Source organism: Bombina bombina, chromosome 1 (genome assembly GCF_027579735.1).
Source record: "Bombina bombina isolate aBomBom1 chromosome 1, aBomBom1.pri, whole genome shotgun sequence".
NCBI lineage: Eukaryota > Metazoa > Chordata > Amphibia > Anura > Bombinatoridae > Bombina > Bombina bombina.
In genome coordinates, this window is record NC_069499.1 from 1,476,148,088 (window position 1) to 1,476,220,176 (window position 72,089).

General features: G+C 39.8%; 1 protein-coding gene across 1 annotated transcript; it reads right to left on the minus strand.

The window, feature by feature from the left end:
- Positions 1-30,445: 30,445 nt before the first annotated feature.
- On the minus strand, positions 30,446-31,558 carry SSTR2 (somatostatin receptor 2). The gene has a single exon (XM_053696347.1). The coding sequence runs from the start codon at positions 31,556-31,558 to the stop codon at positions 30,446-30,448; it is 1,113 nt and encodes a 370-aa protein (XP_053552322.1).
- Between the last annotated feature and the right edge of the window lie 40,531 nt (positions 31,559-72,089).

Here is a 72,089-nt window from a genome sequence, read left to right on the forward strand (position 1 = left end):
CCAGTTGCCTTCTTTTCAAAAACTTTATCCCCAGCCAAGATAAATTACCCCATCGGGGAGAAAGAACTCTTGGCCATTAAAAGGGCTTTTGAGCATTGGAGGCATCTACTTGAGGGCACCGAAGACCCAATTATCATTTATACTGACCACCGCAACTTAGAGTACCTGCAAAAAAATAAGTCTCTATCAAGTAGACAAGTCATATGGAACCTCTATTTCAGTCGTTTCAATTACCAGATAATCTATAGGCCAGGTTCACGAAATGGGAAAGCGTATGCGCTCTCACGAATGGTAGACAAACCGTCTTCATGCTCCGTTCCTACATCGATAATTCCTCCTGAAAGATTCCTTGGAGCTATGTCCCTCTCAGTGACAGACCTACAAACTGCATTGAAGTCAGACAAACAGATACCTCACAACAACCTCACCTTCGATAAGGATTTATACTACCATGGGACCAAACTATACATTCTGGAAACACTTAGGTCTGTTCTAATTAGAGATTTCCATGTACCACCTCTCTCAGGACATCCAGGCATCCAAAGGACTCTAGAATTGATAAAAAGGCACTACTGGTGGCCAAGATGATTACCAGCATAAAGGACTACATTAGTTGTTGCAACATTTGTACCACCTCGAAGGCAGAGAAAAAACCTCCATATGGTCTTCTTATGCCAATGCCCATTCTAGACACCCCATGGAACCATTTAGGAATGGACTTCATTATTGATCTTCCCCTTAGTTCTGGAAAAAATACCATCTTAGTCGTAACAGATCTCCTGACTAAGATGGCACACTTCATCCCTTTCCACAAGATCCCCTCATTTTCCGAGACTGCTCAACTATTCCTGGATAATGTTGTAAGACTCCATGGTCTACCTACCATTCTAACAACTGATAGGGGAAGCCAGTTCACTTCCCGATTTTGGAAACACCTGACAAAAGTTCTACAAATTGACCATCGTTTAACTACTTCCTACCACCCACAAACGAATGGGCAATCGGAAAGAATCAACCACTGGTTGGAGCAGTATTTAAGGTTCTACTGTGCATACCATCAACAGGACTGGATCAAATTTTTGAGTATGGTGGAGTTTTCGTATAATAACACCCTAAACTCATCATCCAATATGACACCATTCTATGCAAACTATGCATATCACCTATGTTTAACATTCAATTACTCGGGTGCTGAGGACATACCCTTGGTAGATGATCTGCTACATAAACTGACAGAAAACTTCCATCTGTTAAGGAAAAACATACAACAGGCTCAGGCTTCACAAAAGCGTTTCTATGATCTTAGGAGAAGACCTTCCCCTCAGTACGCCGTTGGTGATAAGGTATGGCTATCCACCAAATATTTTCGTCTTCAAGTACCTAGCAAAAAGCTTGCCACACTTTTCATCGGTCCATTTCCTATTTTGCAAATTATAAATGAGAATGCAGTAGTTCTCAATCTTCCACCTTCTCTCAGGTTTCACCCATCGTTCCATGTGTCACTCCTGAAACCCGTCTCTTCTTCGGTCACTCATGACCTTGTACTACCCCCTAAACCTGTAAGTCTGGATGAAGACTGCTTTGAAGTTCAGGATATTCTGGATTCCAGAATCTTCAATGGTGTTCTTCAGTACCTTTTTCGTTGGAAGGGTTATTCTCCTGAGGACGACACCTGGGAACCTTCCAAAAATGTTGATGCCCCCGGCTTGTTTCTCGCTTCCATGGACGTTACCCTCATAGACCCAAAATCCAAGCAGAGGGTTGGCTTGCTTGAGGGGGGATCTGTCAGGAATCCACACCAGGTTTTCTATTCTACCTCAGAATACCTGCTCTGCTTCACCACTCCCCTATTTAAGTGTTCAGTGCACCTTAAACAGGTGCTTAGTTATTGTGGTTTGCAGCCAGAAGCTACGCAAAAATTCTATGTCATCCCTGACCCAGGATCAACCAAGGATTACTTTAAATCTAAAGTTAAAAAGTTACTCAGCTTTCCATCTTTTCCAGTGGATTACACTCTGTGAAAAAAGCTGCTGCTTATTATATTCACAGCTAGCAGCCTGCAGTTGCAGATTAGCGTGACAGCATCGTCAGAAAGCTGGGGACTTTGACTAAGCAGCAGGATACTTCTCTGTGCACTAAATACCAGCTTCAACTTGGATTACCAATTATTTACCTACCTAATCAATACCTAGTCACTAAACGCAGCCACTATACTAAAATGTTTAACCCCTATCCCACCGCTCCCGGAACCTCTGCAACCTAAATAAAGTTATTAACCACTATCCCGCCGCTCCCGGACCCCTCCGCAACCTTAATAAAGTTATTAACCCCTCTCCCGCCACTCCCGGACCCCGCCGCAACCTAAATAAAGTCATTAACCCCTATCCTGCCGCTCTGAGACCCTACCGCAAACTAAATAAATGTATTAACCCCTAAACCTCTGGCCTCCCCCATCACTACCACTAACTAAACCTATTAACCCCTAAACCGCCAGCCCCCCACATCGCCATAAACTAAATTAAGCTATTAACCTCTAAACCTAACAAGCCACTAAATTTAAATTAAAATTATAACATCCCTATCTTAACATAAACTTAAACTTACCTGTAGAATTAAAATAAACTATTTTTAAACTATTAATTAACCTACCCTAACTATTATACTACAATTCAATTAAACTACCAATTAAATTAACTAAATTACATATAAAAAATATTACATATTAAAAAACCCTAACCCTAGTCAAATTATTTAAATCTACTATTAAATATTACTAAATTACCAAAAAAACAAACGCTAAGTTACAAAAAATAAAAAAACACTAAATTACGGGGGGGGGGGGGGGGGGGGGGAACCACATTTTCAAAAATAATTACACCTAACCTAATAGCCTTATCAAAATAAAAATAAATTAGCCTACAATAAACTACCAATGGCCCTTAAAAGGGCCTTTTGTGGGGCATTGCCCCAAAGAAATCAGCTCTTTTACCTGTAAAAGAAAATACTAACACGCCCCAACAGTAAAACCCACCACCCAACCAACCAATCCCCACAAATAAAAAACAAATAAAAAACTAAAATAACCTAAGCTCCCCATTGCCCTGAAAAGGACATTTGTATGGGCATTGCCCTTAGAAGGGCATTTAGCTCTTTTACCTGCCCAGACCCTAATCTAAAAATAAAACCCAACCAAAAAACCCTAAAATAAGCCTAACACTAACCCCCGACGATCCACTTACAGTTATTGAAGTCTCGCTTGAAGGATCCATCCAGCCGGCAAGAAGTCTTCACCCGGACGGCCTCTTCCATCTTCATCCAGCTAGCGAAGTCCTCATCCAGACGGCATTTTCTATCTTCATCCATCCGGCGCGGAGCGGGTCCATCCTGAAGATATCCGACGTGGAGCTCCTCTGCATACGGCCGCCGCCGTAAACTGGAACTTAAATGCAAGTGATGTCATCCAAAATGGCGTCCCTTGCATTCCTATTGGCTGAAAGGTTCCAATCAGCCAATAGGATTCGAGCTGCTAAACTCCTATTGGCTGTTCAAATCAACCAATAGGATTTGAGCAGCTCTCATCTTATTGGCTGTTCCAATCAGCCAATAGGATTAAGCTCTCATCCTATTGGTTGATTGGAACAGCCAATAGGATGAGAGCTGCTCAAATCCTATTGGCTGATTGGAACAGCCAATAGGATTTTAGAAGCTCTAATCCTATTGGCTGATTGGAACCTTTCAGCCAATAGGAATGCAAGGGACGCCATCTTGGATGACATCACTTGCACTGATGTTCCAGTTTACGTTGGCGACCGTATGAAGAGGAGCTCCACGCGGGATGTCTTCAGGATGGACCCACTCCGCGCCGGGATTTAATAGGATTGAGCTCTCATCCTATTGGCTGATTGGAACAGCCAATAGGATGAGAGCTGCTCAAATCCTTTTGGCTGATTGGAACAGCCAATAGGATTTTAGTAGCTCTAATCCTATTGGCTGATTGGAACTTTTCAGCCAATAGGAATGCAAGGGACGCTATCTTGGATGACATCACTTGCATTGAAGCTCCAGTTTACGTTGGCGACCGTATGAAGAGGAGCTCCATGCCGGATGTCTTCAGGATGGTCCCGCTCCGCCCCGGATGGATGAAGATGGAAGAGGCCACCCGGGTGAAGACTTCTTGCAGGCTGGATGGATCCTTCAAGCGGGACTTCAATAACTGTAAGTGGATCGTCAGGGGTTAGTGTTAGGTTTATTTAAGGTTTTTTTGGGTGGGTTTTATTTTAAGATTATGGTCTGGGTAGGTAAAAGAGCTAAATGCCCTTTTAGGATTTGAGCAGCTCTCATCTTATTGGCTGTTCCAATCAGCCAATAGGATTAAGCTCTCATCCTATTGGTTGATTGGAACAGCCAATAGGATGAGAGCTGCTCAAATCCTATTGGCTGATTGGAACAGCCAATAGGATTTTAGAAGCTCTAATCCTATTGGCTGATTGGAACCTTTCAGCCAATAGGAATGCAAGGGACGCCATCTTGGATGACATCACTTGCACTGATGTTCCAGTTTACGTTGGCGACCGTATGAAGAGGAGCTCCACGCCGGATGTCTTCAGGATGGACCCACTCCGCGCCGGGATTTAATAGGATTGAGCTCTCATCCTATTGGCTGATTGGAACAGCCAATAGGATGAGAGCTGCTCAAATCCTTTTGGCTGATTGGAACAGCCAATAGGATTTTAGTAGCTCTAATCCTATTGGCTGATTGGAACTTTTCAGCCAATAGGAATGCAAGGGACGCTATCTTGGATGACATCACTTGCATTGAAGCTCCAGTTTACGTTGGCGACCGTATGAAGAGGAGCTCCATGCCGGATGTCTTCAGGATGGTCCCGCTCCGCCCCGGATGGATGAAGATGGAAGAGGCCACCCGGGTGAAGACTTCTTGCAGGCTGGATGGATCCTTCAAGCGGGACTTCAATAACTGTAAGTGGATCGTCAGGGGTTAGTGTTAGGTTTATTTAAGGTTTTTTTGGGTGGGTTTTATTTTAAGATTATGGTCTGGGTAGGTAAAAGAGCTAAATGCCCTTTTAGGATTTGAGCAGCTCTCATCTTATTGGCTGTTCCAATCAGCCAATAGGATTAAGCTCTCATCCTATTGGTTGATTGGAACAGCCAATAGGATGAGAGATGCTCAAATCCTTTTGGCTGATTGGAACAACCAATAGGATTTTAGTAGCTCTAATCCTATTGGCTGATTGGAACCTTTCAGCCAATAGGAATGCAAGGGACGCCATATTGGATGACATCACTTGCATTGAAGCTCCAGTTTACGTTGGCGACCGTATGAAGAGGAGCTCCACGCCGGATGTCTTCAGGATGGACCCGCTCCGCGCCGGGATTTAATAGGATTGAGCTCTCATCCTATTGGCTGATTGGAACAGCCAATAGGATGAGAGCTGCTCAAATCCTTTTGGCTGATTGGAACAACCAATAGGATTTTAGTAGCTCTAATCCTATTGGCTGATTGGAACCTTTCAGCCAATAGGAATGCAAGGGACGCCATATTGGATGACATCACTTGCATTGGTGCTCCAGTTTACGTTGGCGACCGTATGAAGAGGAGCTCCACGCCGGATGTCTTCAGGATGGTCCCACTCCGCCCCTGATGGATGAAGATGGAAGAGGCCACCCGGGTGAAGACTTCTTGCCGGCTGGATGGATCCTTCAAGCGGGACTTCAATAACTGTAAGTGGATCGTCGGGGGTTAGTGTTAGGTTTATTTATGTTTTTTTGGGTGGGTTTTATTTTAAGATTACGGTCTGGGTAGGTAAAAGAGCTAAATGCCCTTTTAAGGGCAATGCCCATACAAATGCCCTTTTCAGGGGAATGGGGAGCTTAGGTTATCTTAGATTTTAGATTTTTTAGGTTTTTTATTTGGGGGGTTGGTTGGTTGGGTGGTGGGTTTTACTGTTGGGGGGTGTTTGTATTTTTTTTCACAGGTAAAAGAGCTGATTTCTTTGGGGCGATGCCCCACAAAAGGCCCTTTTAAGGGCCATTGGTAGTTTATTGTAGGCTAGGGTTTTTTTTATTTTGGGGGGGCTTTTTTATTTTGATAGGCTATTAGATTAGGTTTAATTCTTTTTTATTTTTGATAATGTGGGGGGGGTTCTTCGTAATTCAGTGTTTTTTATTTTTTTAATTTTTTTAATTTTTAATAATGTTTAATAGTAGATTTAAATAATTTGAGTAGGGTTAGGGTTTTTTAATATGTAATTTAGTTAATTTAATTAGTAGTTTAATTGAATTGTAGTATAATAGTTAGGGTAGGTTAATTAATAGTTTAAAAATAGTTTATTTTAATTCTACAGGTAAGTTTAAGTTTATTTTAACATAGGGATGTTGTAATTTTAATTTAAAGTTAGTGGCTTGTTAGGTTTAGGGGTTAATAGCTTAATTTATTTTATGGCGATGTGGGGGGTTGGCGGTTTAGGGGTTAATAGGTTTAGTTAGTGGTGGTGATGTGGGAGGCCAGAGGTTTAGGGGTTAATTTATTTAGGTTGCGGCTGGGTCCGGGAGGGGCTGGATAGGGGTTAATAACTTTATTTAGGTTGTGGCAGGGTCCCAGAGCAGCAGAATAGGGGTTAATAACATTATGTAGGTGGCGGCGATGTCGGGGGCAGCAGATTAGGGGTGTTTAGACTTGGGGCTTATGTTAGGGTGTTTGGTGTAAACGTTACTTGTTTTCATCTATAGAAATCAATGGGATATTTGGCAGCATCGAACATAAGCTTTCAGACTCCCATTGATTTCTATGGCAAATAGAGCCGAATGTGTATTCGGAACATCTGTAATGATGTAAGCATCGATCTGCATCAGATTGAGACCGGCAGATTGTATGTTACATCACAAATGTCAACTTTTGCCGGTCAGTAGGCTTTGATAACTAGGTTGGATCAATCTCGCAACAATTACGCTGCAGAATTCCGGTGTATTTGCGGTTGAGGCTTTGATAAATATTCCCCATAGACTTTAATAGTGAATTTTGTTATAAAAAAAGTGTCATAAATTTTCTGAATATTTATAATAGACCCCTAAATATGTTACAAATACACCCAGTGACATATTGCAATCCTTTAGAAAATCTTACCTGATTACTTTTTTGCAAAGTTCAACCGAAGTTTTGTAGATTACATTTTGGATAAGAATTTAAAGGGATTGATATGCATTAAACAAATAAATATGCATAGCTATAAGAGAAGTATAAATATAATGGCAATTAGTAAAAGATATAAGGATATTTTTAGATAATATCAATATATTTGGCAAAAAACATTGTAGTAGAAAAAGTAAGTATTTAAAGGGATAGGAAAGTCAAAATTAAACTTTCATAATTCAGGATACACCAAAAAATTAAAAGACAATTCTATTATTCTTGTTCTCTTGGTATCCATTGTTGAAAAGCATATGTACATATCCTTAGCAGTAGCAATGCACTACTGGGAGCTAACTGGTGGTTAGCCGCAACACACATTTGTCTCTTGTCATTTGCTCACCAGGTGTGTTCAGCTAGGTCCCAGTAGTGCACTGCTGCTTTGGAGCTGACCTCTAAATTACAGAGTGACATGCAAGGTCTAGGAGGGGGACTTTAGAATCTGTGAGGGGGGCACATTTTAGAATTTTGCCCTGGGAGCCATACCTTATTGTAATCTCCTGTTAGACTATGTTGACACACAGATCTAGTGGATTTCAGTTCCTTAACAAACTTTCTTGCCCCCCTCATCAGACCATATTTTAGTACCAGAACAGATCGTCGCTCACTTAATTAACTTATTTCCCTAGTTCAGTCCTTTATGTCCCTAATGTCACACTTACATATATCCTACAGATCAGACCCATAATAATATAATCATCAGCCCTGTATAGACATCTCACACCAGTTCACACAGACTCCTCTCCTCACTCTGTCCTTTTCATTTGATGCAAAACTATTGTCCTAATTTAAACCCTTCATCTTTTTTAGTATGACATCGCTGCAACCACCTCCCCTGGTAAACAATTTCTACCACAGCAGGTATCTCAAAAACCCTGTTGTGAAAGTAAATTCTTTCATATTTTGGTAAATATTCTCAGATATTTTGCTCTGTCTCTGCAGTATTGTGCTATGGTGATTCCATCATTTCATTTACACAAGTGACAGGGTTGAAAGGTTCCAAAAGATAAACTGTTCAATATATTCAATGTCACCAAAACTAATGCAAAATTATAATCTCTTGTGGGTACAAAAGAGATATGTGTTTTAGGATAAGAATTATTTTATATAACAAACTGCCCTTTTGGAATAGTATGAACACACAGCAGAACCATTTAACCTCACATGTCTCATGGTCATGTGTAAACATCTATCTAAATAAATATTTTATTCATTTACTTATTTAGATAGAGACATTTGCTATATGAAAAACCCATCACATTTAACAAAAGACCATTTAACCAAAAGACCAAAAAAGAATCCACCTGGATGCAGAAAAGCTGCATCCCGGTGGATTGGTGGATTCTTTCACCACCTTCCCATTTTCGGAATCCACCTGGATGCAGTGTAGGCAAACCCGAAGACTTAAAAAAAAAAACAAAAAAAACGCAACCCCCCCATGAAATATCGAAAAAACACGTAACCGCCCGCAAGAAATAAATAAAAAACAAGTGACTGCCCGCACGAAATATAAAAAAAAAACTAACCTTCCGCACAAAGTATTAACAAATACCTAAACCGCAAACCACCACATCGCAAAACAATAAAGTAATTAATCCCTATGCCACAAATAACATACTTAAAATATTAACCCCTTAACTGCCAACCCCTCACATCGCAATAAACCTGATTAACCTATTAACCCCTAAACCGAGAAACCCCCACATTGCAATAAACAAAATTAACCCCTAAACTGCTAACCCCCAACATTGCAATAAACCTAATTAACATATTAACCCCTAAACCCCCAAACCCCCACATCACAATAAACCTAATTATACGTTTTAACTCCTAAACCGCCAACCCCCCCACAACGGAAATAACTAATATACAGCTAGATTACGAGTTTTGCGTTATGAGTGAAAAAGCATCGGTATGCTTCATAACGTTGCTTTTTCCCTAATGCTGCAAGTCTTGTAGGTATAGGTACCGCACACCTTTTTGGCCGTCACACAACATCAGTACCGCACTTTAAAAAAAGTCCTTTTTCAATGGGACTTCCATAGCGCCGGTATTACGAGTTTGCCTGGGAGGCCAAAAAGTGAGCTGTACACTCTATTCTGACAAGATCCGTACCGCCATCTAAAGTCAGTAGTGAGTTTTACGTTACAAAGATGTGCCATAAAACTCATAGCTAAAATGTTACAAAGTACAGTAACACCCATAAACTACCATTCCCCGACATCGTTGTCACTATAATAAACCTATTAACCCCTAAACCGCTGCCCTCCCTCATCACAAACACTACTTAAATATTATTAACCCCTAATCTGCCGTCCTCCCACACCGCAACTGTAATAAACCTATTAACCACTAAACCGCCAGCCCCCCACAATGAAATATACTAAATTAAACTATTAACCCCTAAACCTCTGGCCTCCCACATCACTACATAAATATATTAACCCCTAAACCTAACCCTAACATAACCCTAAGCATAAGTCTAACCCTAACACCCCCTAACTTAAATATAATTAAAATAAAGCTAAATAAACCTTACAATTATTACCTAAATAATTCCTATTTAAAACTAAATACAAACTTACCTGTAAAAAAAAAGTTATATTGTATCTAGCTTAGGTTTTATTTTTATTTCACAGGTAAGTTTGTATTTATTTTAACTAGGTAGACTAGTTAGTAAATAGTTATTAACTATTTACTAACTACCTAGTTAAAATAAATACCAAAATTTACCTGTAAAATAAAACCTAACTTGCCTTACGATAAAACCTAACATTACAATCAAATCAAATAACTTAAATTAATCAAATACAATTATCTAAATTACAAAAAAAATTATCACAAAAAAATTAATTACTCCTAATCTAATAGCCCTATCAAAATAAAAAAGCCCCCCAAAATAATAAAACCCCTAGCCTACACTAAACTGCCAATAGCCTTTAAAAGGACCTTTTGCGGGGCATTGCCCCAAAGATAACAGCTCTTTTACCTGGCAATAAAAATTACAAAAAACCCCCAACAGTAAAACCCACCACCCACCCAACCAAACCCCCAAATAAAACTCTATCTAAATAAACCTTAGCTAACCATTGCCCTGAAAAGGGCATTTGGATGGGCATTGCACTTAAAAGGGCATTTAGCTCTTTTACGGTGCCCAAACCCTAAGCTAAAAATAAAACCCACCCAATAAACCCTTAATAAAACCCTAACAATAACCCCCGACGATCCACTTACAGTTTTCGAAGTCTTCATCGAAGCGAACAGAAGTCTTCATTCAAGCGGGCCGAAGTCTTCATCCAGACGGCATCTTCTTTCTTCATCCATCCGGCACAGAGCGGGTTCATCTTCAAGACATCCGGCGCGGAGCATCCTCTTCTTCCGATCGTCGGTGGAAAATAAAGTTCAATTTAAGTGACATCATCCAAGGTGGCATCCCTTACATTGGCTGATCCAATTAGCCAATAGGATTGAGCTTGCATTCTATTGGCTGATTGGAATACCCAATAGAATGCAAGCTCAATTATATTGGCTGATTGGATCAGCCAATCGGATTAAAGCTCAATCCTATTGCCTGATTGGATCCAAGCCCCAAATAGGTACTCACGGTTCCTGAAGTCCGGCGGAGAAGGTCTTCTTCCAGGCGGCTTCATCATCTTCTATCTTCATCCGGAGTGAAGGTGGCGCGGAGTGGAGGTGCGGAGCTGTGTTCCCGGATCCTCAGTGGGGGTGGTCCCCGGCAGTGGTCCTCGGTGGTGGTCCTCAGCAGCGTGGAGGCTCCTCTTCATGCGATCGTCCGTTGCACACTGAAGATTGAATGTAAGGTACCCCATATTTATTGGGGTACCTTGCATTCCTATTGGCTGAAATTTTTAAATCAGCCAATAGGATGAGAGCTACTGAAATCTTATTGGCTGATTTGAACAGCCAATAGGATTTCAGTAGCTCTAATCCTTTTGGCTGATTTCAACATTTCAGCCAATAGGAATGCAAGGTACCCCAAATTGATTGCGGTACCTTGCATTCAATCTTTAGTGTACGACGGACATCGGATGAAGAGTAGCCTCCATGTCGCCGAGGACCGCTGCCACAGAGGACCGCTGTTGAGGACCGCCGCTGAGGATCCAGGGAAGACAGCGCCGTACCTCCGCTCCACTGGTGAGGACCGCTTCTGAGGATCCACAGCTCCGCATCTTTGCTCCGGGGCATGCTGCCTTTGCTCCGGATGAAGATAGAAGATAATGGAGCCGCCTGGAAAAAGACCTTCTCCGCCGGACTTCAGGAACGGTGAGTACCTATTTGTTAGGATTTTTTTTTATTTTTTTTTATTTTTAAGATTAGGGATTTAATGGGCTGGAAAAGAACAGATTGCCCTTTTAAGGTCAGTAAAAGAGCTGATTGCCCATACAAATGCCCCTTTAAGTGCAATGGGTAGTTTTTTTAGTGTTAGTTTTTTTTATTTTGGGGAGTTTGGTGGGTGGGTTTTTTTACTGTTAGGGGTAATTGGTAATTTGTTTAGGTAAAAGAGCTGTTTAACTTAGGGCAACACCCTACAAAAGCCCTTTTAAGGGCTATTGGTAGTTAAGTATTAGATTAAGGGGTGTTTGGGGGGATTTTTTTATTTTTTATAGGGGTATTAGTTTAGGTTTACATTTTTTATTTTAGATAGCTTTGTTTATTTTTTCCTGTAATTTTACATGTTTTAGTTTTTTTATTTTAGCTTTGGGGATTGTAGTTTTTTTTAAATAGACTGCCCTCTGGGCAGGCTTATCGCCTAGTGTTACAATAAAGTATTTTGTATTTTAACCCCCTTGGGCTTGCTCGCAGTGTTGTGACATGCTTAACGTTTACGGTGGTTTTTACTACTTTATCCTCTAATCAAAAGGTAAAGATTCGTCAAGCAGCTGTGAGGCTTGTGGGATACTCCTCTATCAGACCGAACTCGGCCAGTAGTCTTGTTATCCCGGCGTTGAGTCAGAAAGATAGGGAATATCCCAGAGCAGAGAATATCAGGAAAACGAGGAGAGCGGCACTCACCACAGGCAGCACAGCACAAGGCAAATACGCAGACAGGATACAGCAACAGAAAAGCAGACCAGCAATTCAGGGGTTAACCAGGTAGCGTAGTAAGACAGGCAAGGATTCGGCAACAAAGTATCAGTCCAGCAGATTAGGGGTTAACCAGGTAGCGTAGTAAGACAAGCAGGGTTTCAGCAACAAGGTATCAGTCCAGCAGATTAGGGGTTAACCAGTTAGCGTAGTGAGACAGGCAAGGTTCAGTAACAAGTATCAGTCCAGCAGGTTAGGGGTTAACCAGTTAGCGTAGTGAGACAGGCAGGGTTCAGTAACAAGTATCAGACCAGCAGATAAGGGGTTAACCATTTAGCGTAGTGAGACAGGCAGGGTTCAGTAACAAGTATCAGTCCAGCAGATAAGGGGTTAACCAGTTAGCGTTGTGAGAAAGGCAGGGTTCAGTAACAAGTATCAGTCCAGCAGATAAGGGGTTAACCAGTAAGCGTAGTGAGACAGGCAGGTTTCAGTAACAAGTATAATCCAGCAAATGATCTGTCACTCGCAGGGGTACACAAAGTACCACCTATACTTGGGCAGTGACAGGTCGTTTGCTGCCTGTTTAAATACCCTTCACAAGGCGCCAAGAGACCGGTAGGAGCTTGCGGCGATGACGTCAGCGCCGCATGCATACTGAGCCGACACAGCCCTAGACAAAGAGCATGGAGAGGACGCCGCTCCCCCAGCAATGGCGCGGCGTGACATAGCCCCCTCCTCAAGGGTTCCCTCCAGGAACCAGAGCCGGCTTCAAAGGGGGAGAAGCATGGTATTTGGAGACCAGAGACCAGAGATGGAGCATGCAAATCATGGGCATGGACCCAGGAACGGTCTGCCACAGAGTAGCCCTTCCAATGTATCAGATACTGCAGTTGTCTGCGCCTATATCTGGAGTCCAGGATCTTAGCCACCTCATATTCAGGGTTACTACGGACCAGGAGCGGAGGAGGAGGAGTTTGAGGCTGGGAATATCTATTCTTGATGTACAGTTTGAGTAGTGAGATGATGAAGACTTGATGTATGCGTAGGGTTCTCAGCAAGGCCACTTTGTAGGCAACAGGAGACAGTCTTTTCAGACCTTGCAAGGACCAATAAACCTAGGCCCCAATTTATGACAGGGTTGACGTAGGCGGATATGTCGAGTGGAGACCCAAACCTGTTCACCCACTGGAATGGCACGTACAGAAACCCTATAGCGGTCAGCGAACTTCTTACATCTAGATACAGCTGAACGCAGCTGAGAGTGAATACATTGCCAATGAGTAGTGAGATCAGTAATGTGACGGTCTGCGGCAGGAACCCCAGTGGACCGAACTGAAAGAGGGAAGATACGAGGTTGATAGCCTGATGCAGCTCGAAACGGAGAGCATCGAAGAGACGAGTGCCAATGAGTGTTTCCTGCCAATTCAGCTGGGGTAGCAAACCAGACCAGTTGGTATGGCGAGTGTTGACAAAGGCTCTAAGGTAAGCTTCAAGATCCTGGTTTGCTCTCTCAGTTAGTCCATTGGTCTGAGGATGGTAACCAGACAACAAGGAAACAGTGGTTCCAATCAACTTACAAAAGGTTCTCCAGAAGGCAGAGATGAACTGTGAACCCCTGTCGGAGACAATATTTACGGGAATGCCATGAAGCCATACCACATGCAAGAGAAAAAGGGAAGCCAATTCCTGAGCAGAAGGCAGTTTGGTTAGGGGTACAAAGTGAGACAGTCTGGAAAAGCGATCCACCACAACCCAGATAACTGTATGGTGGTCGGAAGAGGGAAGATCCACAATGAAGTCCATTGTTATGTGTGTCCAGGGTCGTTTGGGAATGGACAATGGTTGGAGCAAGCCAGAAGGCTTTCACATAGTCCTGAGCGTCTGACTTCATAGTAGGCCACCAAACATGCTAGCAAAGATGCCTGAAGGTCCTAGTCAAACCAGGATGTCCAGAGAGTTTGCTATCATGAGCCCAGGCTAGCACAGGGATACGGAGCTTCCGAGGTACAAAGAGGATATCAGAGGCCATGGGCATGGGGGCACCAGGAGGTTTACTAGACTGAGCACGTTGCAATCTTTGCAGAAGAGTGGTATTGAGTTGAGCGATCACACAGGAGGGGGGTATGATGTGTTCAATAGGAGTTTCGGAGGAATCACTTGAGTAAGAGAACTGACGGGAAAGGGCGTCCACCTTCTTGTTCTTGGTCCCAGGAAGGTAGGAAATCACAAAGTGAAAACGGGAAAAGAACAAGGCCCACCTGGCCTGATGAGGGTTGAGTCAATGAGCAGTTTCTAGGTAAGTCAGATTCTTATGGTCGGTGAGGATTTGAATAGGATTGGCGGTGCCCTCCAACCAGTGACGCCATTTGGTTAAGGCCATTTTAATGGCTAAGAGTTCACGATTTCCCACATCGTAGTTCCTCTCAGCAGGAGTGAAACGTTTAGAAAAAAAGGCTACAGGCTGTGATTTGGAAGTCACAGGGTCTCTTCCAAAGAGAGAACTGCTCCAGCCCCTACCTCAGAGGTATCAACCTCTAAAATGAACTGTAGGTCAGGATCAGGATGGCGGAGGACAGGAGCAGAACAGAAAGCCTTTTTCAGAGAAGAAAAGGCATTTATGGCCTCAGGAGGCCAATGTTTGCAGTCCTTATTCCATATAGTCAATTTAGTGAGAGGAGCGACTGTTTGAGAAAAGTTCTTTATGAACTTGCGGTAATAATTGGAGAACCCCAAGAACCTCTGTAATTCCTTTAAGGAGGTAGGTTGAGGCCATTCTAGTACAACGGTGAGTTTAGCAGGATCCATGGTAAAACCCTCCTTCGAGATGACATATCCAAGGAATTGGATCTGGACTTGATTAAACTCACATTTTTCTAGCTTCGCTACCAATGAGTTATCCCTGAGATGAAGAAGCATCTGTCTCATGTGCCTGTGATGCTCCTCTAAAGTGGAAGAGAAAACAAGGATATCATCCAAGTAGACAATGACAGTGCGGTTGAGGAGGTCACGAAAGACATCGTTGACAAATGCCTGGAAGACTGCAGGGGCATTACACAGCCCAAAGGGCATTACAAGGTATTTGTAATGCCCAGGTCTTGTGTTGAAGGCAGTCTTCCATTTGTGGCCTGGAGATATGTGGATTAAATTGTATGCCACACGTAAGTCCAATTTAGTGAAGAAGCGAGCATTCTAGAGTGAGTCATACAATTCGTGATCAGTGGTATGGGATAGCAATTCTTGATGGTTATGTCTTTTAAGGCCCTGTAGTCTATGCAGGGTCTGAGCCCACCATCCTTCTTACCAACAAAAAAGAAGCCAGGCCCAGCAGGAGAGGAAGAAGGGCGAATGAAACCTTTAGCTAGGTTCTCTTGGATGTACTCCTCCATGGATTTGGTTTCAGCCTTGGAGAGTGGATACGTCCTGCCTTTAGGAAGTGGGGCTCTGGAAAGGAGGTCGATCTTGCAGTCATAGGGACGGTGGGGTGGCAGCACATCGGCTGCTTTTTTCTCAAACACATCAGCAAAATCTGCATATACCAAAGGAAGAATGGAGGGAGTCAGGATGCTGGCTATGGGAACGTGGAGCAGGGGAGTGACTTTAGCAAGGCAGGAGTGGAAACAGGAGGCACCCCAAGAAGCCAGTTGTCCCTCAGCCCAGTCGAACTGTGGATTGTGTAAGCGAAGCAAAGGGAGACCAAGGATGACAGGCTGAGCTGGGGAATGAATGACCTCAAACTGGAGCTGTTCGGTATGAAGAACACCGACAGTCAGGGTCAGGGGTGCTGACTCAAAATGGATCAAACCTGAACCAAGGGGGGAGCCATCCAGGGTAGTTATCTTGAGACAATGTCTTTTCTGTAGAAGAGGTAGACCAGCTTGAATCATAAAACGGTGTTCCAGAAAGTTGCCAGCTGCCCCCAAATCAATGAAGGCCTGAGTGTGGACAGTATTCTGAAGGAAGGTAAGGGTAACAGGTACCAGGATCCAAGAGGAGTGAGGGGGTTGATAGAGATCATGCTTAGAGGTACCCCTGTGTTATCCTCTAAGCATTGGCTTTTCCCGGCCGAATGTCACAGTTCTTTAGTTGGTGGGAGTTAGAGCCACAATAAAAGCATAGTCTCAGTCTCCTTCTTCTCTGTCTCTCGGACTCTGAAGATTTGAAGGAGGAGAGGCCCATGGTTCCTCCACTGAGGTAACTGGAGCTGCAGAAGGGGTAGAGGATACCACCTGAGCCAAATGAACAGGGGGACGGGAAGGGAGGACGCTCCTAGTTCAGTCTCTCTCCGCTTGTCTCTCCTGAAATACAAAGTACTATAAAGTCCTCCAAAGAAGAAGGAATATCCCGATAGGTAAGTTCATCTTTGATGAGTTCATGCAGACCCCTCCTGAAGGCTGCCTTGAGAGCACTGCCATCCAAAGTGGTTTCAAGTGCCAAGGTGCGGAACTCCATGGCAAACTGAGCCATGGGTCTGTTGCCCTGGCGAAGATCCAGGAGGGAATATTCCGCAGCAGAGGTACGGCCAGAAGTCCCTAACACAGCAGAAAAAGCAGAGATGAACTCATCAGCATCATGCAGGAGTGGAGCTCCCTGTTCCAGAAGAGGAGAGACCCAGGCTAGGGCCTTGTCTTTCAGCAAGGAAATGATAAAGGTGACCCTTGACTAGGGAGACTGAAAGGTGTGGGGATCATTACGGAAGTGCAGCCTGCATTGGTTAAGGCATTGGTTAAGGAAACCCCTGCAATCCGTAGTACCTTCATACTTGTCAGGCAAAGGTATCCGGGGTATGCTTCCAGAAGCAGAGGGAGAAGCCACAGTACTAGGAGAAGGGACTGGCAGTGTAACAACAGGAGTGGTACTCCTTGAAGTGACCAGTAAGGAGAGTTGAGCGGTGATAGCCTCCAGCTTGGAATCCATATTCTGCAATTGTGTAGTATGGGTTCCCAACATCTGTCCTTGGAGATAAACAGCTCGTGCCACCTCATCCAGTTCCATGGCCCAAGTATAATGTGAGGCTCGTGAGATACTCCTCTATCAGACCGAACTCGGCCAGTAGTCTTGTTATCCCGGCATCGAGTCGGAAAGATAGGGAATATCCCAGAGCAGAAAATATCAGGAAAACGAGGAGAGCGGCACTCACCACAGGCAGGACAGCACAAGGCAAATAGACAGACAGGATACAGCAACAGAAAAACAGACCAGGTAGCGTAGTAAGACAGGCAAGGATTCAGCAACAAAGTATCAGTCCAGCAGATTAAGGGTTAACCAGGTAGCGTAGTAAGACAGGCAGGGTTTCGGCAACAAGGTATCAGTCCAGCAGATTAGGGGTTAACCAGTTAGCGTAGTGAGACAGGCAAGGTTCAGTAACAAGTATCAGTCCAGCAGGTTAGGGGTTAACCAGTTAGCGTAGTGAGACAGGCAGGGTTCAGTAACAAGTATCAGTCCGGCAGATAAGGGGTTAACCAGTTAGCGTAGTGAGACAGGCAGGGTTCAGTAACAAGTATCAGTCCAGCAGATAAGGGGTTAACCAGTTATCGTTGTGAGACAGGCAGGGTTCAGTAACAAGTATCAATTCAGCAGATAAGGGGTTAACCAGTTACCGTAGTGAGACAGGCAGGGTTCAGTAACAAGTATAATCCAGCAAATGATCTGTCACTCCCACGGGTACACGAAGTAGCACCTTCTATACTTGGGCAGTGACAGGTCGTTTGCTGCCTGTTTAAATACCCTTGGCAAGGCGCCAAGAGACTGTCCGGCATCAGGAGCGTGCGGCGATGACATCAGCGCCGCACGCATACTTAGCCGACACAGCCCTAGGCAACGAGCATGCAGAGGACGCTGCGCCCCTAGCAATGGCGCTGCGTGACAGCAGCAAATGAGACAATTACTCTGTCCACAGATCATAGTTAGACTCCCACAGTTTAGTTATTAGAGAATCCCAGGATCTTGTTCACATTCATTTTAACAATGTCATCTTGTTATAAGAGCTATGAACAATTCATAGTACTGCCTAGCCACCAGTTGCACAGAGAAGCCCTTTTTAATGGTCTCCCTGATAGCACACCGGCCATTCTTTCATGGAATCTGGACACTGTTTTCCCTACATGCATCAGGGAACATGGACACATCAATATGTATATAACATATTCATTTGTGCATGTGACGTGATGTTGGAATGTGAGGTTGTTGGAATGATGATCCTACCTGCAAACTATTGCAGGTCACACAGTTGCCACATCAAAAGCATCCTATTTTTTTTACTTTGCAACCACATCTCTTTTTGGTAATATCTATAGGGGTCACTCTTAAGCAAAATATCTCTAATGTTCTTAGCCCTTCTTTGGACTGGCAAATCCACCTAGACTGGTTTATTGAAGGGCCAAGAACATTAGAGACATTTTGGTTAGGAGTGACCCCTATAGATGTTATCAAAAAGAGATGTGGTTGCAAAGTAAAAAACTAGGATGCTTACGCTGTGGCAACTGTGTGACCTGTAATAGTATGCAGGTGGGATCATCATTCCAACATCCTCACAAAAACAAACATTAGATCAACTATCGATTCACATGTACAAGTGATGTGTCCATGTTCCCTGATGTATGTAGGGAAAACATTGACTACATTCCATGAGAAGAATGGCCAACCACTGGTGTGCTATCAGGGAGGCCATTAAAAAGGGCTCTTCTGAGCAACCAGTGGCTAAGCATTTTGCAGAGTGTAAACATAACTTGTCTTTTTTGTGGTCTATGATGATTGACCATGTTCCCCCTATGAAACGGGGATGTTTTGAGGAAAGAAGTTACTGCAGTTGGAGAAACGGTGGATGTATAATCTGGATACTGTGTCACCTAGGGGGTCTCAATACCATGATGGATTTTGGAGCATTTTTTTGATTGATGGATATAAATTACGATCTACCTATATGAACTACAATATTATGAATTGTTCATAGTTCAACAAGAGATGACACTGTGAAGATGAACGTGAATAAGATCCTTGGATTCTCCAATAACTAAAATGTGGGACTCTAACTATGGTCTGTGGACAGTGTAATTGTGTCATTTGCTACTTGGTTATACCATACTCTGGTAGGAAGGAAGGGAGAAAGTGTTTTACTTTTTGTTTTTAAGATAGTTTAGGATCAATGGTTAAATGTATGGTATTAGTAATGATATTCAAATTCTAATGTTTATGCAGTCAATTTCTCAGTTGTCTTGGGTTGGTACAAGTAACAATGGGCGTACAGTACATTTGTATGCATCATGAGATGATGTGCTAGGCAGATGACCTGTGATTGGTAGCTTAAGGAAAAGAGGCATCACATGATCTGAGAGGCTGGGATCTGGGATCGTTTTATCACGCTGTGGTAGTAAAACCATATAAAAGGTATGTTTTATGTATAGGATTTATAGTTTTTGCACTGTATTTTAATGGGGCATTTGACAAAGATGTCAGTATGAATTTGAAACGTCATGCTGGGTACTTTTAAGAGCTTTTAACAGTTCCAATAAAATTTATGTTTTAACTTTTTAAATCCAGTGATTGCTCATTTTTGGAATGTATATTTAGGTATAGGTATATATTTCACTAAAATAATCATATATATATATATATATATATATATATATATATATATATATATATATATATATATATATATATATATATATATATATATATATTTATTTAAGATTAAATAGAACATATTCTGATATGTGAAGAACATTGGAATGTGATATACTCATATTTCATGTCGGGTTAGCGCACTTGCGGCTAGATTACAAGTGTTGCAGTACGGCTTTTAACGCTGAAAAAATGGCAATTCCAACATAATGCATATTACGAGTTGTGTCGTATAGCTATGCCACAAGCATTTTAGCCTGTAACACAAAGTCCATTCCACACTCAAAAAAATTATGTTTTTGTGTGGGAATTCCATAGCGCCGGTATTACAGGCTGTGCGGTCCGGCTAAAATGCTTGTGTTACAGCCAAAGTACACTAACACCCATAAACTACCTATTGACCCCTAAACCGCCACCCTCCCGCATCGCAAACACTATATTAAACCTATTAACCCCTAATCTGCTGCCCACCCACATTGCGACTATTAAATAAACCTATTAACCCCTAATCTGCCGCCCACCCACTATTTAAATATATTAACCCCTAAACCGCTGCTCCCAGTCATCGCTGACACTATAATAAAGTTATTAATCCCTAAACCTCCGGCCTCCCACATTGCCACCACTAAATAAACCTATTAACCCCTAAACCTCTGGGCCCCCACATTGCCGCCACTAAATAAACCTATTAACCCCTAAACCTTCGGTCCCCACATCGTCGCCACTAAATAAACCTATGGATGGATGTCCGGCACTTTAGGAACCCGGGAGTAGATATTCTGGGGTTAGTGTTAGGCTTTTTTTTTTTTTTAAATTGGGTATCGCATGCACAAGGAGGCTTTTCAGTAACTCGTAATGGCAGCGCTATGGAGAGTGAAATAACGAAATGGTGTTAGTTTCGCATCCTGTTTAGCGCAAAACTCATAATCTAGGTGTTGGTTAAAAATCTATTTGGTTAGCATGCAAGTATGGGTGTTAGGTTTTCCCACTTTTCACTCTCTATTGAAGTCTACGGGGAAATACCTTAATGCGGTTGCGATATTTGTAAGTTCCACTTTTAGTGCTTGTCAACTTAGCATCTTGTGAAGTTAACATGCACGTAGGAGCGCTAAAATGCGCGTTCCACTCAAAATCTAGCCCTTAATCAGCCAAATAGTATTGTATTCCGCCTTCTTCTTCCCCTTCTTCTTCCGGGCAGCTGTTGGGCTGGCATTCAAGGTTTACCCTTTTGGCTGGAGTTCCACCAAGTTTATTGTAGGGTCAAGGGGGCTGATTTATCAATTTCTGGTGGACATGATCCGCTGTAGCGTATCATGTCCGCCAGACATCGCTGAATGCTGACAGCTTACGCTGTCTGCATTTAGAAAGTCAAATTTTAGCTTTAGAGCTGTTTATCTAATTATGCAGGGTTCTATATGTGAAGAAGAGACACATATATTACTATTAAATGCTCAAATTTCTCTCCATCAGGGTCTCAAAAGATCTCTGATTTGTGGAGGTGTCTCTACATGTTAAGAGAACCTTGGTGCATATGAAGAATGAAAAAGTGTAATTTAGAAAATTCTCTATAAAGCAGAGACCTATGTGTGGACATAAAGAAAAGACCTGTGGTGATATTTAGAGTCCTTTTGGTAAAAAACAAAACAATTATTCATTCTTTGCAAGTATATAATGTGATCTATTGAAAGAAAGATATCCAAGTATTTTGAAAAGATATTATGTGATCTTTGGAAAGAAAAATATCCCAGTCTACCCCTTGCTGGGCTTTTAAATCATGAAAGGGCAAACCTCAGATATATAATAGCTTTATTTTTTTTCTTCTCCTGGCACGTGCCCCCTCCCATTCCGGGTCTGCACCTCTCTTATCTATTCAGCATGGGATTGATTGCCTACCTTAGTTCAAGTTGGCAATAACTGAGTCAATATTTGCTTCCTTCCTTCTGAACAGTAACTGAGAATAGGACCAGACAGTGGGAGGCAAACAGGTGTCAACTGCTGTGAGGAGACCATGGCAGGATTTGTACAAATTAACCCTCTTCCTTGCCAAAACAACCATAGTGAGCTGCAGAAATGCTTGCTTCCTCAATTTTCAGAATGAAACCTTTTTTCTGCTTGGAGTTTGTTCTTTGCATTTACAACTTGTGTTTTATTTTCCGTGAGCCTTCATGTTGTTATATTCTTAATACATTTAAAAGATTATTTTCTTCACTCTCTGCCCCTCTGAGGTGAAAAGTGTGATTACAAGAGTTTGGGTCCAATTATTAAAAACTTGCTGGCATGGAGAGGAATTACACACAATCTTTGGGGTTTTTTTTTAGCTTTATATTATAGTGCTCTTTCCTCAAGATAAATAGATGTCAAGCTAAAAATTGCCTATCCAAATTTATCTGAGGTACCTTGCAGTATTTACAGGGCCGACTCAACCATGGGACCAAGTGGGTCCAATGGACCCAGGCAGCACTTGACAGGGGGCAACACTTTAGTGACTGGATCAGACACTGTCAGACCCAGACCACTTCTGTGTCTCTGTGGGGGAAGTTACAGGATCGCCCCGCGTTTCTGGCGAGCCTGAACAGCAGTTATGAAGCAGCAGTCACAAAGACCGCTGCTCCATAACCAGTCCGCCTGCTCTGAGCAGTCGGACAGGCATCGCCGGAATTCAACCCGATCGAGTATGATCGGGTTGATTGACACCTCCCTGCTGGCGACCCATTGGCTGCGAGTCTGCAGGGGGCGGCGTTGCACCAGCAGCTCTTGTGAGCTGCTGATGCAATGCTGAATACGGAGAGCGTCTGGCACTGTCGGATCAGGTCCGCCAGACTTTGTTAAATAGAGGCCTATATCTTGAGTTGGCCCTGAGTACTGATTTGCCTTCCTAGATAACCTCGCCAAACCAGAAAGCTTTAGAGAATTGGGTCCCTTATATGTATGCTAAATCTTACCTGTGCTTTTTATCAGTTGAAGTCTGTTTATATGATTCAAAATGAGATTAAGCATTTGCAAAGCTTCCTACCAACATTGGACTAGATAACAATTGGAGCTTAACTGATAGCAGTTATCTTTTTTACAACCTCACACAAAGAATAACACACAATCTGGTATGGTTAAATATTTTAGCCAAAGCATCCTAACGCAGCTAAAAAAAATTAGTCTGCCCTATACGTTTAATGGATATCTCATATAGTGTAATTAGCATGCTCATTATCTTGTATTACAAGCGGTGAGTTGTGTTACACTCAAGTGCAATCCAAAATGCTGTAAAATGTAGCGCTTTTTATTATTAATAATATATCAAGGAACTACTAGTGTATATGTTATGGGTAAAGTCAGAAATCCAGGTAATCCTAGAATTACCCGGGTAAACCTGACATTACCCAAGCGGCTGTGGATAAAGCCCAATGTAATATAATTCCCCCATCTACACTATTTTTTTGCCTCTGTCTGGGGGGGTTCAAGGAAGGAGCTCTGCCGATCCTGTGGCATCCACCCCAAGTGAACCTTGGGGAATGAGGTTTCGCCCCTTGAACCCCCCCAGGCAGAGGCAAAAAAAGATAGTGAAGATGTGCTAATTACAATGCATCGTATATGTTTGATGCGGTAACTTGATGCACTCGGAGAAGATTTATCATGTCACATTAGGCTTTACCCACAGCCGCTTGGGTAATGTCAGGTTTACCTGGGTAATGCTAGGATTACACAATTTCTTATTTTACCTGCAAAATATATACACTAGACTATTGCTTGTGCGATAATAAATAGCTTTTAACTTGTAAAATGAGCACAAAATTGAAGCGTTAATGATGTGCTCAAGCAATGTTAACGCACAATAGCATTAATACTTTTCAGCTCTACTCTTAATCTAGACCATTCTCTGTTTCATAGAGACCAAACAGAATTACGGTCTACATTTACTTTATGAAAGTAATAATCTTAGTTCCACAAAAAAAGCTGACAGCTGGTACTATAGCAATTTTTCAACTCACCGCTATTTCGCTGCTCACAAGTTTCTACCTGTTGTGTTAAATCTACCTGTATCTCATTTAAACTGTCCACTGAGAATTATTTTTATAAGAAATAGTTTTTATATATATATATATATATACAGATCAACTTCCAAAGAATTCAATGTTTTTATTGTAGCCACAAGCATCAATATAATATTATTTAAGCACTGTCTGAAAATATGTAACAAAATCAAATAAAAATATGATAAAATATATTGCAAATTCACACTGCAATGCGCTCAGATGTGAAAAAAGATTAAGAGCTTAGCGTAAACACATGTGCAATAGAACGCACAAAGATAGCAATCTGTATCCATAATTTCAGGGATCATAGAATGTTGAAATGGTGCGTTGTGATTACTTAAACAACTGGAATAAATTGGTCGTTGGTTCAGTGACTTCTATGTTTGCTTCCCAGACAGCACATTACAATTTGAAATGTTTAGTAAACTGATCAGTTCCACTTGTTATGTTTTATACTAGATGAATGCTTCAGTTATGTGTAGACTGACTACAAAAATAAATGTTTGCATTTAAAAAAAAAAGGTATTTTTAGTCTAGTTTGGCTCTTATTGCACAAAAGAATAATAGTGGCAGTGACTAATATACATATCTATATCAGAGGCAATCTCTGTATTCATATATAGAGCTCTTACAGAATGTAGCAGAGAGATGGAGGCAATCTCCGTACTCAGGTATAGAGCTCTTACAGAATGTAGCAGAGAGATGGAGGCAATCTCCGTATTCAGGTATAGAGCTCTTACAGAATGTAGCAGAGAGATGGAGGCAATCTCCGTACTCAGGTATAGAGCTCTTACAGAATGTAGCAGAGAGATGGAGGCAATCTCCGTACTCAGGTATAGAGCTCTTACAGAATGTAGCAGAGAGATGGAGGCAATCTCCGTATTCAGGTATAGAGCTCTTACAGAATGTAGCAGAGACCTGGAGGGAGCAGGTATAATCCATGGTACGGAAGCAGTTGTATAAGTTTGTATAGGTTTTTATGAATCTCCTGTATATCTGTAAGCTTAAAAGATAAATCATTATAAGATGTATTACAATCCTAGATATTAGGGAGCACACTAAATCCAATATCTATAATGACAAATAAATCAAAAACAATGAGAGGAATCTAACACAAAAATAATAATATTAATAAATCTTCTAGAAGAAAGAGCAACAATTTAATGATTAATGTCAAACTTTGTTGCAACAGTTTGTCCAAAGAATTCCACCACGGAAGCATTTCTTAACATGAATCATCCACTTCCACTCTGAAATAAACAAATAGACAGAAGGCACCTAGTGCAGAACTGTGACATATAGCTCCAATCTACTCAAACAGATGTATAAGCAGGTAAACTCACAAAGCTGGCAGCACTCATTGTGCTAATTCACGCAGACTGGGATCTCACAGTGTCTCAGCTCACTGACTCCAGGTTAGGAACACCCACAGCAACTCCCAACTCTGGATCAACAGGAATTCAGTCGTGCTCCAAATAAAAAACAACAACTTTTATTTAAAATCAAACAGCATATTAAAACAGTCAGAGGGCACAAATACGTCTCCCTCTGATATTAAAGCAACGCGTTTCTCGGCTACAAGAGCTGTTTCATCAGACGCCTGATGAAACAGCTCTTGTAGCTGAGGAACGCATTGCGGTTCTGCTTTAATATCAGAGGGAGACACATTTGTGCCCTCTGATTGTTTTAAAGGGAAAGTAAAGTCATAATTAGATATTCATGATTTAGACAGAGCATACCATTTTAAACAACTTTCCAATTTACTTCTATTATTTATTTTCCTTCCTTCTCTTGTTATCCTTTGCTAAAAAGTTTATCTAGCGAAGCTCTGGAGCAGCAAAGAACCTAGATTCTAGCTGCTGATTGGTGGCTGCATATATATATACTGTATATTTACCGATTGTCATTGGCTCACCCATGTGTTCAGTTAGAAACCAATAATGCATTGCTGCTCCTTCAACAAATGATACCAAGAGAATTAAGCACATTTGATAATAGAAGTAAACTGGAAAGTTGTTTAAAATTGATCGTTCTACCTAAATCATGAAAGAACATTTTTGGGTTTCATGTCCCTTTAATATGCTGTTTGATTTTAAATAAAAGATTTAATTTGGAGTACGACTGAATTCATGTGGGAGTTGGGAGTTGCTGTAGATGTTCACCCTAATCTGGAGTGAGTGAGCTGGGACAGATCCCAGTCTGTGTGAATTAGCACAATGAGTGCTGCCAGCTTTGTGAGTTTACCTGCTTATACATCTGTTTGAGTAGACTGGAGCTATACGTCACTGTGCTGCATTAGGAGGCTCCTTCTGTCTGTTTGTTTATATCTGTAAGTTTGTTGGTGGGGAGTTTTGCAGTACCCTTTCATTTCTATTTATATAGTTTGTAAACATGTTGGCTTTAGTTGGTAAGGTGAACAATGTGCTTTCATAGGGTTCCCTGAAGGAGAATTTAATGAGCTAGCCACTTTAAGGAACATTAAATTGAAAATATAAGTCTACATCGTTTTCAGTTTACTTTTATTATGATATATACTTCCTTCTCTTGGTATCATTGCTGAAAACCATACATATATAGGGGCATATCTATCAAGCTCCGTATGGAGCATGAAGCCCCGTGTTTCTGGCGAGCCTTTAGACTCACCAGAAACACAAGTTATGGAGCAGCGGTCTGAAGACCGCTGCTCCATAACCTGTCCGCCTGCTCTGAGGAGGCAGACAGACATCGCCGGAAATCAACCCTATCGAGTACAATCGGGTTGATTGACAACCCCCTGCTAAATCTGCAGGGGGAGGCGTTGCACCAGCAGCTCACAAGAGCTGCTGGTGCAATGCTGAATACGGAGAGCGTATTGCTCTCCGCATTCAGCGAGGTCTGTCGGACATGATCCGCTGATCGGATCATGTCGGACAGGCCTTTAATAAATATGCCCCATAGGCTGAGAATTAGCAATGCACTACTGGGAGCTAATTGGAGATGGTTGACTATACACAGCTGCCCCTTATCATTGGCTCACCAGATGTGTTTAGCTAGATTTCTCTTTAAAACATCTGCATTATGTATTACACATATTTGAATATTTTATTGTCTTAACAAACTTTGTATTTGTTTGCAGACAAGGGATCCACCACCTTAAAGGCCTCTTGAGAGCTGTTTAGTTTATCTTTATTACATTAGTCAACTAGTAACTGATAGATATGAGCTCCTGAACTGATCAAGCTATGCAGCATGTAAATTTCACATAATGCACTCTCTGAGGGGGGAGGGGGGGAGTAGATGGAAAACAACATTTTCCAGATTTACGTTACAAGATAAACTGACAAAACTGATAATGAAAGTGCATTCCAAAAGAATGTCACTATCCATAATTAATAATTTATGGGTATTCTAATGCCTATTAAAATAAAGGATCATATAACCATACCATATAGGTATCCCAAACATGGCAAATACTTAATCCCCTAAACAACAAGTTTACTAAAATAAAATAAAGAAACTGTGCCACTTATTCTATTACAAATACACCAACACACTATTGAGAGTCCTGAATATGAGGCTTACAGTCTTCTAAATCTCAGGTCACATGATCCAATTATCACATAGTTAATAAAAAAATGTTCACTTATTTAACTAGCTAGATACTTGGTTTTGAGTTATAAAATTGTGATTAGAAATTACATTGAATTATCTGAATTTACATTACAGTTGAAGCATTTTCAGTTTTTGCCTTCTCTCCCCTGAAATCTGACACCCAGAACAGCAGAATGTTTGATCTTCAGTAAATGTATTTAAGGAGAGATGAGTATGTTATGTGTATATGTGTATCACTAAGATTCAGTACATTTGCTGCAGAGAACAGCTGCAAAAAGGCAGTAATCACGGTAATTTTTGTCCACCTGAATTTTCTGAGGCATGATGCAGATATCTAGGAGTGTCAAATATGTGGTCACTGAATCATTCCTTGTATCTAAACACAAGATTAGACCACAGTCTCACAAGAAGAATATTTCACAAGAATTTGATGATAGTTTGGCATCCTGTTGCAGCCCTCTTGGGCACCATAAAGGGCTGGAATAAATTAAGAAGCAATTCATTTCAGCCCTTTCTCGCGTCAGCAACATTGCTGCAACGATATTGATTCCATGGCAACACAATGTATGCAATATTCGTGGGTGTCCACAGAATTTTTTTTCAGGGGTTTGAGCAAAAAGAAAAAAAATATCCTAAACATAGTAATATTAGTAGTGACATACTCAGCAGGAGAGAGCTGTTTGTTGTTAGTATGTGCTGTACATAATTTTAAATATTGTGAATCAAAACAGTGAGGCCAATTTATTAAAGGTCTTGTGGACCTGATCCGACAGTGCGGATCAGGTCCGCAAGACCTCGCTGAATGCGGAGAGCAATACGCTCTCCATATTCAGCATTGCACCAGCAGCTCACAAGAGTTGCTGGTGCAAAGCCGCCCCCTGCAGACTCGCGGCCAATAGGCCGCCAGCAGGGGGGTGTCAATCAACCCGATCGTACTCGATCGGGTTCAAGTCCGGCGATTCCTGTCCACCTCATCAGAGCAGGCGGACAGGGTTATGGAGCAGCGGTCTATAGACCGCTGCTTCATAACTGCTGTTTCTGGCGAGTCTGAAGACTCGCCAGAAACATGGCCCTTCAAGCTCCATTCGGTGCTTGATAGATAGGCCTCATTGACTCAAGCCAGTGCTTATCCTTTAATATAAGAAGCTTTTTTTTTTTAGGGGGGGGACATTCACCCCACCTGCTCGACACCCATGGCAATAATATTGCTACCTCTATATAGCTATCAGTGAGACTTTCTGTATGAGATATCTAGGAAATTGTTTATAATGCTGCTGGTTATTCAGAACCATTTTCGTACCATTATACCCAAAAGCCATTTCAAGATTATTAAAGGGACACTGAACCCAAATTTTTTCTTTTGTGATTCAGATAGAGCATGCAATTTTAAGCAACTTTCTAATTTACTCCTGTTATCAATTTTCTTTGTTCTCTTGCTATCTTTATTTGAAAAAGAAGGCATCTAAGTTTTTTGTTTGTTTCAGTACTCTGGACAGCACTTTTTCATTGGTGGATGAATTTATCCACCAATCAGCAAGGACAACCCAGGTTGTTCACCAAAAATGGGCCGGCATCTAAACTTACATTCTTGCAGTTCAAATAAAGATACCAAGAGAATGAAGAAAATTTGATAATAGGAGTAAATTAGAAAGTTGCTTAAAATGTCATGCTCTATCTGAATCACAAAAGAAAAAATGTGGGTACAGTGTCCCTTTAAGAACAGCAGCCAGAGTTTGTATGTGTTAACTTGCTAGTGACAGGTAATGCTAGACCAATGATTAGAGGATTGGGGACATATTATTGAAGAAATGAGGAAAATGTACAGATTTTGGAGCATCAAAGTTCAGAAATGTAAAGGACTATTTAAATGATCATCTCATAATATAAATACTTTAAACATTGCGATTCAAGCATAATTTGTGATGATGTGATGTAATGACTGCACTTTTGTGATATGTTAGAGTGATTGCAACTGTGCAAAGGTATCAGATACGGATTATAGCTAATGAGTTGTTTTTTTAAATCTTAAAGTGCTTAGTGGATAAAATATTAAAGGACCACTCAATGCAGTAGAATTACATCATTAACAAGTACATTATAGAAATACACTGCAATAACACTTACTTTGAATTTCAAATAAGCAGTAGATTTTTTTCTGTCAAATTTATTTTTTCTATTATTTTCCGGCCCCCTGTATCATGTGACAGTCATCAGCCAATCACAGACTAGTATATGTATACCCTGTGAGCTTGTGCACATGCTCAGTAGGATCTTGTTCCCCAGAAAGTGTGAATATAAAAAGACTGTGAAAAATGTGATAATGTAAGTAAATTGGAAAGTGTCTTAAAACTGCATGCGCTATCTGAATCATAAAAGTTTATTTTGACTTGAGTGTCCCTTTAACTGTATAGTAATAGTGCTAGTGTTGGCTCACTTTATAGTGGCCTTTGATTGCAAAAAAAAAAGTGTAACTAAATATTATCACATTCTCAGGTTACCCATTCTCTTTTCAGTAAATAGCCATACAATGTAGTGTGCTGGCATTATTAAGTCAATACCCAAAGTCATTAAAGTTGCTTCAGTTTGATAGGTGACAAAGCTCACAAAAGACGTATTTCCTGTGGACATAAGAAAAGTCACACTTTCAAATGTTACACTTACTACCAGATATAGATACATCAGAGACTGACAATATAGTGGATATGCTGTCTTTTTTTTTACATAAATTTCTACCATGTTGGCAGTTTTCTATTTCACAAATATATACAGTTCTGATAAGGTTTCCAACTGAATTTGTAACATGAAGCTCTGTCTTGGAGTTTCCAAATTTTGCAGAATAATTTTACTCATAAATATAGCTTTGCAATAAAAAGTAGCTGTTTTTTAAGCAGGCTTTCGAACATGAGCTGTGAAATTAGGTAACTATTCATGTCTCCAATCCTCAAGAAATTCAAACCTAGATGCTGGTCTGGAGATCTCCATTGAGCAGAGTCCTCTGAGTCTCTGTGGTCTCATTAAGTCTGGACTTGTCTTGTTTGCTGTCACTCCTGTCTGCTTCGTCCATGCCGCTCACTTTAGACAGACAAAGGACATTTTGAAAGCTTTTCTTGAAGTTGTCAGAAAGAAAGGCATATAGAATGGGGTTGGCACAGCTGTTGGCATAACTCAGGACAACCACAAAGTCCCACATAGCTTTCAGCACTGGGGTTGGCACAATCAAGAGAGATACAGAAGACACATTAAAGATATAGAAGGGAAGCCAGCAGAAGATGAATACAGCTACCACTATGGAAACCATCCTGGTGACCTTCTTCTCTGACCTTTTCCTCTTAGAGGAGCCAACTCTGATCCCTGAGGATTTCACTTTTATGATTATAAAGAGATAACAGAGGCAGATGATGCTAAGAGGAACTAAAAAGCCCAAAATGAAGGCATAAATGATAAAACCTGTATACCATGCACCAGAGGTACCAGGCCAGATGATAGTGCAGCTGACTCTACCATGATGATTTTGCACTCCTGCATAAGTCATAATAGGCATTATCACCAGAAGGGAAATTGTCCACACGGCAACATTGACCATTTTTGCCGTTCTGGGTCTCCGCCATTTGGCAGACTTGATGGGGTGGACTACAGCTAAGTATCTATCTATGCTCATAACAGTTAAACAGAAGATACTGGTAAATTGGTTGATTCCATCAACAGTCATAACAATCCGACAAATAACTTTGCCAAATGGCCAATGTACCAAGGCAATCTGCATAGCCAAGAATGGCAGGCCAAGCATAAAAAGCTCATCAGCAATGGCCAAGTTTAGGATATAGATGTTTGTGATAGTCTTCATCTTAGCATATCTGAGAATGACGTAGATTACCAGAGTGTTCCCACAAAGCCCTACGACACACACCACAAAGTAAATAAAAGTTAGTATGGCATTGCTTGTCATGTCATAGAAGTTGGATGTGGCATTTCCCGAAGTGTTGGAAGGAGTCTCTGTAGAGAAATTGCCAAACTGTGGTAGTGAGGAAAACCAAAAGTCAGTGATATTGGGCAGCTCGGAGTAATCCATCTTTTTCCCCTTTAGAGGACCTTTACTGCTACTACAACATATTCATTGTTAGATTTTCTAGATTCTTCTTGAGTTCAGCTGAATCTGAAAGCACAAAAAATAAATAAATGGAGGAAAAAATAATTATGTTAAAAAATATTACATTTGCTAAAGGTTTGATAAATAGTTCAAGCTTCTGCCAAGGTCTATTTTAATGTACCTCTAGGGAAAGATGTGCAGTTACAATTTATTACTTGATGTCATCTTACTGTCACAATCTAAAATATATACCGTTTTGAAAAACTTAGTAAAATATTATAGATTCCACAATTTGAATTTGAATTTTGGGAGAACACATATTCCCTATATTAAGGGGATATGGAAGTCAAAATTAAGCTTTGTCAATTCAGAAAGATTGCATAAAAATATTGAGGAAGGCTCAGGAACCTGCATGTGTCTTGAGCACTATGTACTCAGTATTTTTAGCAATAATATACAATCAACCTGTTAAAGGGAACTTTAGAGTACATTAGCTTCACCCACTCTCTGGTAATACTCTATAGTAAACTAAGCTGTATAACTAGAAGCACTGTTTAATAAAGAAGACTGAACATAAACTGATAGTGTGTCTATATTTATATAGGAGACATCCAAAAATGTATGTGTAAGTAGGGGCAAGATGATGTAATAGCTGTGGGTGTTTCCTGATGGCACTCAATCCTGCCTGCTGCAGCTCCCTCTACAGTTTGCTGATACAATATGGTATTTAAGAAAACTTGCACCTCCTGAGCCTACCTCAATTTCCTTTCCTGGAAAGGAAAGTTTTAACAAAGTATACCAAGAGATTTGGATTTATTTATTTTTTACATTACAGTCTATCTGAATCATGAATTCATTCTAGTTTCCATAGCCCTTTCATGAGTAATATTATTTTTCATTAAAATTGAATCCTGGCCTGGACACACAAACACAAGTACACTGTACTAATCACACTATATACATAAAAACACAGATACCTGTAAAATAAAATGCACCACCATATTACACAGCACTATACATGTTTACAATAAATACATTTTTAGAACAGAACCAAACATACATTAAAAAACTAATAAGCTGTAAGGTCATTGTACTCATGGGAACTTATAATTTAGAGGGCATGGGTGATGGAAACAAGAGATGAGAGTGCTTGCAGGTCTTTTAGCAAACTGTCCTTGCATGATGAATCTAACTTTAGATATGTGATGAGATACAGGTGTGGAAAAATATCACTAGTTTACTAGTCAGGGCCAGGGGGGTCTTGGGACCTGATCCGCACTGTTGGATCAGGTCCGCAAGACCTTTGATACATAGGCCCCTTTGTCTTTGGTTTGATTTTTGTGTATTAAGAAGATGCAAATAATGGTCTATATTTATTTAAAACAGAAAATATTACCTTTCTGATTACAGTACTGTACTATCTTTCTTATGGTATTATATATACAAAAGTATTAAACATGATATAAAACTACATTTAGGTGCATTTATAAGCTGTATTATGACATGTAAATATTGCCTAAAAGGACACAAGTTATTGTCTTTACACTTGGTCCCATCCCCTCTCCAAACTGTCCCAAACAGTTTGGATAAAGGTTTTTCTATCTGTACATATATAGATAGATAGATAGATAGATAGATAGATAGATAGATAGATAGATAGATAGATAGATAGATAGCAACAACAAATAAACATTCTTACCAGAAGTTGGAAATGCAATACATTTCTCTCCATTTCCTCTCCCCTTATTATAACCCTTGCCTCTAACTTAACCTATCTTTCTATATTACCTTCCTGTATAACACATCTCATCACTGCATATAACTCTCCTTATTAGCCATCCCTTCCATAAAACGTTTTCTCTCACTCTGTACCATTGCTTTTAGTTGATCCCAGCATTCTATAATCCCCCTCCCCCGTATAGCTCATCCCATCACTCATAATCCCTTCCATCTATTGACAACCTTTTTTCTCACCTCATCAAGTTGCTCTGTATAACACCTCACTATAGCTCCTGCAGTGACCTCCTCACTCCTAGCTCTCCCCACTCCCTGCTTTCTCTTCATTTTGCCCCCAAAAAATTCAGACACAGAAAATGAAATGTTCTATTCTTGCTATTACTAAATTAAAGGGACACTGAACCCACATTTTTTCTTTCGTGATTCAGATAGAGCATGCAATTTTAAGCAACTTTCTAATTTACTCCTATTATCAAATTTTTTCGTTCTCTTGGTATTTTTATTTGAAAAGCAAGAATGTAAGTTTAGATGTCGGCCCATTTTTGGTGAGCAACCTGGGTCGTTCTTGCTTACTGGGGGATAAATTCACCCAGCAATAAACAAGTGCTGTCCACGGTACTGAACCAAAAATTGTCTGGCTCCTTAGCTTAGATGCCTTCTTTTTAAAATAAAGATAGCAAGAGAGCGAAGAAAAATTCATAATAGGAGTAAATTAGAAAGTTGCTTAAAATCGCATGCTCTATCTGAATCATGAAAGAAACAATTTGGGTTCAGTGCCCCTTTAAAGGGGCATGAAACTCAAACATTTTCCTTCAGGATTTAGGTAAAACATACAATTTTAAACAACTTTCCAATTTACTTCTATTATCAAATTTGCTTTATTCTCTTGGTATCATTTGTTGAAGAAGCAGCAATACACAACTGATTTCTAACTGAACACATGGGTGTGCCAATGACAATCGGTATATATATGCAGCCACCAATCAGCAGCTAGAACCTAGGTTCTTTGCTGCTCTTGAGCTTACAAAGATAAACATTTCAGCAAAGGATAACAAGAAAATAAAGCAAATTAAATTATAGAAGTAAATTGGAAAGTTGTTTAAAATTGTATGCTCTGTCTAAATCATGAAAGAAAAAATGTGGGTTCAGTGTTCCTTTAAGTATGGATTTTGTAATGCTTGCTCTAAAGCGAGACCTCAAATACAGCTCTATTTTGACTTTTGATATTCTTTTTAGTTGCACCTTTTAGCTTTAAATTAGTCTCTTTCCTTATATAAAAATCACCCTAATACTTGCCTGGTGATTTATTACACTGAATGCTAATTTGTTCATAGTAAAGATTTTACATAGTCATTAATGGCTGAATTTGATGGTAAAGGGGACGGCCTCCATTACATATAGAGCGTCACCCGCAATTTTTACTCCCATAAGCTAACATGGGACCACGTCGTAAATCGGTATCCAATATCCAGCGCAAGGCCTTACGTGGCGAAAATGGAGAAATCTTACTCCATTTTTACCTTACCATAAAAGGCAGCCGTAGCAGGCCTAACGCATGCGCAATGTCTATCTACCTGTCAACCACAATCCCCCACCGCAATAACTAATAAAGTGTATTAACCCCTAAACCGCCATAGCCCACACCGCAATAAGCCTATTCTAATATTAACCCCTAAACCGCCAAAGCCCACATAGCCTATTAAATCTATTAACCCCTAATCTGCCGCAGCCAACGTGGCTGCCACTATAATAAAGTTATTAACCCCTAAACCTAAGTCTAACCCTAACCCTAACACCCCCCTAACTTAATTATTATTTAAATAAATCTAAATAATATTACTATTATTAACTAAATTATTCCTATTTAAAACAAAATACTTACCTATAAAATAAACCCTAAGATAGCTACAATATAATTAATAATTACATTGTAGCTATTTTAGGATTTATTTTTATTTTACAGGCAACTTTGTATTTATTTTAACTAGGTACAATAGCTATTAAATAGTTAATAGCTATTTAATAGCTACCTAGTTAAAATAATTACACATTTACCTGTAAAATAAAACCTTACCCAAGTTACAATTACACCTAACACTACACTAACATTAAATAAATTAAATTAATTAACTACAATTAGCTAAAATTAAATACAATTAACTAAAATAAACTAAAGTACCAAAAAAACCCCACTAAATTACAGATTTTTTTTACAAGAAGTTTAAACTAATTACACCTAATCTAAGCCCCCTAATAAAATAAAAAAGCCCCCCAAAATAATAAAATGCCCTACCCTATACTAAATTACAAATAGCCCTTAAAAGGGCCTTTTGCGGGGCATTGCCCCAAAGTAATCAGCTCTTTTACCTGTAAAAAAAAAAGTACAATCCCCCCCAACATTACAACCCACCACCCACATACCCCTACTCTAAAACCTACCCAATCCCCCCTTAATAAAACCTAACACTACCCCCTTGAAGATCACCCTACCTTGAGCCATCTTCACCCAGCCGGGCACAAGTGGTCATCCGATCTGGGCAGAAGTCTTCATCCGATGTGGCAGAAGAGGACATCCAGACCAGCAGAAGTCTTCATCCTATCCGGGCAGAAGAGGACATCCTGACCGGCAGAAGTCTTCATCCAAGCGGCATCTTCTATCTTCTTCCATCCGACGAGGAGTGGCTCCATCTTAAAGACATCCGATGAGGAGCATCCTTCCAGCACGACGACTACTCGACGAATGACGGTTCCTTTAAATGACGTCATCCATGATGGCGTCCCTCGAATTCCGATTGGCTGATAGGATTCTATCAGCCAATCGGAATTAAGGTAGGAAAAATCCGATTGGCTGATTTAATCAGCCAATCGGATTGAAGTTCAATCCGATTGGCTGATTGGATCAGCCAATAGAATGCGAGGTCATTCCTATTGGCTGATCAAATCAGCCAATCTGATTTTTCCTACCTTAATTCCGATTGGCTGATAGAATCCTATCAGCCAATTGGAATTCGAGGGACGACATCTTGGATGACGTCATTTAAAGGAACCGTCATTCGTCAAGTAGTCGTCGTGCTGGAAGGATGCTCCACGTCGGATGTCTTCAAGATGGAGCCGCTCCTCGTCGGATGGAAGAAGATAGATGATGCCGCTTGGATGAAAACTTCTGCCAGTCCGGATGTCCTCTTCTGCCCGGATAGGATGAAGACTTCTGCCGGTCTGGATGTCCTCTTCTGCCCCATCGGATGAAGACTTCTGCCCGGATCGGATGACCACTTGTGCCCGGCTGGGTGAAGATGGCTCAAGGTAGGGTGATCTTCAAGGGGGTAGTGTTAGGTTTTATTAAGGGGGATTGGGTGGGTTTTAGAGTAGGGGTGTGTGGGTGGTGGGTTTTAATGTTGGGGGGGATTGTACTTTTTTTTTACAGGAAAAGAGCTGATTACTTTAGGGCAATGCCCCGCAAAAGGCCCTTTTAAGGGCTATTTGTAATTTAGTATAGGGTAGGGTATTTTATTATTTCGGGGGGGCTTTTTTATTTTATTAGGGGGCTTAGATTAGGTGTAATTAGTTTAAACTTCTTGTAATTTTTTTTAATGTAATTTAGTTTTTAGTTTTTTTGTATTTTAGTTTATTTTAGTTAATTGTATTTAATTTTAGCTAATTGTAGTTAATTAATTTAATTTATTTAATGATAGTGTAGTGTTAGGTGTAATTGTAACTTAGGTTAGGTTTTATTTTACAGGTAAATGTGTAATTATTTTAACTAGGTAGCTATTAAATAGTTATTAACTATTTAATAGCTATTGTACCTAGTTAAAATAAATACAAAGTTGCCTGTAAAATAAAAATAAATCCTAAAATAGCTACAATGTAATTATTAATTATATTGTAGCTATCTTAGGGTTTATTTTATAGGTATTTAGTTTTAAATAGGAATAATTTAGTTAATAATATTAATATTATTTAGATTTATTTAAATAATAATTAAGTTAGGGGGGTGTTAGGGTTAGGGTTAGACTTAGACATTGCTAGTTTATCCGACTTACGTCAATTAGGAAATGCCGGCGAAATATATGTAATACCCCAATGTGCGAGGTGAAATTACATAATACCCAGATACAATTTAAGGCAATATTAAAGGGATACTGAACCCAATTTTTTCTTTAATGATTCAGAGCATGCAATTTTTAACAACTTTCTAATTTACTCCTATTATCAATTATTTTCATTCTATTGCTATCTTTATTAAAAATGCAGGAATGTAAAGCTTAGTAGCCAGCTTATTTTTTGTTCAGATCCTGGGTTACACTTGCTGATTGGCGGCAAATGTAGTCACCAATAAGCAAGTGGTATCCAGGGTGCAGAACTTAAAATGGGCCGGCTCCTAAGCTTTATATTCCTGCTTTTAAAATAAAGATAGCAAGATAATGAAGAAAAATTGATAATTGGAGTAGATTAGAAAGTTACTTAAAATTGCACACTCTTAAACCCCTTTAACTGACACTAAACCCAAAACATTTCTTTGATGATTCAGATTGAGAATACAATTTTAAACAACATTCCAATTTACTTCTATTATCTAATTGGCTTCATTCTTTAGATATCCTTTGTTGAATAAATAGCAATGCACATGGGTGAGCCATTCATACCAGGCATCTATGTGCAGCAACCAATCAGCAGCTACTGAGCCTATCTAGATATGCTTTTCAGCAATGTATATTAAGAGAAGCAAGTTAGATAATGAATGTAAATTAGAAAGTTGTTTAAAATTGCATGTTTTTTCTAAATCACAAAAGAAAAAATGTGGGTTTCATGTCCCAACAGCTGTCGTAAACCTACACATCGACTGTCGTTTTCATTCTAAGGAGTAAAGCATTTAGTAATAGCGCTTCTCGCCGTTGTGGGTGAGACCCACTTTATTAAAGGACTGAAAACCCTTTAGGGCCACACAGGGTACGTCTGTGTCGTTAAGTGGTTAAGAATTATTTGCAGAAAACATGTACGGCTTGACCAGTATGGAAACATATAGGCCCAGATTACAAGTGGAACGCTAAATATCTCTTTTGTGTATATACACATATTAACACAAAATTAAATATACTGTATATGTATATAAGCATATACATATATATTTACTGGGAACACACAGTTCCCATAGACCGCAATGTAAAGGCACTTTTTTTTAACACCCCGCACACGCCAACTTTAGCCCCAAAATACTGCCTAGTAATAAAAAACACACCACTGTATTTTGGGGGCATTTGGAGCACATTTATAAAATTAACCAGAGATCTGATCTGATCGAGCTCACGGTAGCAATAACGAGCCACTTGTAATGGCTGATTGTTTTTCGCATGCCTGCAAACAGGCAAAAATGCCCATTTGCAGGCGCGTGATAAATTAGAGCTCCATTTGTAATCTAGCCCACAATGATTAAATACATATGATTAAGTACATATAAACTTTTACTTTTCTGCTCACTTAGGGTCAAATTATCAAAAACATGCCACCATGAAGATAAATCACTACAAACAAAAAAAGCTCTCAAGCTAAAATTTGCTTTTCTTATATTCTTTAAGGTAACTCACAGTACTGATGAGCTTTTTTTACATAATCTCACCAGACGATGAGCTTTGAAGAATTGAGCGCTTTGAGTCTGTTGCATGTTCAGAACTGTTTAAAGAATCAATAAATATAGTAGTATTACAAAATCAGCAAATATTTAATAAAACGACAATGCAATATCACTAGTTACTACCATATTTCCAGCCCCTTGTATCTAGGGTTGCCACCTCCCCGGTATCACCGGGACAGTCCCGGTCTGACACTGTGTGTCCCGTGTCCCGGAACTACCCTCAAATGCCCCGGGCTAAGAGCTCACCTGGCGCAGCAAGCAGCAGCAGTGAGCGCACATAAAAAAAAAAACTTAGCTGGCCAAGGGAGCTCTTAGCCCGGGGTTACTAAAACACGTGGTGGAGTCTGGAAGAGAGACGGAGGAGTACTCAGTACACACATATACTCTATGCAAACGTCAAAACTATTGCTTGCAAAAAGGGCGCAAGCTGCTGTGAGAAATCCAGACGTTCCTATTGGATGAGGATACGTGTCTGGGCGATGATTGGTCCTCGTGTAGGCGTGCCACTCAAAATATGTTAGCATTTACAGTGACCTTGTAAAGTATTGTGTGCCATATTAGTGAGTCGCTTGCTGTCGGTTTTCCCGAAATAGCGTATCACAATGGCAACACCACCTAAATGAATGTGATATAGTCCTATCTTTGATAGCAGCTTTGAGAAAAGGTCAAAGAAGCTTTTCATAGTATAATATAGTTATATAATATAGGTATATAACATATATATATATATAAAATTTTTATTTCATATTGAATTTGAGGCCCTGGAAAGCCACGCCCCAAGACACACCCTCTCCACCCCCATTTAAAAAGTGTCCAGGAATCTTCTGGGCAAAAAGTGGCAACCCTACTTGTATTACGTGACAGCCATCAGCATATCACAAAATGTATATATGTATATAAATTGAACTCTTGCACATGCTCATTAAGAACATTTTTAGACTGCTAAGTGCAGTTTTATTTTTTTCCTTTTTTTTAGAAAAGAAAACTAGCACTTGATTTTGGGGGCATTTGAGGCACATTTATAAAATTAACCAGAGATCTGAATATGAACGCTAATTGCTACCACGACACAATCCCACACAAAGACACACACAGTAGGCATGTACAGTAATTTGCAAATGCACAATGTTATTTTTTTGGCTGTGGCTGTTTCCCATCAAACCCGGACAACTGCATATCTGTGCCTGACTCAGATTCAAACCTGGGCATACAAATGGAAACACAATATATCCGGATCATTCCCGGACAGGCGGCAACTCTACTTCCACCAGTGTTAATGTCAACACCACATTTTTATTTAGTTTAAACCAAGGCCTTCTGACAAAATTTTGTTTCAATTTTAGTCAAATTTTAGTGTTTTTAAAGCGAAGGTCAATTTTCATGTTAAAGTGCCCGTTTTTTAAAAAAAAACTATTAAAAAGAAGCGCACTTTCATTCATGAAAATTGATATTTCAGCAGTTTTTTAAAAATATACTTACCTTTTCTTCTTGAAGCTGCTCCAGTGCTTCACCAGCCCGTCGCAAGCCTCTTCATACGTCAGAAATGACGATTCCGGCATCCTCCAATCACGGCTTCCCCCCGGGGTAATCATTTCCTGAGGCAACTCCGTGATTGGAGGAAGCCGGTTTCGTCATTGCTGGGTAAGTAAACCAGGAAGAAGCAGGCGGGGCATCATTTCAGAACTGCGATCCAGCGTTTCAGAAGAACAAGGTAAGTACTTTTAAAATACGGTGCTATGTCAATTTTCATGAATGAAAGTGCCCCTGTTTTTAATAGTTTTTATATTACTTTTATATTACTTTATATTTACTTATTATATTTGTTTTCACTGAACAATGTAATTCTGATGTCATCTATCTGGATTCTTAAATCTCTATAAATCTACTGAATTTTTGTGGCAGCTGCACAACAATGTTTTGTGTTTCCATCAATCTGAATTTCTGTTAACCTCTGATGTGTCTGTTTTAAAAACCATCCATCTAAACATATACAGACATTTTCCAAGTCTTGTACCTAAGTTTTTGTCATTTATTTTATACATTGTATTATTTTCTATATTTTGCAATCCACATTTAGGGGCTGATTTATGAAAGTGCGAGCGGACATGATACGATGTAGCGTATAATGTCTGCCGCACATCGAAAAATGCTGACAGCAAATGCTGTCGTCATTTATCATTGCACAAGCAGTTCTTGTCCTTGTGCAATGCCGCCCCCTTCAGATTCGCGGCCAATCGGCCGCTAGCAGGGGTGACTGTCAATCAGCCTGATCTTATAGGATCGGGCGGATTGATGTCCACAGCCTCAGAGCAGGGGACAAGTTATGGCGCAGTGGCTTCATTACTGCTGTTTCTGGCGAACCTTAAGGCTTGCGAGGAAACAGGGGCATTAAGCTCCATTTAGAGCTTGATAATTCGGCCCCTTAGCATCAATTCCTTTTCCAAAAGACCAGTTCTATACCTGTGTTTTGCAATAAACACTGGGGGGAAAAAATTAGAACATAACATTTTTTTTTTTTTTTTTTTTTTTTTCCACTTTATGAAATAAATGAATAGGATTGAAATATTTAGTCATGAATTATATGCATTTTATTACTACATAAACTTCTGAATTCAAAGAGTAAGCCTTTGGCCAGTTAAAAGTATTTAGAAAACAAATCAGAGGTATCACTTTATTTCAAAGGTTTACCACGGGTGTCTCAAAGGAAAAAAAAGGTTGGTAACCTGCTGGTGTAGTGTCCTGTTACTGGGTATTAACAAATACAGAGTGCATCTGATTATTGTATTATATTGAGTGTATTCAGAGAGAAAAGTTGGTGCTTAACAAAGAGCACAGTGTTCTGATGTGATCTTAGTATTTAGATACATTATGCAGTACCAGGAAGTGAAGCAATGTCTTAATGCATTTATGGTACAGGAGGAGAAATCTGGAGGGAAAGAGAAATATCTGAGGTAAGGCAAGGACATCAGATGCTATAGGGTGCTGTCCTCATCATTAGGTTGTCAACAAGTAACATCCCAAAAGTGGGATAGGTACAATACATTCACTTATACAAGCCATGTAAATCTAAAGCCAGTACACACAAACTGGTGTGAGTTCCAGGTGGGGTCTAATCTTTAGTCCACAGACACAATAGGAGGCCAGTACTATCAGCAGTCACAAGGAGGCACAGTGTATGCAATTTACTGCTGACTCTTGCTTTATTTTTCTATTATTAAATACAGTATTAATATGTGCATGCGCTGCATCAATAGCTCTTCTTGTCTCCTATCTATCCGACTGTCAGCGTAACCAAACCTCTAATGATTAAATCCAGGAGTGCAGAGCGCAGTACACTGCCTGTCCCTTCAGTATATGCGCTGCCTGTCCCTTAAGTGTGGCATAACTTCTCTAAGGAGTTGGATGAATCTTGTGCTGCCCTACTGATCCAGAGGGAGAATGTCATAAAAAATATCCCAAGAAACAAGATGTCTACCACAAGTTAAAGGGACATGAAACCAATATTTTTTCTTTCATGATTTAGAAAGAACATGCCATTCAAAACAACTTTCCAATTTACTACTTTTATCTTATTTGCTTCATTCTCTTGATATACTTTGTTTCAAAGCATATCTAGATAGGCTCAGTAGCTCCTGATTAGTGGCTGCACTTAGATGCCTCATGTGATTGGCTCACACATGTGCATTGCTATTTCTTCAACAAAAGATATCTATAAAATAAAGCAAATTAGATAATAGAAGTAAATTGGAATGTTGTTCAAAATTATATTCTCTTTCTGAATCATGAAATATTTTTGGGGGTTTCATGTCCCTTTAAGTGGAGGCAGTCAGTGGGTTGTGTCCCTGACAGTGGCGGTTTTAGAACTTAAAGGAACATTTAACAAATGTAGCGTATCATGTCCGCCAGACATCGCTGAATGCGGACAACAAATGCTGTCCGTATTCAGCATTCCACAAGCAGTTCTAGTGAACTAAACCGACGTCGCCGACACTATAATAAATCTATTAACCCCTAAATCCTCTGGCCCCCCATATAGCCGCTACTAAATAAACCTATTAACCCCTAAACCACCAGCCCACCCACATCGCAAAACACTGAATTTAACTATTAACCCCTAAACCTAACACCCCCTAACTTAAAACTAAAACTCTCTTAAGCTTAGTGTTTTTTGTTTTTCGTAATTTAGTGTTTATTATTTTTTATAATTTTAGATTTTTTAGGTTTTTTTAAATTTGTAATTTAGATTTTTTAATTGGTAGTATTTTTTTATTTTATTAGAATAGTTATGTTAGTTTAATTTATAGTTTAATGTTAGTTTTTTATTTTTATTTCACAGGTTAAGTTTTTATTTATTTTAAGATAGTTATATTGTAATTTTAATTTTAAGTTGGGGGTGTTAGGTTTAGGCGTTAATAGTTTAATTTAGTGTTTTGCGATGTGGGGGGCCTGGCGGTTTAAGGGTTAATAGGTTTATTTAGTAGCGGTGAAGTGGGGGACCGGAGGTTTAGGGGTTAATATATTTTTTTTGTTCCTCATGCATTGAGAGAACTTTAAGTTATAGAGATAAAATATTTGACCATATATGCAGATATGCCGCAGCTTTCTCCTCAAGCGTCCCAACTTTTTTAGTCTCCACATACAGTGCCTGTGTTTCCTCTTGCAATCCTGTAGGATTTTCTCTACACAACATTGCTTCCCAGGTATCCCTTGCGGTATCTGAGAACTTGTCAGCTTTCCCCATGTTGCAGGGAAGGCGTAAAAGGAAATTTAAATGGACACTCAAAAGTCAAAATTAAACTTCATGATTCAGATAGAGCAACAACTTTCCAATTTACTTCCAATAACAAAATGTGCACAGTCTTTTTATATTTACACTTTTTGAGTCACCAACTCCTACTGAGCATGTGCAAAAATTCACAGCATATACGTATATGCATTTGTAATTGGCTGATGACTGTCACATGATACAGGGGAAGGGAAAATAGACATAACTTTGCAATTTATTTAGCAAAAATCTACTACTCATTTGAAGTTCAAACTAAGTGCTATTGCACTGTCTTCTTATCATGCATTTGTTAATTATGCAAATCTACAGCATTGACTGGTCTTTTAAGGAAACAGTTAGTAAGGTTTCTGATCAAGTTCTGGCTATCCAGAGTGTCCCTTCCCATAAGCCTGAGGAAGAAGACATGTCGTAGCATCTGAGGGGGAAATCTCAGACTCAGACAGTGTAATTCCTTCTTCTGATGCTGAAGTGGTATCCAGAACACCTTCGTTTATTACTTAAGGAGTTTTTAGCTAATTTGGACGACTCCGACACAACTATCGTAGTCAATCCTGAAACGTCTAGTAAATTGAACAAATACTTTAATGTTTCCACTGCGGTAGAGGTTTTTCCGGTTTCTGACCGTGCTGCGGAGATTATTGCTCGAGAATGGGAAAGACCTGGTATTCCCTTTTCTCCATCTCCTATTTTTAAGAAGATGTTTCCTAAAGCGGATTCTATTAAGGAGTCGTGGCAGACGGTTCCTAAGGTAGAAGGAGCGATCTCCACTTTGGCCAAGAGGACTACTATTCCCATAGAGGATAGTTGTTCTTTTAAAGATCCAATGGATAAAAAATTGGAGGCTTTACTAAAAAAGATGTATGTCCACCAGAGTCTACAATGGCAACCTGTGTTGTGTAACGCCACTGTTACCAGTGCTGCAGCTTACTGGTTTGATGCGTTGTCTGAATCTCTTCAGATGGTTCCCCATCTTGAGATCCAGGACAGGTTTAAGGCTCTCAAGTTAGCCAATTCCTTCATTACAGATGCTTCTTTACAGGTTATTAAACTGGGAGCTAAAATTTCTGGTTTTGCAGTCCTAGCCCGCTGGTCTTTGTTGTTGAAGTCCTGGTCTGCGAATGTTTCATCTAAATCTAAGCTCATGGCTAATTCTTACAAGGGTAAGGCCTTGTTTGGACCTGGTTTGGTGGAAATTATCTCAGATATTACTGGAGTAAAGGGTTCTTTTCTTCCTCAAGATAAAAAGAATAAGCAGAAGGGACATCAGAGTAATTTTCATTCCTTTCGTAACTTTAAAGGCATGTCTTCCTCCCCTTCCTCCAAGCAAGATCAAGCCAAGCCTTCCTGGAAGGCCAACCAGTCCTGCAATAAGAGAAATCAATCTAAAAAGCCTTCAGCTGATTCCAAGTCAGCATGAAGGTTTGGCCCCCCGATCCAGGAGCGGATCTTGTAGGGGCAGACTCATTTTTTCACAGGCTTGGATAAGAGATGTACCGGATCCCTGGGCAGTGGACATTGTCTCCCAGGGATACAAAATAGACTTAAAAGCTTTTCCTCCCAGAGGCAGGTTTCTCCTCTCCAGATTATCTGTAGACCAGATAAAAATAGAGACGTTCTTACATTGTGTCAAGGACCTTGTCGCTCTGGGGGTAATAGTTTCAGTTCCCTTTCAGGAAAGGGGTCTGGGATTTTACTCAAATCTGTTCCTAGTTCCCAAAAAGGAGGGAACTTTTCTACCAATCCTAGATCTAAAATGTTTAAACAAGTTTCTCAGAGCGCCATCCTTCAAGATGGAGACTATATGCTCCATTCTTCCCTTGGTACAAGAGGGTCAGTTCATGACAACCATAGACCTAAAGGATGCATACCCATTTACAGGGACCATCACAAGTTTCTGAGATTCACCTTTTTGGACAATCATTTCCAGTTTGTGGCCCTTCCATTCAGCCTTGCCACAGCTCCCAGAATTTGTTCAAAGGTTCTGGGGGCTCTTTTAGCTGTGCTTCGATCTCAGGGCATTGCAGTGGCACCTTATCTGGAGGACATTCTGGTTCAGGTGCCATCTTTTCAACAAGCAGAATCTTATACGGAGATCCTGTTGCCTTTTCTTTGATCCCATGGATGGAAGGTGAATCGGGAAAAAGTTCTCTGGTTCCAGCTACAAGGGTCGTATTTTTGGGGACCATAATAGACTCCCTGTTAATGAAGATTTTTCTGACGGAGCTCAGAAAAAGAAAGATTTTTGACTCTTGTCTTGCCCTTTAGTCCTCTTTATGCCGTCAATGGCTCAATCTATGGAGGTAATCGGTCTGATGGTGGCTTCCATGGACATCATTTCGTTTGCTCAGTTCCATCTCAGACCTCTGCAGTTATGCATGCTCAGACAATGGAACGAGGACTATACAGACCTGTCTCCATGTGTAGATCTAGATCATGCGTCAATAGACTCTCTACCATGGTGGCTTTCTCAGGATCATCTCTCCCAGGGTACTTGCTTCCGCAGACCCTCCTGGGTGATTGTGACCACGGATGCCAGCCTTCTAGGTTGGTGAGCAGTATGGGGCTCGTTGAAGGCTCAGGGCTTATAAACATCTTGGAGCTGAGAGCAATCTTCAATGCTCTTCTGGCCTGGCCTCAGTTAGCTGTAGCCCAGTTTATCAGATTACAGTCAGACAACATAACCTTGGTGGCCTACATCAACTACCAGGGGGGAACTCGGAGTTCCTTGGCCATGACAGAGGTGGCCTGAATTATTCAGTGGGCTGTGACCCACAACTGCTGTCTATCTGTGATCCACATCCCAGGAGTGGACAATTGGGAAGCGGATTTTGTTAGTTTTTTTTAAGGGGGGATCGGGTGAGTTTTAGAGTAGGGGTGTGTGGGTGGTGGGTTGTAATGTTGGGGGGGGTATTGTATTTATTTTTTTTACAGGTAAAACAGCTGATTACTTTGGGGCAATGCCCCGCCAAAGGCCCTTTTAAGGGCTGGTAAAAGAGCTGATTACTTTGGGGCAATGCCCGCAAAAAGACCCTTTTAAGGGCTATTTGTAATTTAGTATAGGGTAGGGCTTTTTATTATTTTGGGGGGCTTTTTTATTTTATTAGGGGGCTTAGATTAGGTGTAATTAGTTTAAACTTCTTGTAATTTTTTTTATTTTCTGTAATTTAGAGGGTTTTTTTTGTACTTTAGTTATTTTTAGTTAAGTTTATTTAATGTTAGGTAATTGTAGTTAATTAATTTAATTTATTTAATGATAGTATAGTGTTAGGTGTAATTGTAACAGGTTAGGATTTATTTTACAGGTAATTTTGTATTTATTTTAGCTAAGTAGCTATTAAATAGTTAATAACTATTTAATAGCTATTGTACCTAGTTAAAATAAATACAAAGTTGCCTGTAAAATAAAAATAAACCCTAAAATAGCTACAATGTAACTATTAGTTATATTGTAGCTATCTTAGGGTTTATTTTATAGGTAAGTATTTAGTTTTAAATAGGATTAATTTATTTAATTATAGGAATATTTATTTAGATTAATTTAAATAATATTTAAGTTAGGGGGGTGTTAGGGTTAGGGTTAGACTTAGGTTTAGGGATTAATTCATTTAATATATTGGCGGCGGTGTAGGGGGGTAGATTAGGGGTTAATCAATGTACTGTAGGTGGCGGCGGTGTAGGGGGGGCAGGATAGGGCTTAATAAATGTAATGTAGGTGACGGAGGGCTCCGGGTGCGGCGGTTTAGGGGTTAAACAATTAATTTATTTGCGGCGGGGTCCGGGATCGGCAGGATAGGGGTTAATAACTTTATGTAGGTGGTGGCGGTATAGGGGACGGCAGATTAGGGGTTAATAGTAGGGATGCACCTATACCGATACTAGTATCGGTATCGGTACCGATACCAAGTATTTGCATGAGTACTTGTACTCGTGCAAATGCACCGATACTTAAACTGGTACCTCCACTTCCTACCCATATGCTATCTTGTGGCGTTTTTTCAAACTGCATGTTCCCATTTCATTTTAAACTGGAGTGGAGACTAAACTAAAAATTGTTTACTACTGTTCTGACAATACAAATTGCTGTTATTTGTATTATTGTAGGAGAGATCACTGTACCTCGTTCAGACAAACCCCTGAAGTACTGGGCAGTTAATAAACAGATTTCCAGCTCTGGCTAAAATGGCCCAAAAATATCTTTCTGCCCCATGCAGTAGTGTGGAAAGTGAAAGACTGTTCAACTTAGCGTCAAACGTCCATACAAATGTCAGATTGATGTTATATAAGAGCCCTACAACCCAATTTCATCACCCCTTTAAATTTAATATTTTATTGTAATATTTTTTATTTATAAATATGTTCAGTGAACTTTTTTATTATTTCATAATGTCTTTTGAATTACAGTCATTTATAATTATAAAGAAGGAATCTTAAATAATTAGTCTGTATTGTGCTTGGTAAACTGTCCCATGACATAAAAAAAAAGTATCTGTAATTGGTATCGGCGAGTATTTGAAAACAAGTATCGGTATGTGTACTCAGTCATAAAAAAATGGTATCGGTGCAACCCTAGTTAATAGGTATAATGTATGTGGCCGCGGGGTCCGGGAGGGGCGGTTTAGGGGTTCATATATTTATTATAGTTGCGGCGGGGTCCGGGAGCTGCGGTTTAGGGGTTAATACGTTTATTATAGTTGCGGACGGGTCCGGGAGCGGCGGTTTAGGGGGTAATAAGTTTATTTGGGTGCGGGGGGCTCCGGGAGCGGCGGTTTAGGGGGTATAACAGTATAGTATAGTGTGGGTGCTTAGTGACAGGCTAGCAAGAAAGCTGTAAAGAAGCCGATGAGCAGCGAGATCGATGACTGTCAGTTAACAACATTCCGCTGCTCATCGCTCCGTACTTGGTGCGCGGCTTCTTGACAGCTTTCTTGATAACTTTGGCAAACGTATTCAGGTCCGCGGCGGCGATGTTAGGTGAGCTTAGGCGAGCGTATTGGGGCCGGCGAATGCAGGTAAATACGGAGATTGATAACTAGAGGCCTATGCATTCTTTAGATATTAAGATGTTATCTTGGAATGTTTTTTTTTTCTTGTTGCTATTTCCTCTGCTCGGAGAGTTTCTGAACTCTCTGCTTTACAGTGTGATTCCCCTTATCTTATATTTCACTCTGATAAGGTGGTTCTGCGTACTAAGTTTGGTTTCCTGCCCAAAGAATATTAATCAGGAAATCGTTGTACCTTCTTTGTGTCCTAATCCTTCTTCTCACAAAGAACGCTTGTTGCAGAATCTGGATGTTGTGCGAGCGCTAAAATTTTATTTGCAGGCAACTAAGGACTTTTGTGAGTCTTCTGCATTGTTTGTTTGCTTTTCTGGGAAACTCAAGGGTCAGAAAGCAAAGGGCTACTTCGCTTTCCTTTTGACTGAAAAGCGTTATTCGCTTGGCATATGAGACTGCTGAACAGCAACCTTCTTCCTGGGCCTTCAAAAATTAAGCTTCTGTTGAACAGATTTGCAAGACTGCAACTTGGTCATCTTTGCACACTTTTTCCAAATTCTATAAATTCGATACTTTTGCCTCGGCTGAGGCTTCTTTTGGGAGAAAGGTTCTTCATGCAGTGGTGCCTTCTGTTTTGGTTCCTGTCTTGTCCCTCCCTTATCATCTGTGTCCTCTGGCTTGGGTATTGGTTCCCAACAGAAATTGATGATGATCCGCAGACTCACCGTGTCATTAGAAAAAAAAAATAATTTTATGCTTACCTGTTAAATTTATTTCTTGACACAGTGAGTCCACGGCCTGCCCTGTATTCAGACAGTTTCTTTTTATATAAACCTCAGGCACCTCTGCACCTTGTGTTACTTCCTTTCTCTCCTTTCCCTTTGGTCGAATTACTGGGGGATTGTGGGCAGGGGAGTGATATTTAACAGCTTTGCTGTGGTGCTCTTTGCCTCCTCCTGCTGGCCAGGAGTGATATTCCCAACAGTAATTGATGATGATCCGTGGACTCACCGTGTCAAGAAAGAAAGAAATTTATCAGGCAAGCATAAATTTCTTTTTTTTTCTAACACTCTCTCCCCATTGATGTCTATAGGGCAAAGCATGCACGAGCACGTCAAAGCAGCCCTTGGATTTTGTACGGTATGGAGCTTAATGCCACCATATCGCACACACAAGGAGGCTTTTCAGTAACTCGTAATGGCAGCGAAATGGAGAGTGAAATAACACAACTTTTTTGGCGTTAGTTTCGCACCCTGTTTAGTCTACTAAATTACTGTCTACTCTAGCAGATGTGCACCTTTGTAAGGTAAAGACAGTGTCTGTGTTCTCAGCTGCTGTTTGCTGGTTCATGATGTTATGAATGGCTAGAGAAAGCGGATTACCTGCATATGCTTAAAATATAGCAAGACACAAGACACATCCATATGTCATTCAATATTGGTTAGGTTGGAAACAAGGAAGTCTTTGCAACTTGCTACTTAAAAAAGCCAAGGACAAGAGTTTATGTGCAAAAAATATTTGGCTAGATTACAAGTGGAGTGCAAAATATAGCTTTCGCAAGGGCAATATTTGCGCTCCCCTTAGTAGCACGCAAGTGTGCGCTGGTATTACAAGTTAGGTGCAATGCAAATGCCTATGCTTCCATAGGCTCCAATGGGAGCCTTGTTCTTTTGCCATGAGACATGGCATGAGAGCCTAGCGCAGCGTAAGGGTAAGTCGCACTGTGATGGGCAGCAAATTTAAATATATATGTATATGAGTATATACACATATTAACACAAATATTTATGTTTATAAGCATATACATATATATTTACTGGGAACACACAGTTCCCCATAGACCACAATGTAAAGTTTTGGGGGTTTTTTCGAACACCCCACACGCGCCAAATTTAACCCCTAAATCTGATCTCTTGTTAATTTTCGGAGCGCTAATTGCTACCGCGAGCTTGCGGAAGCAATAACCAGCCACTTGTAATTGCTGGTTATTTATCACAAGCCCATAAACTGGCGAATTCAGCCGTTTACGGGCGCGCAATAAATTAGCGATGCACTTAATTTAACCCATTGTGTCCTATTCTGCCTCCACAAGGTCTGAGTATATTTATTTATTTACTAGCTATGGGTAAGAAGATCATAGCAATTTTTAGTTTAGCTTATGCAACTTTACTAAGGACATACAACAGTCTAAGCTCTTAAAATATACAGTATATCACTAACAAAAAGACTATATTTAAAGGATTTTCTACTTTAACACAGATAAGTCAGTAACGATGATCGAACTACTTAAAATCTGGCTTGCAAGGGGGAACTTGAGGATTAGATCTGAGAAACACTGATTTATACTGAAGTTGCTTGTGGCTTTGTTTAGTCCAAATTTCTGAATTTAATTTATTTAGCAAGTGATGTGCTTTCACAAGGTCATGTTGCGGTGACCCATTTATGTCAGTAAAAAAAACGCACATTAAATAAGGTAGAAAGGTGAGAAGAAACTTATTAGGAGGCCTTATGTATAACGTTAGCCTACAGTCTTGCTTGTTCTAGGTTGTCCTCTGAGAGCACACGTGAGATAGAGACAGTGAGACCGTGCAGATAATATACGATATGCAGAGAAAAAAGTGTCTAAGATGTCTGTGCCAATGGGCACTAGAGATGTAAATTTGGTCCTGTGGATCGTTAAGGATTTTGATATAAAATGTTTAGTTATGTATAGAGAAAAATAAAAAATATATTTCCAGTATTTATTTTGCTCCTTTTCATGTAGTTTGGCCCTACAAATTGAGCAATTTCTAATTCTCGGAATTGTTGATGCAATCTGTTGACATTGCAAGGCTAACCCTGCTACATATCCAATCCTAATTGGCTTTATCAGATAACAAGTGCAAAACAATGTACTTTATACTAACTTTATGACAGTGGCTGCTAGCCTTGTTGTCTGTGGACTAAATCCCAGATTGGCTCTTCGAAATAAGGCAATTGGTGGGTGGAGTTTGGCCATTGAAAAATAATTTCAGTAAAAAGGATGTTAATTTGTTTAAAAAACATTAACATTCTATAGCAACACAACAGAAATGTCTTGTAATTACAAGGTGTTTACTCATGGGCGTCCAGGGGGAGGCAAGAGGGAGCATTTCCCACCCCCTGAATTTTCCTCCCCACCTGGAGTAAAACTGCAGAAAAAAAGACAGTGGAATATCTGTTTTTATGTCTATTCATTCTTAAAGTATAGTTCAGTGTTAGAGGAAGAAGCACAGTATTCTGGGAGTTACAAAGCATTCTGGAATTTTTAGTTCACCCCATGCTTCTCAGTATTGTGTAACTGCATGCATTATTTCCCTCCCTCTCTTGAACTGGTGATCCTATGAAGGAACATGAGATTGTTCATGTGTGAAAAAAACAAGCCTCTCTTAAGCAGCCAGCACTGGGGAAAGGGAGATAAGTTCTGTTACAGCTACACAAAATATGTAGGGTTTTTTTTCTTTTTCTTTCCTTGCACCCTTGTGGCACTGTATATTTTTTACTAGTTACACAATCAGGAGCAGCAGCATTCAGCAATGCTGATTGACACAAATGAACAAGCAAAGTATTGCTAAATCCTGCTGCTACCTGTATAACTGCTAATAATCTGTGTGTACAAAGTAGTAGAAGAATGGCAGGCAGCTTGCAATTGGAAGGGAAAGGAAACAGGGCTTACAGTGAGCTAGGTCTGACTAGTATGGCTCCCCTTGAATCCCCTATTCTGTGTGTGCATTATCATTTAAAGGGATATTAAACACTAAATAAATGCTAGAATGATGCATTCAAATAAAGATTAGTCTGAGTATAACATGTAGATGATTTTTTTTAAAGTTTCATTCAAAATAAGTGTAAAGTTTTAGTGTCTATAAAACAATGAGAGCTGCCATGTTGTAATTTAGGTTACCTTCTCTGCAATGGTACAATTATAAATAAGTCACTAGAGTGTGCAGCCAATGGGGCATATGTATCAAGCTCCGAATGGAGCTTGAGCTTGATGCCCCGTGTTTCTGGCGAGCCTACAGGCTCGCCAGAAACAGCAGTTATGAAGCAGCGGTCACAAAGACCGCTGCTCCATAACCTGTCCGCCTGCTCTGAGCAGGCGGACAGACATCGCCGGAAATCAACCCGATCGAGTACGATCGGGTTGATTGACACCACCCTGCTGGCGGCCCATTGGCCGCGAGTCTGCAGGGGGCGGCGTTGCACCAGCAGCTCTTGTGAGCTGCTGGTGCAATGCTGAATACGGCGAGCGTATTGCTCGCCGTATTCAGCGAGGTCTGTCGAACCTGATCCGCACTGTCGGATCAGGTCCGACAGACCTTGATAACTAGAGCCCATAGGCTGTGTGGAATATAACAGTGTTCTGCACTTCCATTTCTAACAGGAACTGAAAAGTTAAACATTTCAGAATAGAATTACAGAAAAAGGGGACAAAATAAATAATAATAAATAATAAAAGTATAATGAATATCTGGCCTATTAAGAGTCCTGAGGACTGGAGAAACACTGATGTAAATCATGAATGTCTAATTATGACTTTACTGTCCCTTTAAATAATAACAGTCTGCAGGCAACAAGTGGCAGGCAGTATGGTACAAAGCCATTCCCCAGGACCCTTTTTAAGACCTCACTTGCACACTGCTGCATATGATGCCGAGTATAAAATGATAGGAAAACAGGTTAATGTGTCTATATGTGGCTTATTTTGGCAGATTACATGTTTTCAAGACCTATGAGCATGGACTAAACTTTATTTTTATTTATGTGTAATACTTAAACAATTGTAAGTAAGGATATGTGTTTGTGCTCACAGGATTCTTTAATAATAATAATAATAATAATAATAATAAAAAAATATATTTATGTGTATATAGATATAAATATACAGTATCTCACAATAGTGAGTGCACCCCTCACATTTTTATAAATAATAATCTTTTCATGTGACAACATTGAAGAAATGACACTTTGCTACAATGTAAAGTAGTGAGTGTACAGCCTGTATAACAGTGTAAATTTGCTGTCCCCTCAAAATAACTCAACACACAGCCATTAATGTCTAAACTGTTAGCAAAAAAAAGTGAGTACACCCCTAAGTGGAAATGTCCAAATTGGGCCAAAATTGACAATATTTTGTGTGGCCCCCATTATTTTCCAGCACTGCCTTAACCTTCTTGGGCATGGAGTTCACCAGAGCTTCACAGGTTGCCACTGGAGTCCTCTTCCACTCCTCCATGACAACATCGCGGAGTTGGTGGATGTTAGAGACCTTGTGCTCCCCTATCTTCCATTTTAAGATGACCCACAGATGCTCAATAGGGTTTAGGTTTGAAGACATGCTTGGCCAGTCCATCACCTTTCCCCTCAGATTCTCTAGCAAGGCAGGGTTGTCTTGGAGGTGTGTTTGGGGTCATTATCAAGTTGGAATACTGCCCTGCGGCCCAGTCTCCGAAGGGAGGGGATCATGCTCTGCTTCAGTATGTCACAGTACATGTTGGCATTCATGGTTCCCTCAATGAACTGTAGCTCCCCAGTGCCGGCAGCACCCATGCAGGCCCAGACCATGACACTCCCACCTCCATGCTTGACTGTAGTACTCCTCACCTGATTGTCGCCACACAAGCTTGACACCATCTGAAACAAATAAGTTTATCTTGATCTCATCGGACTACAGGACATGGTTCCAGTAATCTATGTCCTTAGTCTGCTTGTCTTCAGCAAACTGTTTGCGTGCATTCTTGTGCATCATCTTTAGGGACGACAGACATGCAGACCAATTTGATGCAAGTTTGCGGTGTATGGTCTGAGCACTGACAGGTTGACCCCCCACACCTTCAACTGCTGCAGCAATGCTGACAGCATTTATACGTTAATATACGTTTCCCAAAGACAACCTCTGGATTTGACGCTGAGCACGTGCACTCAACTTCTTTGGTCGATCATGTTCTGAGTGCAGCCTGTCCTGTGAAACCACTGTATGGTCTTGCCCACCGTGCTGCAGCTCAGTTTCAGGGTCTTGGTGATCTTCTTATAGCCTAGGCCATCTTTATGTAGAGCAACAATTGTTTTTTTCAGATCCTCAGAGAGTTCTTTGCCATGAGGTACCATGTTGAACTTCCAGTGACCAGTATGAGAGAGTGTGAGAGCGATAACACCAAATTTAACACACCTGCTCCCCATTCACACCTGAGACCTTGTAACAATAATGAGTCACATGACACCGGGGAGGGAAAATGGATAATTGGGCCCAATTTGGACATTTCCACTTAGGGATGTACTCACTTTTGTTGCCAACGGTTTAGACATTAATGGCTGTGTGTTGAGTTATTTTGAGTGGACTGCAAATTTACACTGTTATACAGGCTATACACTCACTACTTTACATTGCAGCAAAGTGTCATTTCTTCAGTGTTGTCACATCAAAAGATATAATAAAATATTTACAAAAATGTGTGGGGTGTACTCACTTTTGTGAGATACTGTATATATATATATATATATATATATATATATATATATATATATATATAGAGAGAGAGAGAGAGAGAGAGAGAGAGAGAGAGAGAGAGAGAAGAGAGAGAGAGAAGAGAGAGAGAGTATATATATTTATTATGAAGGTAAATCATGCAAATATTGTCAAAACGTAGCTCCAAGCCAACCTAACAATATTTCCTGCTGCACAAATTAACTTCCATTTTTCTTTCAGCTTGTGTGTTTCATTGTGTGCCAGACTCAGTATGTGTGAGTGACAGTGTGTGTCAGTATGTATGTTTCATTGTGTGTCAGTATGTATGTTTCATTGTGTGTCAGTATGTGTGAGTGACAGTGTGTGTGTCAGTATGTATGTTTCATTGTGTGTCAGTTTGTGTGAGTGACAGTGTGTGTGTGTCAGTATGTATGTTTCATTGTGTGTCAGTATGTGTGAGTGACAGTGTATGTGTCAGTATGTATGTTTCATTGTGTGTCAGTTTGTGTGAGTGTCAGTGTGTGTGTGTCAGTATGTATGTTTCATTGTGTCAGTTTGTGTGAGTGACAGTGTGTCTGAGTCAGTATGTATGTTTCATTATGTATCAGTTTGTGTGAGTGACAGTGTGTGTGTCAGTATGTGTGAATGGCAGTGTGTATGTGTCAGTATGTCAAGGTGCTAAGGTATCTTTGTGTGTTAGTCTGAATGTGTCGGTGCCAATGTATCTGAGTGCATAAAAGAAGGGTATGAAAGTGTATTAAAATTTAGCATGTAGTAACTTCAAAATGTATAGTGTAAACTAGGACTAGTATTCTAGGGTAATTTTCAACCCCTGATTTATTTATATATATAATATTTAAAATTTTTGGCCCCTCCTGGAAAAATTTCTGTGGACACCCATGTGTTTACTTTCCCTTTTTGAAAAATGTATCAAGTGATTTATCAACAAAAATCCCTATAGACTTTAATGGAATTTTTTTTTTTCCAGAAAACCTTTGAATATTTTTTTTTATACAGGATTTTGTTACCTCCCAACATTTCAAAATTCAAAAGAGGGACAGACACCCCCCCCCCCCCACACACTCCCACGGCAAACATTTTAAATGTGGTGGGACCAACATAATATGAATACAATTCTAAATAAAGTAATATCTTTTAATACTCTTAGGCAGCAAATGAAACACAAGCTCAAACCACTGGTATAGCTATATGAGCTCTGTATTCAATTAGCCTTTGCAGAGACAGTGCTATATATTTTTTATCTTAATTGCACATTTAATAATAGATTCTTTAAAACTGCACTCTGCATTCCCTATTAATATTCTACATTCTGGCCTTTAAAGTCAGCAAAAATGCACAGTAACACATTATATAGCATACACTTACACATGCAGATACACACACACTACATAGCATACACTTACACATGCAGATACACACACACTACATAGCATACACTTACACATGCAGATACACACACACTACATATCATACACTACATATCATACACTTATACAGGCAGATACACACACTACTTAGCATACACTTACACATGCAGATACACACACACACTACATAGCATACACTTATACATGCAGATACACACATACCACATAGCTTACACTTATGCATGCAGATACACACACACACTACATAGTATACACTTACACATGCAGATACACACACACACTACATAGCATACACTTGCACAAGCAGATACACTACATAGCATACACTTATAAATGTAGATACACGCACACTACATAGTATACACTTACACATGCAGATACACACACACTACATAGTATACACTTATACATGCAGATACACACACTACATAGCATACACTTATACATGCAGATACACACTTATACATACAGATACACACACTACATAGCTTACATTTATACATGCAGACACACATACACACACTACATAGCATACACTTATACATGCAGATACACACACACACGCACTTATACATACAGATAGACACACACGCTACATTATATATTGGTATCTGTAATTCATTGTATGGGGTCCTGGGGTTGGCAAGCACATTAGCTGGCAGTCTGAGACTGCCACTGTTCGTTACCCTCGTGTTAGCACTGCTCATCATATAAAACTGAAGGCATGCTAGTATTATCAACAGGGGTTAGACGTCATCACTACCTGAGGTTAGAGGTCACCATTACCTGATGTCAGAGGGCATACAGCCTTCTTACTCCTGCTTAACCCACACACCATTCCTTTTCCACAGGGAATCTAACAGGTATATGACCCTGGGAGAGAAAATTCTGAGTTTGGGCCCAATAGAATTATATATATATATATATATATATATATATATATATATATTATTTATTTATTTATTTATTTATTTTTTAATGCATGGGGCAATGCGGGACAGATGGCTAGCAACCCGGGACAGCAGGATATATTTCCACTTCTGGGAATTAGAAAATACTAAATTTTCAGAACTAAATGACCTTCAAAAGAGGGACAGACACCCCCCCCCCCCCACACACTCCCACGGCAAACATTTTAAATGTGGTGGGACCAACATAATATGAATACAATTCTAAATAAAGTAATATCTTTTAATACTCTTAGGCAGCAAATGAAACACAAGCTCAAACCACTGGTATAGCTATATGAGCTCTGTATTCAATTAGCCTTTGCAGAGACAGTGCTATATATTTTTTATCTTAATTGCACATTTAATAATAGATTCTTTAAAACTGCACTCTGCATTCCCTATTAATATTCTACATTCTGGCCTTTAAAGTCAGCAAAAATGCACAGTAACACATTATATAGCATACACTTACACATGCAGATACACACACACTACATAGCATACACTTACACATGCAGATACACACACACTACATAGCATACACTTACACATGCAGATACACACACACTACATATCATACACTACATATCATACACTTATACAGGCAGATACACACACTACTTAGCATACACTTACACATGCAGATACACACACACACTACATAGCATACACTTATACATGCAGATACACACATACCCCATAGCTTACACTTATGCATGCAGATACACACACACACTACATAGTATACACTTACACATGCAGATACACACACACACTACATAGCATACACTTGCACAAGCAGATACACTACATAGCATACACTTATACATGCAGATACACACACTACATAGCATACACTTATACATGCAGATACACACTTATACATACAGATACACACACTACATAGCTTACATTTATACATGCAGACACACATACACACACTACATAGCATACACTTATACATGCAGATACACACACACACGCACTTATACATACAGATAGACACACACGCTACATTATATATTGGTATCTGTAATTCATTGTATGGGGTCCTGGGGTTGGCAAGCACATTAGCTGGCAGTCTGAGGCTGCCACTGTTCGTTACCCTCGTGTTAGCACTGCTCATCATATAAAACTGAAGGCATGCTAGTATTATCAACAGGGGTTAGACGTCATCACTACCTGAGGTTAGAGGTCACCATTACCTGATGTCAGAGGGCATACAGCCTTCTTACTCCTGCTTAACCCACACACCATTCCTTTTCCACAGGGAATCTAACAGGTATATGACCCTGGGAGAGAAAATTCTGAGTTTGGGCCCAATAGAATTATATATATATATATATATATATATTATTTATTTATTTATTTATTTTTTAATGCATGGGGCAATGCGGGACAGATGGCTAGCAACCCGGGACAGCAGGATATATTTCCACTTCTGGGAATTAGAAAATACTAAATTTTCAGAACTAAATGACCTGAAAAGAGGGTAAATAAATAATGAAAATATATTGCACCAGTGGCGTCACTAGGGTTGGTGTCCCCCGGTGTGGTAAGTTATGGTGTCACCCCCCCCCCCCCAGAAAGCAGACACACATACAAACACTCAGACACACTTAAAACATACTCAGATGCACACACAAACACTCGGAAACACACTCAGACACACACACAAAAACACACACACAAAAACACTGAGACACACACACACAAAAACTCAGACACACACATACAAAATATGTAAACTGCACTGCATTAATTATAAAGCTCATGCCTAGAGCTGCTCCCTGGCTCAGCAGAGCATCAAATGAAAGATAAACAGAGCACTCTAAAAATAAATCACTAAAGAAAAGTTTTAGGTGCAAACTATGAAAATTCTGCTCTCTGACTCTGTTCCAAGTCTGTCAGTGCACAGCCCCGGGCCTCGTGCCTACCGCTTCTTATGGCCAATCACCTCTGCACTCTGCCCACCCCCAGACCCCCGCCCGCCCTCCTACCTGTTCAGTGTGCACTTAGTGTACCGTAACCGTAATGGTCTGGTGGGCATCATACATGGCTCCTTCACTTTAAAGACAGTGTCAAACAGTCATGCGGTCAGGTGCCAGGCATCCCCTCATGATTTGCCAGTTCCCGTTTAGAGAGACATCACAGCAGTGAGTGACTCCACTGCTCCACATATCACTGAGCAGTGAGCACAGATAGGCAGGCAGGTTTAGGCTAGCAGCGCAACTTTGCAAGCCTCACGGCATGCCCACAACATTCATAGCGAAATTGGGCAGGGGAGAAGCAAAGTACAAACAAGCAAAAGCAGCCGGGAAAACTATTTGTTGAAATTGCAGCACTGGCTCAAGGGGCCAAAAAATTGTGTGTCTACATCTTCCCCAGGCCCACCAATGTTCACAAATGCCAGCCCCTCTAATAAAAAAAAATCTATGCATCTCAACATTGTATTTCTTTGAATTTCAATAAAATTAAAAAAAAAAAAAAAAAATATTTTGGTGTCACCCCCTGGTGGGTGTCACCCGGGTGCGGCCCGCCCCCCCGCCCCCCCCTAGTGACGCCACTGTATTGCACAGTTGTTTTTTAAATACATAAATACAAATATCACTGTGTTTACTGTTGCTTTAAGTTTAAACATGAAAATAATTTTTCTTTCTTGCATCTAAAGGAGAGCATTTTAAAATGTATCACATACAGTTGTATGCAAAAGTTTAGGCAACCCTGACAATTTCCATGATTTTCATGTATCAATATTTGGTTGTTTGAATCAGCAATTTCATTTTGATCTATCAAATATCTGAAGAACACAGTAATATTTCAGTAGTGAAATGAGGTTTATTGGATTAACAGAAAATGTGCAATATGCATCAAAACGAAATTAGACAGGTGCATAAATTTGGGCAGCACAACAGAAATATTGCATCAATATTTAGTAGAGCCTCCATTAGCAGAAATAACAGCCTCTAGACGCTTCCTATAGCCTGTAATGAGTGTCTGGATTCTGTATGAATGTATTTTGGACCATTCCTCCTTGCAAAACGTCTCCAGTTCAGTTAGGTTTGATGGTTGCCGAGCATGGACAGCCCGCTTCAAATCACCCCACAGATTTTCAATGATATTCAGGTCTGGGGACTGGGATGGCCATTCCAGAACATTGCACTTGTTCCTCTGCATAAATGCCAGAGTAGATTTTGAGCAGTGTTTTGGGTCGTTGTCTTGTTGAAATATCCAGCCCCGGCGTAACTTCAACTTTGTGACTGATTCCTCTATATTATTCTCAAGTATCTGCTGAAATTGAGTGGAATCCATGCGACCCTCAACTTTAACAAGTTACCCAGTACCGGCACTGGTGGCCACACAGCCCCACAGCATGATGGAACATCCACAACATTTTACTGTGGGTAGCAAGTGTTTGTCTTGGAATGCTGTGTTCTTTTGCCACCATGCATAACGCCCCTTGTTATGACCAAATAACTCAATATTTGTTTCATCAGTCTACAGCACCTTCTTCCAAAATGAAGCTGGCTTGTCCAAATGTGCATTTGCATAGCTCAAGCGACTCTGTTTGTGGCGTGTGTGCAGAAAAGGCTTCTTCCGCATCACTCTCCCATACAGCTTCTCCTTGTGCAAAGTGCACTGAATTGTTGAAAGATCCACAGTGACTTCATCTGCAGCAAGATGATGTTGTAGGTCTTTGGAGGTGGTTTGTGGGCTGTTTTTGACCGTTCTCACCATCCTTTGCCTTTGCCTCTCTGATATTTTACTTGGCCTGCCACTTCTGGCCTTAACAAGAACTGTGCCTGTGGTCTTCCATTTCCTCACTATGTTCCTCACAGTCGACACTGACAGCTTAAATCTCTGTGATAGCTTTTTGTAGCCTTTCACTAAACCATAATGTTGAACAATGTTTGTTTTCAGGTCATTTGAGAGTTGTTTTGAGGCCCCCATGTTGCCACTCTTCAGAGGAGAGTCAAAGAGAACAACAACTTGCAATTGGCCACCTTAAATACCTTTTCTCAGGATTGGATGCACCTGTCTTCAAAGTTCAAGGCTTTGGGGGATATTTATCAAAGCCTCAACTATGCTGCATTCGCCGGCACCAATACGCTCGCCTAACATCGCCTAACATCCCGGCTGCGGACCTGAATACGCTCTCCATATTTATTAAAAAAGCCATGCACCAAGTACAGGGCGATGAGCATCGGACTGTTGTTAACTAGCAGTCATCGATCTCGCTGCTATTCAGCTTTTTACCAACTTTATTTATACCCTGTCACTAAACGCCACCACTATAATAAAATGTTTAACCCCTATCCGCCACTCCCAGACCCGCCGCAACTGTAATAAAGTTATTAATCCCTATCCTGCCGCTTCCGGACCCCGCCGCAACTGTAATAAAGTTATTAACCCCTATCCTGCCGGTCCCGGACCCCGCCGTCACTAAATGAATATATTAACCCCTATCCCGCCGCTCCCAGACCTCGCCACCACCTAAATAAACGTATTAAATCCACTTACAGCCAATAGGATGAGAGCTGCTCAAATCCTATTGGCTGATTGGAACAGCCAATACGATTTTAGCAGCTCTAATCCTATTGGCTGATTGGAATCTTTCAGCCAATAGGAATACAAGGGACGCCATCTTGGATGACGTCACTTGCATTCAAGTTCCAGTTTACGGCGGCGACCGTATTGAAGAGGAGCTCTGCGCTGGATGTCTTCAGGATGGACCTGCTCTGCGCCGAATGGATGAAGATAGAAGATGCTGTTTGGATGAAGACTTCGCCGGCTGGATGAAGATGGAAGAGGCCGTCCGAATCAAGACTTCTTGCCGCCCAGATGAAGACTTCTTGCTGGCTGGATAGATCCTTCAAGCGGAACTTCACAAACTGTAAGTGGATCGTCGGAGGTTAGTGTTAGGTTTATTTAAGGGTTTTTTGGGTGAATTTTATTTTTAGAGTAGGGTCTGGGCAGGTTAAAGGCCCTTTTAAGGTAGTTAATTGTAGGCTAGGGTTTTTTTTTTTTTTTTTTTTGATAGGGCTATTAGATTAGATTGTTTTTATTTTTGATACTGTGGTTTGTTTATTTTTGTAACTTAGTGTTTGTTTGTTTTTGTAACTTAGTCATTTGTAATAGTAGATTTAAATAATTTGAGTAGGGTTAGGGTTTTTTAATATGTAATATAGTTAATTTAATTGCTAGTTTAATGTAATTTTAGTATAATAGTTAGGGTAGGTTAATTAATGGTTTAATAAAGTTTATTTTAATTCTAAAGGTAAGTTTTAATTTATTATAAGATAGGGATGTTAGGTTTAGGGGTTAATAGCTTAATTTAGTTTATGGCGATGTGGGGGGGCTGGCGGTTTAGGGGTTAATAGGTTTAGTTAATGGTAGTGATGTGGGAGGCCAGAGGTTTAGGGGTTAATACATTTATTTAGGTGGCGGAGGGGTCCGGGAGTGGCGGAATAGGGGTAATAAATTTATTTAGTGGCGGCGGGGTCTGGGAGCGGTGGAATAGGGGTTAATAGATTTATTTAGTTGCGGCGGGGTCCGGGAGCGGTGGGATAGGGGTTAATAACATTATGTAGGTGGCGGTGATGTTGGGGCGGCAGATTAGGGGTGTTTAGACTTGGGGCTTATGTTAGGGTGTTAGGTGTTAACGTTACTTGTTTTCTACCATATAAATCAATAGGATACCTGGCAGCATCGAACAAAAGCTTTCTCTGCTTTCAGACGCCCATTGATTCCTATGGCATCCGCGGCCTCTAGGGTGGCAGATTGAAAACCAGGTACACTGGGCCGGAATAGCCGCGAGCGTACCGGTTAGCTATTTGATAGCTTTTAAAAAGTGTCAAATAGTGCCGAATGTGTATTCGGAACATCTGTAATGACGTAAGCATCGATCTGTGTCGGATTGAGACCAGCGGATCGTATGCTACATCACAGATTTCAACTTTTGCCGGTCTGTAGGCTTTGATAACTAGGTCGAATCAAGCTCGCCACAATTACGTTGCGGAATTCCAGCGTATTTGCGGTTGACGGCTTGATAAATATCCCCCTTAATGGGCTCACCAAACCAATTGTGTGTTCCAATTAATCAGCGCTAGGTAGTTACAGGTATTCAAATCAACAAAATCACAAGGGTGCCCAAATTTATGCACCTGTCTAATTTCGTTTTGATGCACATTGCACATTTTCTGTTAATCCAATAAACCTCATTTCACTACTGAAATATTACTGTGCCCTTCAGTTATTTGATAGATCAAAATGAAATTGCTGATCCAAACACCCAATTATTTATAAATGAAAATCCTGGAAATTGTCAGGGGTGCCTAAACTTTTGCATACTACTGTATATATATATATATATTCTTGTTCTGCTTTAAAAAACTTTCACCTAGATTACGAGTTTTGCATTAGAGGCTGTGCGGTGCTAATGAGCAGTTTATGCACACCGCTAACTTGCAGACAACGCTGGTATTACGGGTTTTTACAAACCCAGCATTAGCGCCAAAAAAGTGAGCGAAGAGCAAAATTTTGCTCCACATCTCACCTCAATACCAGCGGTAAGCAGGTAAAACGTGCTCGTGCACGATTTCCCCATAGGAATCAATGGAGGAGAGCCGGCTGAAAAAAAACCTAACACCTGCAAAAAAGCAGCCCCATTGATTCCTATGGGGAAATAAAAGTTATGTCTACACCTAACACCCTAACATGAACCCTGAGTCTAAACACCCCTAATCTTAAACTTATTAACCCCTAATCTGCCGCCCCCGACATCGCCGCCACCTGCATTATAATATTAACCCCTAATCTGCCGCTCCGGACACTGCCGCCACCTACATTATACTTATGAATCCCTAATCTGCTGCTCCCAACATCGCCGACACCTACATTTTATTTATTAACCCCTAATCTCCCGCCCCCTATGTCGCCGCAACCTACCTACATTTATTAACCCCTAATCTGCCGCCCCCAACGTCACTGCCACTATAATAAAGTTATTAACCCCTAAAATGAAATCTAACCCTAACTCTAACACCCCCCTAACTTAAATATAATTTAAATGAATGTAAATAAAATTACTATTATTACCTAAATAATTCCTATATAAAACTAAATACTTACCTATAAAATAAACCATAAGCTAGCTACAATATAACTAATAGTTACATTGTATCTAGCTTAGGGTTTATTTTTATTTTACAGGGAACTTTGTATTTAGTTTAACTAGGTACAATAGTTATTAAATAGTTATTAACTATTTAATAACTACCTAGTTAAAATAAAGACAAATTTACCTGTAAAATAAAATCTAACCTAAGTTACAATTACACCTAACACTACACTACAATTAAATTAATTACCAATTAATTACAATGAAATAAAATTATCTAAAGTACGAAAAAACAAACACTAAATTACAGAAAATTAAATAATTACAAGATTTTTAAACTAATTATACCTACTCTAATCCCCCTATCAAAATAAAAAAGCCCCCCAAAATAAAAAAAGCCCTACCCTACACTAAATTACAAATAGTTGCATGTAAAATAAAAATAAACCCTAAGCTAGCAACAATGTAACTATTAGTTATATTGTAGCTATCTTAGGGTTTATTTTACAGGTATTTACTTTTAAATAGGAATAATTTAGTTAATTGTAGTAATTTTATTTAGATTTATTGTAATTATATTTAAGTTAGGGGGGGTTAGGGTTAGACTTAGGTTTAGGGGTTAATATCTTTAATATAGTGTCGGCGACGTTAGGGGGCGGCAGATTAGGGGTTAATAAATGTAGGTAGGTGGCGCGATGTTAGGAACGACAGATTAGGGGTTAATAATATTTAACTAATGTTTGCGAGGCAGGAGTGCGGCGGTTTAGGGGTTAATATATTTATTATAATGGTGGCGATGTCCGGTTTGGCAGATTAGGGGTTAAAATATTTATTTTATTGTTTGCGATGCGGGGGGGGGGGCATCGGTTTAGGGGTTAATAGGTAGTTTATGGGTGTTAGTGTACTTTTTAGCACTTTAGTTAAGAGTTTTATGCTACGGCGTTGTAGTGTAAAACTCTTAACTACTGACTTTAAAATGCGGTACCAGTCTTGACAGGAGATGGTCTACCGCTCACTTTTGGTCAGACTCGTAATACCGGCGCTATGCAAGTCCCATTGAAAATATAGGATACGCAATTGACGTAAGTGGATTTGCGGTATTTCCGAGTCTAGCCAAAAAAGTGAGCGGTGAGCCTGTCATTTCAAGACTCGTAATACCAGCGGGTGTTAAAAAGCAGCATTGGGACCTCTTAATGCTGCTTTTTAACCCTAACGCAAGACTCGTAATCTAGCCGTATATTTTTCATTTAGTGTCTGGATAAGCATTTCCCTGTCAGCCAATACAACTGTTGGAGTTGTCTGTTTTAGTTGTGCACAATTAAACATTGTATTGAAAATAATTTAAAAAACTGGAGCACTGGGTAAATAAATGGGACCTAAAATTTAATATAACCAATTGCAAAATTATGCATTTAGAATAGAATAGAATTAGTGTCACTAGTAAATTACTGACTTTGGGGCATATTTATCAAACGCTGTATGGAGCTTGATGCCCCTTGTTTCCGGCGAGCCTTCAGGCTTGCCGGAAACAGAAGTTATGAAGCGGCTCCCAAACTTGTCCACCTGCTCCGAGGCGGCGGACAGAAATCAACCCAATCGGGTTGATTGACACCCGGCCGTGAATCTGCAGGGGGCGGCATTGCACCAGCAGTTTACAAGAACTGCTGGTGCAATGATAAATGCAGACAGCGTATGCTGTCGGCATTTATCGATGTGCCGCGACGTGCAGCGGACATGATACGCTACTTCGTATCATGTCTGCTCGCACCTTGGTAAATAAGCCCCTCTAACTAAAGAAGAAAGGGACTTGGGAATTATTTCAGATATTTTAAAATTTGGTAAACAATGCAGCAGTGCAGCCAGTAAAACCAGTAGAATACAGGCATACCTTGTTTGATTGCATTTTACTTTATTGCACTTTACAGATATTGCTCTTTTTTAAAAATTGAGGGTTTGCAGCAACCCTGTATCGAGCAAGTCTATCAGCACCATTTTCCAACATAAACACATAAATACACACCACCAGCAAAAAGATAATGTTTTTTTTTATCAGTAAAGTATTTTTTAATTAAGTATTACATTGTTTTTTAGACATGGTGCTATTGCACACTTAATAGACTACAGTATAGGGTAATGTATTAATATTTATGTCACAATCTTAAATTAGATGATAGCAGATTCAGAACAAATGTGAGGAAGCAGTTGGTGGTCAGCACAAGCACTGCGAAGGATTAGAAAATGTCTGGGACATGCATACTAATAAGTAAGTTTATACTGCATAGTTAAAGGGATTTAAAACTCAAATTATAATTTTTTTGTGTGTTATTCAGACAGAATATACCATTTTAAAAAAAGTTTCCAATTTACTTTTATTATCAAATTTGTTTTGTTCCCAAGATATTCTGTGTTGAAGAGATACCTAGGTAGGCATCTGGATCAGTACGTGGCAGGAAACAGTGCTGCCATCTAGTGCTCTTGCAAATGGATAACATTCTTGCAAAGCTGCTGCCACATAGTGCTCCAGAAATGGTCCAGCTCCTAAGCATACATCCCTGCTTTTCGACAAGAGAATGAAGAAAATTTGATTATAGAAGTAAATTGTTTAAAGGGGCATTCCGGTCAAAATTTAAATGCTCATAGATGAATTACATCTTTGTAACATATTTTCAATATACATGTACTGGCAAAAATGCTTCTAGTAAAAGTTATCACTGCTTTAGTATTAATATTTTGTCTCTGCACTTGCATCTGAAGCATAGCTAGATATTCTCAGTGCACCAGCATTTTAAATACTGCAGCTACTTAGAGCACCAGTGGGCTTGTATCATGTCAGCAATTAACAAATTGAGTCATTGCCAGATGGTACAAGCACCTTAGGCTCTCTGTGCAAGTGCTGTGTTTAAATTGCTTGTGCACTGTGCATACCTAACTGCACTATTGGAACAGCTATACCTTTATTACAAGCATTTTTGCTTATACATGTATATTACAAAATGCTTCTATTCAGAACTGAAATGCATCTATGTAGATTCCAATGTTGGCTGAAATGTCCCTTTAAAATCTCATGCTCTTTCTAAATCATTAAAAAAAAAAAGGTCAAAGGTGTCTGGCTGCAGACTGGAGCTCCCCTCTAGACAGGAAACATGTGACCGCAAAGTTTTTTTTTGCTTTTTTAAAAAAACAATTTAATCAACTTTAATGTGACAACCAATAGACACAATAATTCTGAAAACTAAACATTTTGCAGCTTTCTTGTTCTTAACCCTTTAAGGACACAGCTTTCAGTTTGCTCAATTGTTTTATGACGGAAAAATTCCGTCATATGTCCTTAAGAGGTTAATGTTCATTCGCAGTGGTTTATGCTTGATTGTCATTTTTTATGCTTGTGGGTGTGTCCCGGGTCATTATTTTCAATGCATGAGTGAGTGTTAAGCAGGTCAGAAGCACTCATCCAATCATATTTCTGTTTTGATTGACTGTACTATGCTCATGTATGAAAGCAAAGTCCCTGATTTCCAGAGAGAGTCCCTGGATTTTGTTGTAAGTCCCTGGAATTTTTTTGTCCCTGGGAATGTCCCCTCCAGGAGATTGGGAGGGCTGCATCTGAGCTGGGAAATCTGTGACACAAGTAAATGGGGAGGAGCTGCTAGTGAGGATTTGCGTGCTGGGTCTGGGCAGGGACTTGCTACACCTTCTCTAAGTGATCAGAGAATGTTTAAACTGCCACAAATCAGAAGAAAAACATTTGCAAACACCTCCTTCACTGTGCTAATTTGTTGTAAAAGAGGGGGGTTGCATGGCTACTACTGTATATAATTTATTGTTTGCATCTTTGCATTATTTAGTCTGACAGTAATCTTCATATTTTAGCACTCTGTATCGTCTGCAGCTTACTGATTTTGACATGAGTTTAAACATACACCACTTCCTACACACAGTGCAAAAATATGAAAATTGATGTCAGGCTAAATAATACAAAAATACATTTGCCCCCAACAGCTCACCCAGTCCGGTGCTGTGCATAATCACACAGTAAAATCAGCTGCACTGAGTATTTGCTGTGTCTCTCCTCCTGTGTATAGTAATTTGACATTTCTACATTCAGAGTGTCATAAGGGGTCAAGGATAACTTAGGAATTATTGCTGGCTATTAGGACATTGTCTCTAAGGTAGTTTTGTGTCACTTCAGTTCTGTGTGTCTTTAAACACTCAGCTGAGCCCTCAATAGTGTAATATATAGTGAAATGATAATATATAAGAGCTGGGCAGTTTAAAATAATTGATTAGCAGATGGTTTATGTTTCACTATAACTTTACTCTAATAGTGCAAGAATGCTTCTATTTTTATGGTCTTTTGGAAGAATTAATGACTGGTAAAAGTTTTGTAAATATATGTGCACATGTGTGTTTAAATTAGACACTTTAATGCATTTTTACTAGTGATGTTTACTGATACAAATTCTAAAGTAAAGGTAGTTTGTTTTCGCATATTGCTTTACTTCATGTGACATCTCTTCCTATGAAGTCTCTTACGGTGATGTCACTGAATATGAAAAATTACTACAAATGATAAAATTCAAAGTTGGCAGGATTGCGCTTTCTATGGTTGGGAGATGTCTATATTTGCAATACCGATTCTGTATAGGAAGCTTCACCTCAAATTTAAATGGTACACCCTAATATTTTTTGTATTGCTGTGATATTAACCCTTCACTGGCTAGACAGCTATATAAAATGCTTCTTCTTGTGCCCAACATTTGGTGTGTGTGTGTATATACTATATATATATATGTATATATATATACACACACACATATATATATATATATATATATATATACACTAGATTACAAGAGGCGTGGTATGTGTTTTTCACGATTGGAAAAACTCCGCTAATGTTAAGATCTCTGCGCTAGTCGGGTTACATTCATACGACAAATGTCAAAAAACGTATTTTGTGCCAGCAGTAACCCGAATAGTGCGGAAAAAAAACAACTTAATTTTCTGTGTGCGCGTACATGTATTTCCCCATAGAAATCAATGAAGTAAAAAAATTTGGGGAACAAACTAACACCCGAGGTCGTGCAAACTCCATTGCATTTTTACATTCCCCATAGATGTCAATGAAGAAAAAAAATGGTTAAAAAAAAAAAACACCCATCGCGCAAATAACACAGTATAGCATATTTACATTAGCAAATGGGAAAGATTTACAGTAAATACATGATTAAAATCTTTATTAAATTTGAATATTGAATAAATATGTTTTATCATATTTTCATCTACTTAATGGCAAAGGGCTATAATGCACATATATATATATATATATATATATATATATATATATATATATATATATATATATATATATATATATATATATATATGTGTACATATAAATTAATGTTTTTATATGTGTATATATGGCTGTAAATACATACTGTATATACACATATAAATACATTAATATATATATATACCCATATATAAACATATATATATATATATATATATATATATATATATATTTATACATACATATATATCTTTAGCCATGCATCTGTATGTGTCTCAATGTTAGTCTTTTGCCTGCCTTTTTACCTGAGATCTCCTATCTTTGAGCCCTTATAACTTTTTTGTGCAATATGTTTTTCAAATAATTTTTATTAGACAGTGTTAATATGAGTTTATTATGAGCGTAACTGTACTTTGTCATGTATTTTTGAAGTGTTTTGTGCAACTTTTTTATTTTGGAAAACAGTTAACCACAGCTCTGAGATTGTTGTAAGTAATTGAAGCGTAAATGGCGATTGTGCTAGCGTAAACGGGATTTCGCTCCACTTATAATTTCAGCGCAATGAAAATGGCTCCCAAAAAACATGATAACTCTAGCGCAAAACCGTTTGTGCCTCACTTGTAATCTGGCCCATAGTTTATTATTTAAATATAATTAACTCCGTCTGGAATTTTGTTGTTCACATATTATTTGTCTGCCTAATTTTGATGCTGTGTTGTAACTATAAACATATGTCCAGAATGTGCTCCAGAGACTGGTATTGTCGATATAATTTTTTTCGGGGGGGGGGGGGGGTAAGAGCTTAATGCTGTAATTTGTATAACCAGTTATGGATTAGGCCGGTGAGGTAGCTCAGTTGGTAAATTCCCTGACTAAAAATAGCCTGTTTAAAAGATCCAAGGTCACAGGTTCATCCTTCTGAGGTTGATAAAAATGAGTACCATTAAATTGGGGGGGTAATAACAACTATTACTATTCAGCTGCCGATTTGGTTAATTCCAAAAGAAAGCGCTTTGAGTCCCACTGGGAGAAAGGCGCTATATAAATACTACTTGTTATAAGTCTAAATTATACTATTACTATCAAATTGGTGTGTTTTGAGTTGGCAGAGCAGTTGCAGAGTAGGTCTTCAATACTCCGGTAATCTGCTTGCTTGCTCTGCTACAAAGTGTCCCTAAACATTTTACAAAAGTGCAATAATGGCAAAAGGGAGTCCCAATGGTGTGATTGTAAGCAGTGAATTGGAGCTTGGGTTTCCAATTAATTGTTTATCTGAAATCATGCCAGAAATGTATTTTCTGGGAATAAGTTAAGTCAAAGTAAATATAAAAAAGAAAAAAAATATGTGGCGGGTCCTAAAAGCGACTTTGAGTGGTCCATGAGCTCCAGAGGAGTATCTGATAATCTGCCCATTATTAGAACCTATTTATAGCATCCACACAAGAAAAGTCTTTCATCTCATGTAATATACTTGGAGGAATCGAGAGATACCAAATTTGCTGCCTATATGATTTTGGAGTAGCAGATTGGACATGCAGTGTCTACAGTGGTGGCAGTACAGAAGGACGAAACACTTCTGCCCCCCCCCCCATTTATCCTGATGAAGTAGCCACCTCTGGACCACAGATTGTGATCTTCCTAAACTGCAGTACATACAGCTAAGCTTAAAGGGACAGTTCACCCATTTAAATTGTTCCCAATGATCTATTTTACCTGCTGGAGTGTATTAAATTGTTTGCAAGTAGCTCCTTTATCCCTATTTTGGCCTTTGAAACAGCAGATTTAGCTTGTGGTTTCTCAACCTATACTGAAAGTTTTGATACTGTAGTCTCAGCTATTGAATAGCCCAAGTAAACACAGCCAGCAAAAGAAATTAAATTCACAGTGGGGTGCAGGATAGTTAAGTAATAAAATGATAATTTCCCATTGTTCTCTCTATGTATTGAGCTTTAGTTTTCCAGGCAAATATAAGATAAGGAAGCTAGTGTGTACTCAAAGTGATAACATAATGAGATCTGATATTACCTGTAGCTCAAACTATTGTTATAGGCTGTGATTTAAAAGCACAAAACCAGCTACTTCATATACACAAATAAACCTGAAAA

Excerpts from the sequence above, each read along its gene's own strand:
- SSTR2 (XM_053696347.1), bottom strand. The coding sequence starts at position 31,558 with ATGGATTACTCCGAGCTGCCCAATATCACTGACTTTTGGTTTTCCTCA.